At 37.2% G+C, this 72,089-nt stretch overlaps 1 pseudogene; it reads left to right on the top strand.

The window, feature by feature from the left end:
- The first annotated feature begins 36,086 nt into the window (after window positions 1–36,086).
- On the top strand, window positions 36,087–62,007 carry LOC140178604 (nardilysin-like; annotated as a pseudogene).
- The last annotated feature ends 10,082 nt before the right edge of the window (window positions 62,008–72,089 follow it).

The following is a 72,089-nucleotide window of genomic DNA, read 5'->3' as shown; positions in this document are numbered from 1 at the left end:
TGAATCCTTGGTTAGCTTAGACTAGTGAGAGTGCTCATGAATTAAGTGTGGGGAAAGTGGGTTTGGAAACGTTTGGTTTGAGAATTGGGTGTTATATATCTTTATGAAAATGTGAAAGAAATGTTTAGGACATGTTCATGCATTCAATAATTTAATTATATGCATTGAAAAAAAACAAAAGAGAAAAGAGAAAAAAAAAAGGCATATATAAAAAAAAGGAGAAAAAAAGAAAAGAAAAAGAGTAAATAATAAAAAGGGGGCCAAATGCCCCAAGGTAAATGGTGATAAGCAATGCATATGTACTGTACTCGAAATTAGAATGCATGGATATGTGGAAAACATGGTTAATGATAGTTAGGTTTTGTATTTTGATTACATGGATTGTCCTAAGTTAGGTAGAAAGTTTATGTTAATTAAGGATTCAGATTTTAGTCCACTTGACCAAATACAATTCTACCTTGACCCTAACCCCATTACAACCCTTAAAAGACCTCTTAATATGTGTATCTGTGCATTAATTTTTGTTGATTGTTAGATGAAGAGCAAGCCTTAGAAAGCAAGATTAGTAGAGAATTGAGAGATCGAACCTTAAACACTTGAGCGATTAGAGTGCATATACTTCCAGTGAGGGTTCGACGCTCGATTCTTTGTTCCCGGCTTTCATGAGCTATCTTCTTCTTACAAGTTTACTTGTACTTTATTTTATGATTAGAATTAGTGAAATCCAGTTCATGTCTGTTCTTGGAGAATTTGATTTACTTTTAACCAAGTAGGTAGAATCATTTTTTGCATGTAGTTGCATTCATATAGATAGGTTGCATTTCATACATCATACCATTCCTCTTTACTCCTTTATAGCTTCTCTTGAGCTTAGCATGAGGACATGCTAATGTTTAAGTGCGGGGAGGTTGATAAACCACTATTTTATGGTTTATCTTGTGCTCAATTGAGTGGTTTTTATCAACCTTTTACCCACTTATTCATACTATTTGCATGGTTTTACTTTTTCCTTCCTGATGTTGTGCTATGATTGAAAACATGTTTCTTTGCCCTTAAATTTACTAACTTTAATACTCTCTTATTACCATTCGATGCTGTGATATGTGCGTTAAGTGATTTCAGGGATTACAGGGCAGGAATGGCTTGGAGGATGGAAAGGAAGCATGCAAAAGTGGAAGGAATACAAGAAGTTGATGAAATTGTTAAGTTGTCCAGCCTGACTTCTTCGCACTCAAACAGCCATAACTTGAGCTACAGAGGTCCAAATGACGTCGTTCTAGTTTCGTTGGAAAGCTAATGTCTGGGGCTTCAAAATGATATATAATTTGCCATAGTTTCCCTGAAGATAAGTGATGCGAACGCGTGCTCCACGCGGACGCATTGCATCTGCAAAAATCAGCGTGGCAGATTTCGCAATCAGTGATTTCTGGGCTGTTTCTGGCCCAGTTTTTGGCCCAGAAAACACAGATTAGAGGCTATAAAGTGGGGGAATCTATTCATTCATCAATCAAGCTTTAATTCACTTTTCATAATTTAGATGTAGTTTTAGAGAGAGAAGTTATCTCCTCTCTCTTAGGATTTAGGATTAGGATTCCTCTTAAAGAATATAGGACTATTTCTTCTCAATTTCCAGGTTTAATGTTCTTTTTATTTATTTTCTCAAATTGGTTTATGAACTCTTATTGTTTAGATTGGTTTCTATTTAATATATGTTGAGGTATTTCAGATTTGACTTTGCTTTGCTTTATTTATATGGATACTTTTAATTTAATTTAGGTATTTTCTTCCTTTTGGCTTTGGTTAAATAATTGATAACACTTGAGTTGTCAAACTCAGCACTGGTTGAAATTGGCAGATTACTAATTGATCTAGATCGCTCTAAAGCTAGTCTTCCCACAGGGATTGACTAGGACTTGAGGATCAAGCTAATTAGTCCACTTGACTTAACTAAGTGGGATTAAAACCCAATTCTCATCACATCTGATAAGGATAACTAGGATAGAAATTCCAAATTCTTATACCTTGCCAAGAATATGAACATACCTCCCTGCAATTCCTTGAGAAGACGACCCGAGGTTTGAATACTTCGGTTATAAATTTTAAAGGGGTTTGTTACTTATGACAACCAAAATTTTTGTAAGAAAGGAATTCTTGTCGGTCTAGAAGCTATACTTACAACGTGATTATATTTTTGTGAAAATTCTAGATCGCACGAGAGTTTTGCTCTTTCAATCTTCAATCTCTGAATTGGGCTTTTGGCCTTGATGGACTAGGGTTGAAGTTGCTCCAATTGGTTTCCCTTGCTGTTGAGAAGAGATCTGTTTGAATTGTGAATTCTGATGCTTCACGTTGGAGTCAACGTTTGATGGCCAACGTTGACTCAAATGCCATTTAAGAAGAAAACCAGAAAACTAGATACTTTGCTGTCATTGGCATTTGACTCAACATTGGAGGGCCAATATTCTGCTTACCCACGCGTACACGTGCATCATGCTTAAGCGTGAATTCTGAGATTTTGCTTATTCACGCGTACACGTACACCACACTTACGGGTGCATTGCCCTTTTTCCCATCCACGCGTACGCATCACTGACGCGTACGCGTCAATTCAAAATTCTCAACTCCAAATTCTAGGCTTGGCATCGCGGACGTTGGAGGCAGCATTTGAGGCAACGTTGGACCTCCAACGTTCGCTTTGTGACGCATACGCATGGATGGTCAATTTTGCCATTCCATGCGTGCGCGTGACTCACGCTTGCGTGCGGATAAAGAAATTCTGCTTTTTCACGCGTACGCATCATAGATGCATACGTGTCACTCAAAATTCATTTAGCTCCAGAATTGAACTTTTCATCACCACGTTGGGGGTAGTGTTGGATGTCCAATGCTCCCTCCAACGTGAGCAACAGCCAATTGTGCAGAGACTTGCTCTGCCTCTCTTCCAACGTTGGTGGTCCAACTTGGCCACCAACGTTGCTTCTTCTTCATCTTTTCTAGGCTCCTTCTTCAACCTTCCTCCATGCTTTCTTTCACCTATCATCAACCAATACATGTATCAAAGCCTTGCTAAAGTTATAAGAATTCTAATTATTCTTAGCACAAAAGTATTTATAGCAGAATTCTCATGAAATTTGCATCAAATTAACCATAGTTGGATGATTCTAGGTATGCATGAATTTCTACCCAAATTACTTACTTATAACTCAAGAAAGTGCATAAAACCTATTAAAAATAAAGAAAAAGGCTAGTGAAACTAGCCTAAGATGCTCTGGCATCACAAGCCTAATGGGAGAGGATTTAATTGTGCATAAGAATTCATCAATGATTGTATCCATCTCTTGATCAACCTCTTCAAAGTTTTCCACCATGATATGCCATGGAGGTTGTACATCCTCCTCAACATCAATATCAATCTTCTTGGAAAAGAGCTCTCTAATATTACATTCCCATGGACTTCCAATATCTCCTAGATCTTCAACCACTTCTACCGGCTCTATTATCTCAACTTCCTCCGCTTGTTGCACTCCTTGTTTCAACACCTCTTCTTCACCTTGAAGCTCTAAACTCACCTCCTCACTATGCTCCTTGATTGCTTCTCCACATTCGTTAATGGGAGTACTTGGAACGCATGAGCTTAGGTGGGAGCTTATGTGGTTAATGGCTTCATTCATAGTAACTAACTTGGCTTCTAGCTCCTTAAACTCATTTTCCGTCCCCTCTTGTTACCTTTTGATATGAGAGTCAAGATCTCTTAGTTCTAGTGTGAGGGCTTCATCGGGGGGCGGTGGTGAAAGAGATGGTTCATTGTTTGAGGGAAAGGATTCATAATTGGAAGGTGGTTTATCTTGGGAAGGGTATGGAGATGGTGTGTATTGGAGTGGTTCTTGGGAGTAATTGTGTTGGAATTGTTGTGGTTCCAAGTATGGTTCATATGGCTCAAAAGGTGGTTGGTATGGTGGATAGGGATTAGGGTCATATGGAGGTGTTTGGTGGTAAGAGACTTGCGAGTAAGGTGGTCCAAAACTACGTTAAGGGAAGGGATCATATGTATGTGGTGGTTGTGGTTGACAATCACAATAAGGGTCATCATATACATTAGATTGGTATGCATTAGGATTAGGATTATACCCATAAGAATCCGGAGAGTAGTTACGTTGGGGTGACGCTTGAACGGCTCGGATGGAATAAAATGCTTTTTGGTCCTTGCGCATCTCCGTGAGGAGAGCAGTCATATCCCCAATCACTTTTGTCAAACTTGATTCGGAAGGAGGTTGTTGCCAAAAAGATTGTTCATAAGCTTGGGGCTCCTCCCACCTTTGATCTCCAAATCCTTGATGCATCTTGTCATTAAAGCTTTCATCTCCTACAACATAGCTTGAACCAAACTCATAGCCAAAAGGGTGAGAATTCATAGTGAAAGAGTAAATAAAAACAAAAGCTAACAAGAAATAAAGAAGATAAAGTCGAACAAATAGCAAAAACCAACAAACAAGCCAAAAATCAAGCTATTCATAATATATACAATAGCCAATAACATAGCACCATTGGAACTCCTCGGCAACGGCGCCATAAATTTGATAGCTGGATTTATTGTCGATCTAGATTTTCTCTTATAGAAAAGAATTACTTCGTTGTAAGCATAGCTCCAAACCAACAAACAAGTCTCGCATCAAATTTAAATTTGGTTTTGTCACAAGTACAAACCCCAATGAAAATTAATCAAAGTATTTAGACTCTGGCTCGTCTCACAAGGAATTGCAATGAAATGGTCAATTATTGGCTACGAAGAACAAGGGGTTTGATTGATAAAAGAGGCAATAAAATAAATGACAAGAAAAGTAAATCGAGCAAGAATTTAAAGAAGACAAGTAATAAAGAGAAGCAATTAATAAAGGAAGACATTCACGGCAAGGATTGAGATCATAGGCTTTCCATCCTAGTCACTAATAACAATAATTAACAAGAATTTATCTCATTACGTCATCCCCGACGATGGAAGAAGGTAACATATCATCTTCACACTCGAAGAAAGGCTAACAAGACTAGCTAGTCTGAATCTAAATGTCCTAATCAACTAACCAAGTGAAATAGCAAGAGATTAGAGTTAATGAAAACAATACTAGTTGACAACTCTAGATCACCAACATAAGTTGGGTATTCATGACTCAAGATTACCTAATTACTCTTTCCAAGCCAATAATGCTCAAAATCTACTCTAAAGTCCAGCCAAGCATTTTGTCAAACACTTGGAAGGCATAAAAGGAAAGCAGAGTAAAAGTGCAAGAAACATAAATCTACCAACTACCAATTGCAAGCAAAGTAAGATCACAACTCAAATCAACAATAAAAGAATATCAACATCAAATTTCATTAAGAGAGATCCAAATCCAACATGAGTGCATGAACATAAAAGAGGCATAAAGTAAAATTAACAAGAACCAAGAAGAATTGAAGTACTAGAACAAGGAATTGTAGAGGAAACAAGATGAAATCAAGTAATCAAATCTAGATCTAAGAGAAATTAACCTAATCCTAACCTAATTCTAGAGAGAAGTGGGAGCTTCTCTCTCTAGAAAACTAACTAAAGGCTCATCATGACTAACTAAGTGCTCCCCCTTTGCTCAATCTTCAATTCTGCATTAAATACCCTCAGAAACGAGTTGGATTTGGGCCTGGGCAGCTCAGAAATTGCCCCCAGTGTTTTGCCTTTAAGTGAGTCACGTGCGAGCATCGACGCGTACGTGTGGGTTACGCGTGCACGTCGCTTGGAAATTTCCTATCCATGCGTACGCGTCATGTACGCGTACGCGTTGCCATGCAACTTCACTTCTACACGTGTGCGTCTGCTGCGCGTGTGTGTCCATTGATGCACTCCAAATCCTTGTTTTCTCATGCATTCTCCACTTTGTATGCTTTTCTCTTCATTTCTTCCATCCAATACTTGTCTTATGAACCTGAAATCACTCAACAAACACATCAAGGCATCGAATGGAATTAACGTGAATTAAAATCACCAATTTAGGTTCCTAAAAAGCATGTTTTTACACTTAAGCGCAAATTAAGGGAGAATTACAAAACCATGCTATTTTATTGAATAAATGTAAGAAAAGGTGATAAAATCTCCTAAAATAAGCACAAGATAAACCACAAAATTGGGGTTATCAAAGACCACAAAGGAGGCGGAGGAGAGAAGAACCACAGGAGGAAGAAGAACAAGAAGAAGAGCAACAATTCCAACCACAAACCAACATGGATATAGGCCGGATACAAGAAGCAATTTAAAGGCTATCCAAACAGTACATGAGAGTTCAAGAGAAGGAAGAAGAATTCCATTCACAATACATGAGAGCTCAAGAGAGACGAGAGGAGCTTCAGTTAAGAATGATGAGCCAACAGAGAGATTTTCAGTCAATATCTCTAGTTATGCAAAGAGAACAAGCTTCACAATTTCAAGGACCTTTCAACCAACTGGCCTAACTTTAAGTGGATAATATGAGAGCTTTCAAGGAATTCACGACTCTTCAGGATGTAAGATATGAAGTTCAAGCTGATTACAACATAAATTCTCATATCAAGCTCAACTACATTGCAGAACATCTACATAATCTGAACCCAGCATTTCCAATTTATGATCAATACTTCAAGAAAAAAAGTGACATAGAAGTAGACAAAGCAATATGCCTTGAAGATAAAGTGGAAGAGACAATGAAGAAAGCTGGATTCTTGACAAAGCTAAAGGGAAAAGGCAAGGGAGAAACTAGTAAGCAAGCAAGCGAGAAGAAGAAGAAAGGCAACCAGGATAAAAAATGAAACGTGGACTTGCTCCTTGGTTATTCTATTCAATAAAGAAAGAACATGTCTGTTTTAGTTGATAGTAACTTTTAGTTTAAGTCATCATGAACCCTGTTGTGTTTAATCTTTGCAATAAGTGTGCTAGCCTAGGTATGTGTGTTTTCACTTTCACTAGTTTAAATGCTTGTCTTGTCCCTTGAGTCTTTTCAATTTGAATAAAAGAAATGTTTGAACAAGAAGTGGAATAGTTTCTTTTTGGCAAGAAGTGAAATAACAGTAAGTGGTGGTATATATGTTTGATTGTCTTGTCCCCTGTATCTTTCAAATTCATTTTCTATTTTGAGAGCTATGAATAACTAAACCCCTTTTATTGGGTTAGGGAGCTCTATAGTAATTCAATGGATCAGTAGTAGTTTTCATCTTCTTCTTTCTTTTCTCTTGATTTTTGTTAGAAAGCTTTCGGTCTTAATTTAATTGGATAGTTGTCTTGAGAGAGAAGCTATCCATAATTAGAATTCTTCGGATCTTTGAGAGAGGAATGAAGAATTCATGCTAGAATTGATTTCTCACATTGGATTAGATTGGGTGTTGGATGGATTTAGTGATATGGAATCCTACCAATACTTTGATCTATGAATTTGTGTGGTATAGTCAGTAACCGAACTTCAGCTCTTCCTATGAGCAATTAAATCAAGACATTGGGCAATTGTTCATGCTTAGAGAGATTGGTGAGCCAAGACATTGGGATCCAATCATCTAAGATTGCCAAGCAATGTCAATGAATGAATTGATTGAGGAAGAGATGAAAACAATTTGATCCGGAGAGTTCAATATCTCTCAAAATCCAATGAATCCCCTACTCTGATCTACCCATTCTCTTTACATTCAGCTTCTTTAATTTCATGCTTAACCCTATTCCCATATAATCTCTTGCAATTTAAGCTTCTGTCATTTAATTTCCCGCAATTTAATTTCTGTCATTTAATTTCTTGCAATTTAAGTTTTCCGTCAATTTTACTTTCTGCAATCTCAATTCAATTCTGATTTCGCTCAACTAGAACAATTCTCCAATTAACATTGATCAACCAACCAATCCCTGTGGGATTCGACCTCACTCTACAGTGAGTTTTTACTTAATGACAATCCGGTACACTTGATGGTAGAAAATTGTTGAGAGACAGTTTTCGAGTGAATCACGTGCCACACCTTCGATACCAAGTGGCATGCCCAATGTGTCCCATTCTGAATCAGTGAGCTGGCGTGCCACGCCTGTAACAACCCTGATTTTCGAGTACGGGAGATCTTTTCTAAAGGCACGGATTTCTCCAGAAGATCAGTAAAGAGAACACCTCTTCTATTTCAACAAGTATCTCGATACTCATTATCATTATGTCATCCTTAAGCTAGAACCTTTTCTGAGGCAAGCTCGATAACGCGGTCACGAAGAACCTAGTTTTTGAACTGTATCGGTTGGCAGTTTTGATTTTGATTTTCGTAAATAGTCTCTGTTTGATGAACCAAACTTGATTCATGAGAGGAGAGAGATAATAGTATAATATTATCAATATATTAGTATTATAAAATGCTTGAATGATATTATAAGGTTACCTGGTCTGTTTTAGTTAAAAACAGGAAAATCGGTTTAATCGGGTTTACGGTTTACTAGTGCAGCTTAGCACCAGCACTCTCTGATGACTTTAGCAATGCTAAGGCTTCATCATACATGTTTTATTCTCATAATAAATATGTTACTAGTGTCATTTATGCTAGTAGCTCAGAAAATAATTTTTAGAGATGTTTTTACAAGTGTTCCGATACATCTAGTTTTAGTAGTTATACACCTGAGATATTTTAATATTATTTCAACCCACCTCCAAGCCAACCAATCACAACTCACCCTACACCCCCAAGACCTCCAAGGCTGTCTCATTTCATCATTTTGGCCGAAAATAACAAGAGAGAAAAGAGAGAAACTTTCATGAACACTTAATCTTCAAAGCTTGATTTCTTCAGAACTAAAACTCAAATCAAAACTCTGATTTCACCAAAATGATCCTCTCTTCTTCCTCTACATAACCATGTGACTTATCAAGGCTGGAAATAAGGTTAGATGGCTTTCTCCCTCCCTCTTCAATTTGGTTTTCAAGGAAAACCATGCAAAACATGTGTTTTCTTGATGTTCTTCCTTAGGAATCATGCTTAACTTGACTTGAGGGCCAAGAAACGTTAATTTCCAGCAAGTCTAAGGTGAGATATCTTCCTAACATGCTGGGGGAGATTTGGTCAGTTGAGAGTTTGAGGATTTAAAGTTGTTCTTGATGTGTTTTAGGAGGAAAAAGTGCTAAAGGACCACCTGAAAGTCTAACTGAATTAGGAGCAGCAAAACCAGGTAGGGTGTAATGAAATTAATCTTGATTATTTGTGTTTGAGTTGTGTGAATGTTGTATGATTTGGCTGTGCTAAAAATTGGTTGCATATATGATTGATTCTTAGTGAAAATTTGGTGAAATTTTGATAAACTTTGATGAGATTCAAGCTTTAAAGTTCATGTTCTTGGGTAGGTGGAAAAACAAAACCCTAAGCTTAAATTGAGGTTAAATTTGTGTTGAAATCATGTAGAAAATATGGGGTTTTAGTGGCTGCTAATTTATTATGAATTATAGTAAAAATCGGTTGCTGAAAAGACTGAAAAACGAGTAAAAACAGAGAAAGAATCTGAAGAATTTATGAAGAATATGAAGAACACCTTTTAGATTTTGAAAAGGGCAAGGAAGTAAATATTTTGGTGTTTGAGGGGTTATTTTGTAATTTCTGAAAGTTAGGGTGGTTAAAGTAGAAATATTAAAAGTTACGGGTGGTAAAAAGTGAATTTTAAAGGTTAAAAGTTAAAGTGGGGTAATTTTCGAAAATTAATGATAAAATAATAAATAATAATAAAATATTAAATAATAATATTTAATTAAAAATAATATTTTCATAAAAATAATAAAATAATGCGAAAAAGGCAGTTTTCTGTAAAAGCTTTAGAAAGACAACTTTAAGTGCAGAATCTCATAATTACCTTCATAAAACACTTAGGGAGTGGTAATAACATATTAGTGAGGCAAAGATAAAGGAAATATAAGAAGTTAAAGAAGAGATAAAAATCAAAGAAAAGTCTGTAAAGTTTTAATGACAAAAAAATAGACAGAGATTAGTAAACGAACTAGGAGTAACATAGTTAGTTCTTGAGTTGCACCCAGGGTTAGGTATAATATGAAAAGTTAAACTATTTCAGTATAGACTTAATGAACCTATACTTGGGACAGGCTAACTATTCATATCGAAATTTATATAAGCTTTAAATACATATGTTATGAAGAAAAATCAGAGCAGAGTAGAGAAACACAGAGAATAGGGCAACCAGAGTAAAGTAAAGAGATAAAGAGAAAAAGAGTAATATAGATACAGAGAAAAGAGTAATCAGAAAAAAGTAAAGAGATACAGAGAACAGAGTAATCAGAGCAGAGTAAAAAGACAAAGTGAAAAGATTAATATGATAAAGAGAATAGAGAACAAGCAGAGGGCCTATTGAAAGGTCATTTGTTGCGTTAAGGCAACTCCAGAGATATTTGTATATTCATCTGCTGCTTTTCTGTTGGCCCTAGATGTCCTGTAGGCCCAAGTTCACCTACAGTGAGTTGTTATTCCTGTAGACCAAAGTTCACCTACAGTGAATATCAATTGTGTATCTCAGGGTGTTGCTCCTGTAGGTCGAAGTTCACCTACAGAGAGTTGTGATTCCTGTAAGCCAAAGTTCACTTACAGAGGTGTCATTTCTGTAGGCCAAAGTTCACCTACAGAAAGTTGTTGTGCTATAATTAGACTTTTTCTGTAAGCCGAAGTTCACATACAGAGGTGCCATTTCTATAGGCCGAAGTTCACCTATAGAAAGTTGTTATGTTCTGATTGAACTATTCCTGTAAGCCGAAGTTCACTTATGGGAGTGCTATTTCTGTAGGCCGAAGTTCGCCTACAGAGAATAAGCCATATCTAGGACTAGTTCCTGGGTAATGTCGGGTTGCAGGGTGTAAACCGACACGTGAGCTCATGGCCTGCATAGGACAGACATGCATCATACTTGGTTGTGCATTTCCTCTGTTATAATTGTTGAATGAATGTATGCTTTCTTTGTTTGTATTCTATTCACTGTGTCTGTGTTTTGTTTTCTTGTATTCTTTTGTTTGTGTTTTGCTTTCTGTTTTCTCTATTTTCTTTATTTATCTGTATCTTCTGTTCACTACATCTCGGTATTCTGCTATATATCTGCTAAGCGACATAAATTAATGAACTTAACTAATAACTCCGGTCCTACTAAGAACTCCCCAGTTCTTACCCCTTCTCTCTCCCTTCCCCCTTCAGATGGAAGCAGGAATACCCTTCCGTAATCTACTGATGACCGTTTCGCAAAGAGGATTCCGCTCTAGGTAGTCTTCTGAGTCTAGGGTGAATCTCTTTATCTATTTATATGTATATACTATGAGACCAGCCAATGTCTGCACCCCGTTCGTATGCGCACTTTAGCCTAAATCCGGTGTACGAGACTCCTGTTGTGTGGCTACCTGATAAGGCACCAGAGAGATGTCATATGGCAACGTCTGATTGTGCAGAGGAATAGTAGATGATGTTCCATCTTTTGGTGACGTTCCACCTGACTTGAGTTTTGAAGACCTAGAACGCACTTTCCCTTGCTTTAGTAGTTTAGAGGGACTAGGCGAGTATAGAGTTTAGGCTAGCCTAGGTGCCAGCTTAGGGACCTCTTGAACAGGTCATGACCTGGGATGTTGTATGTCTGTATATGTATATAGTTATGATCTAGCTATATCTAGGGGTGTTCTAACTAAAATTCTATACTCTAATAAAGGCTGGATCACTGAATGTTGTTAGCTGTTTGTGATGTATTTATGTGTGATTGTTTATAACTGTTTTATCTGTTTTTATTTGTGAATTAATTATAAATGATTATATTTATTAAGCCAAATGTTTTCAGAAAAAAAAAGTACCTCACTAACTAACTACGCTTTTAACAACGAATCAGGCTCATATAATAAATAATAGATAATAATTAGGATGACAAATTGGTAGCACTCGGTTTCTGGTATGTCCTAGGCGTACTGAAAATTGGATCGTTACAATTTGGTATCAGAGCAGTTCATTCCCAGTAGAGCCTGGGGAGTGGACTGACTATGCTTCATTGCATACTCTACTTGTGTGTCTCATGCTGTTAGGGTATCTTCAAGATACATTTGGCATGAATGTCTATGAGTGCTCATTTTGGGAATGTTCGTGCCTAACTTGAGATATTAAGACTGATCACCTTAATGTTGATTGTTTGGTGCGAATGAGACCTCAATGACTGTGAATAGGCATGGTTTAATCGAGATCTGAACGACAAATCGATGTAAGACCAGCTATCTTAATAGCTGTTATGATATACATGGCAATGACTATGTTAGATTTGGATACTGTAAGGAACGGACCTACCTCTTCGTCAGGATGGCTTGAAGAAAGTAGATAACTTGAAGATGGATTCTTCACGTGGCAGAAATTTTGAGGGCAAAATTTTCTTTTAGGAGGGTAGAATGTAACAACCCTGATTTTCGAGTACGCGAGATCTTTTCTAAAGGCACGGATTTCTCTGGAAGATCAGTAAAGAGAACACCTCTTCTATATCAACAAGTATCTCGATACTCATTGTCATTATGTCATCCTTAAGGTAGAACCTTTTCTGGGGCAAGCTCGATAACGCGGTCACGAAGAACCTAGTTTTTGAACTGTATCGGTTGGCAGTTTTGATTCTAATTTTTGTAAATAGTCTCTGTTTGACAAACCGGACTTGATTCATGAGAGGAGAGAGATAATAGTATAATATTATCATTATATTAGTATTATAAAATGCTTGAATGATATTATAAGGTTACCTGGTCTGTTTTAGTTAAAAACAGGAAAATCGGTTTAACCGGGTTTACGGTTTACTGGTGCAGCTTAGCACCAGCACTCTCTGATGACTTTAGCAATGCTAAGGCCTCATCATACATGTTTTATTCTCATAATAAATATGTTACTAGTGTCATTTATGCTAGTAGCTCAAAAAATAATTTTTAGAGATGTTTTTACAAGTGTTCCGATACATCTAGTTTTAGTAGTTATAAACCTGAGATATTTTAATATTATTTTAACCCACCTCCAAGCCAACCAATCACAACTCACCCTACACCCCCAAGACCTCCAAGGCTGTCTCATTTCATCATTTTGGCCGAAAATAACAAGAGAGAAAAGAGAGAAACTTTCATGAACACTTAATCTTCAAAGCTTGATTTCTTCAGAACTAAAACTCAAATCAAAACTCTGATTTCACCAAAATGATCCTCTCTTCTTCCTCTACATAACCATGTGACTTATCAAGGCTGGAAATAAGGTTATATGGCTTTCTCCCCCCCTCTTCAATTCGGTTTTCAAGGAAAACCATGCAAAACATGTGTTTTCTTGATGTTCTTCCTTAGGAATCATGCTTAACTTGACTTGAGGGCCAAGAAACGTTAATTTCCAGCAATTCTAAGGTGAGATATCTCTTCCTAACATGCTGAGGGAGATTTGGTCAGTTGAGAGTTTGTGGATTTAAAGTTGTTCTTGATGTGTTTTAGGAGGAAAAAATGCTAAAGGACCACCTGAAAGTCTAACTGAATTAGGAGCAGAAAAACCAGGTACGGTGTAACGAAATTAATCTTGATTATTTGTGTTTGAGTTGTGCGAATGTTGTATGATTTGGCTGTGCTAAAAAATGGTTGCATATATGATTGATTCTTAGTGAAAATTTGGTGAAATTTTGATGAAATTTGATGAAATTCAAGCTTTAAAGTTCATGTTCTTGGGCAGGTGGAAAAACGAAACCCTAAGCTTAAATTGAGATTCAATTTGTGTTGAAATCATGTAGAAAAGATGGGGTTTTAGTGGCTGCTAATTTATTATGAATTATAGTAAAAATTGGTTGCTGAAAAGACTGAAAAACGGGTAAAAACAGAGAAAGAATCTGAAAAATTTATGAAGAACATGAAGAACACCTTTTGGATCTTGAAAAGGACAAGGAAGTAAATAATTTGGTGTTTGAGGGGTTATTTTGTAATTTCTGAAAGTTAGGGTGGTTAAAGTAGAAATATTAAAAGTTACGGGTGGAAAAAAGTGAATTTTAAAGGTTAAAAGTTAAAGTGGGGTAATTTTTAAAAATTAATGATAAAATAATAAATAATAATAAAATATTAAATGATAATATTTAATTAAAAATAATATTTTAATAAAAATAATAAAATAATGCAGAAAAGGCAGTTTTCTGTAAAAGCTTTAGAAAGACAACTTTAAGTGCAGAATCTCATAATTACCTTCATAAAACACTTAGGGAGTGGTAATAACATATTAGTGAGACAAAGATAAAGGAAAGATAAGAAGTTAAAGAAGAGATAAAAATCAAAGAAAAGTCTGTAAAGTTTTAATGACAGAAAAACAGACAGAGATTAGTAAATGAACTAGGAGCAACATAGTTAGTTCTTGAGTTGCACCCAGGGTTAGGTATAATATGAAAAGTTAAACTATTTCAGTATAGACTTAATGAACCTATACTTGGGACAGCCTAACTATTCATATCGAAATTTACATAAGCTTTAAATACATATGTTATGAAGAGAAATCAGAGCAGAGTAGAGAAACACAGAGAACAGGGCAACCAGAGTAAAGTAAAGAGATAAAGAGAAAAAGAGTAATATAGATACAGAGGAAAGAGTAATCAGAAAAAAGTAAAGAGATACAGAGAATAGAGTAATTAGAGTAGAGTAAAAAGACAAAGTGAAAAGAGTAATATGATAAAGAGAATAGAGAACAAGCAGAGGGCCTGTTGAAAGGTCATTTGTTGCATTAAGAAAACTCCAGAGATATTTGTATATTCATCTGCTGCTTTTCTGTTGGCCCTAGAGGTCCTGTAGGCCCAAGTTCACCTACAGTGAGTTGTTATTCCTGTAGGCCGAAGTTCACCTACAGTGAATATCAATTGTGTATCTCAGGGTGTTGCTCCTGTAGGCCGAAGTTCACCTACAGAGAGTTGTGATTCCTGTAAGCCGATGTTCACTTACAGAGGTGTCATTTCTGTAGGCCAAAGTTCACCTACAGAAAGTTGTTGTGCTGTAATTAGACTTTTTCTGTAAGCCGAAGTTCACTTACAGAGGTGCCATTTCTATAGGCCAAAGTTCACCTATAGAAAGTTATTATGTTGTGATTGAACTATTCCTATAAGCCGAAGTTCACTTATGGGAGTGCTATTTCTGTAGGCCGAAGTTCACCTACAGAGAATAAGCCATATCTAGGACTAGTTCTTGGGTAATGTCGGGTTGCAGGGTGTAAACCGACACCTGAGCTCATGGCCTGCATAGGACAGACATGCATCATACTTGGTTGTGCATTTCCTCTGTTATGATTGTTGAATGAATGTATGCTTTCTTTGTTTGTATTCTATTCACTGTGTCTGTGTTTTGTTTTCTTGTATTCTTTTGTTTGTGTTTTACTTTCTGTTTTCTCTATTTTCTTTATTTATCTGTATCTTCTGTTCACTACTTCTTAGTATTCTGCTATATATCTGCTAAGCGACACAAATTAATGAACTTAACTAATAACCCCGGCCTTACTAAGAACTCCCCAGTTCTTACACCTTCTCTCTCCCTTCCCCCTTCAGATGGAAGCAGGAGTACCCTTCCGTAATCTACTGATGACTGTTTCGCAAAGAGAATTCCGCTCTAGGTAGTCTTCTGAGTCTAGGGTGAATCTCTATATTTGTTTATATGTATATACTATGAGACCAGCCAATGTCTGCACCCTGTTCGTATGCGCACTTTAGCCTAAATCCTGTGTACGAGACTCCTGTTGTGTGGCTACCTGATAAGGTACCAGAGAGACGTCATATGGCAACGTCTGATCGTGCAGAGGAATAGTAGATGATGTTCCATCTTTTGGTGACGTTCCACCTGACTTGAGTTTTGAAGACTTAGAATGCACTTTCCCTCGCTTTAGTAGTTTAGAGGGACTAGGCGAGTATAGAGTCTAGGCTAGCCTAGGTGCCAGCTTAGGGACCTCTTGAACAGGTCAGGACCTGGGATGTTGTATGTATGTATATGTATATAGTTATTATCTAGCTATATCTACGGGTGTTATAACTAAAAGTCTATACTCTAATAAAGGCTGGATCACTGAATGTTGTTAGCTGCTTGTGATGTATTTATGTGTGATTGTTTATAACTGTTTTATCTGTTTTTATTTGTGAATTGATTATAAATGATTATATTTATTAATCCAAATGTTTTCAGAAAAAAAAATTACCTCACTAACTAACTACGCTTTTAACAACGAATCAGGCTCATATAATAAAAAATAGATAATAATTAGGATGACAAATTGGTAGCACTCGGTTTCTGGTATGTCTTAGGCGTACTGAAAATTGGCTCGTTACAACGCCTACAAGTCTAAGTGGCACGCCCATAGCATATGATGGGGGTTGGCATGCCACGCCCAGCCTGGCGTGCCACGCCTCCTGTGTGGCCTTTAATCTTGCTCTCTGGAAAATATAACTGGCGTGCCACACCCTTGTTAAAGCTTCAAGGACTCTTCTCTGAAAAATGTAACTAGCATGCCACGCTCATACTGTTTGGTGGCGTTTGTTCCAGGTGGCACGCCCAGCTTCCCACGCCCAACTCTTTTTATTGTTTCCTTCCCATTTTTGTTGCTCTTTTCACCTAAAATTTAACACAAACCCATTTCAAAGCAATGTAACATAATATTTATCATTTGGTTCATGAAATTGCATTGATTCAATGAGATTATGCTCTTTTTATGGTCCTTTTAGATGAGAAAAAGAGGTAGATGATGCAAGTCATCAGGCACTCACAAACAAGCATGCTATGTAATATCAAACAGATAACCTAATAGCATCAAAGAAAAAGACACGCAAAGTGTGCAATGAAGCACAATCGATCCATCCCTCAGCTCACGAGGACGAACCACTCTGATACCACTAAATGTAACACCCTAATTATCCTAAGCCTTACCTCGCAGTATAAAGCAAAGGTTAATCAGAGATTACGACAGTTCCAAAGCTCATACATATAATATATAGAAGAAATAATATAATCTAGAAGCCCGATGAAGGATATAGCTCAAAAATAGAATTTGAAAAGCGCAAAAACATACAAATGGAGCAACTAACCTAATGCACAAGATATAGATATATTATAGCAAAAGATAGTAGTATAATATCATAAGGATCTAGCCACGGCTCACGGAGTTTAAGCCGACTAGCCATATATACAGATAAAATAGAACCAGATAGTAAAATCAGCTTATACAAGTTTTTCTCTCTCAATACAAACCTCTAGGCAAAACAAAAAACAAAGGTGAGAGATGTATAACAAAATAATTGAAAAAGACTCCAAGAGTATAAGATCCTTCGCTTCTGTCACCATCGAAGCAACTCACTGAGGTGGGTTGCGACCTGTATCTGAAAAACACAACAGAAATATGGTATGAGAACCAGAGGTTCTTAGTATGGTAGCAGTGCCCAGGGATGTAGGATATAGGACCTTGGAATGCTAAAGGCAATCCTAGACTTCATATCCATCACAAGATTCATCTTATGCATACTAAACAATAAAGCATAATTATATAAATCTTAACATAGAAAAACAGGGTACTCTATCTTAAGGGATTTCTATTCTAACCAAACACTGCTGTCCCACAGCCTTCACCAACCTATCCTCCATGCGATCCCATCGCCACCGCCTTTCGAACCTCCTCAATCGTAGTAAAAATGACAATTAATTACAATGCAAGTAAAACACAAGTAGAAGAATATAAGGCAAGTAATTCAAGTAAGCAAATAGGCATGTTATTTAATTAAGCATACAATTATAAGTCGGCAAAGCAAACAAACAGATAGAAGATGGACATGATGAATGCCTGCCCTATTGGCTGTGATATCACATTGTCGGTTCACCTGCCAACCCAACACATCTCAATGGAGATGTTGCCCTTCGGAATCATCATCGGGAACCCCCGAGATATAGTGCTCGGATCATTGTCCAGGGTTTTGTGCCTGTACACTCTATTGATCCGAAGGGATGCGAGTGGAATACTCTTACCTCAGACCTCACATCTCAATGTAAGCGGGATTAACCACCGTCCTTACGCCGCCGCCACTACCTCGACAGATAGGATTAACCACCGTTCGTGCCAGGCGCATAGCGTCTCATCATCTCAGTATAAAATAGTAGTCTAGTGGTTTTTCAAAAACATTTTCAGTATAACTTGGATCCATCATCTCATCCAGAGTCTTCGACTCATCTCAACCACTGTCAATTCACATTTCAGTTCCAAACTCAATAGCTCATCAATTCTCATTTCACATACCAGGCTACCTTCACACGCCATCAAACCATCCTCAGTACGCCCGAAACCTAAGCCTCCATTTTCTAATTTTTCCAAAATAACATCAACTAAAACTCGAAAGCTCTTTCCCATGTTCTCATACCCAAAATTATGTCCAAAAGCCTTAAAATGGTGAGCTAGAAGTTTACAATCTTGTTGGGAAGGTGAAATAGTTGAAAACAAACTTAAATTCGAGAAACAGGACATGTGCGTACGCGCAGGGGTGTGCGTGCACACGCCCAGGAGATTTTTAAAAGTGTGCGTAAGCATAAGGGTGTGCGTACGCACAGGTACCAAATTTTACAAGGTCTGTTCGCTCGCACAAGGTGTGCTAGCGCTCTCAACAGACTCCCCTTCCCAACTTGTGCGTGCGCACAGAGCTGTGCTAGCGCTACAAACAGAAAGCCTTTCTTACACACAGGTCTGTGTATGCGCACAGGTTTAAAATTTTGCAGGGTTGTGCGTGCGCACATACCAGAAATCATAAAATTCTGCAACTTTGCAGAATTTCAAATTTCGAAACCAATCTTTGAATGATCATAACTTCCTCTACAAAAATCCAAATTTTGCAAACTTTATATCGATTTGAAGAATTTTCAATAAGCTTTCATTTCAAACAAATTTCAACTAATTTTGAAAACTGAGACATAAGTTATGATCTGACAAATTTCACCAAAAACCAGTTTTTACCAAAGGTTCACAAATTATCAATCTCCCAATTTTCACAACTCCAACCAACCAAAGCAACACCAAACTCCCATCTACAACACAATATACCCTGTTGGGGTCACTTTTCACAAATTATACCAATTTTCCATCACACTTCATCATTCTCATTCTCAATATCAAATATATATAACACTCCAAGTACATATCCACCAATCATCATTTTATCACTATCAATTTTCATCATCAACTCAATCATGATTCATATTAATAAACAACAATATTCATTCATCCAATCCATCATATCTCAACTTCATTATTTAACCACATTAACAACATCAATTCATTATACATCATCAACCAAACAATCATCAACAACATATAAATTTCCAAACCTATCCTATGGGTCACTAGCCTAAGTCTCCATGAATATTATGTACTACATAGAGGAAACTGAAACCATACCTTGGCCGATTCTTAATATGTCCTTAACTCAAATTTGAGCACAAGCTAGGTGTCCAACAACAATCAAACCACTAATGTAACTCCAACAAGCACCACAAGCTCCAAACTCACAATAATCAAGCTATATATACATAAATCATCACAAATCAACCTAGGGCTCATCATAAATAAAATTTCACAAGAGTTCAATGCCTCTTACCTTGTCCAACAGTTTTGGTAGCTAAAATTCAAGGCTAAGTAAGAGTTAGAATGAACCTAAACACCCAAAATCACAAAATCTCACTTAACCAAAAATCCTAGGATTCAAATTTTTGGAGAGAAGAACTAACGAGGTTTCGTGGTTACCTCCCTACTTTCTTGGATGGGTTTTGTAGAGCTCTCTACGAGGAACGTGTAGCCACAAACAGTGCGGCGATCAGAGCTCTATAGCTTAAGATATGAGCTTGAGAAGAAGATGGTGAATAGTGTCAATGGAGTCTCTTCTCCCTTCTCTTCTCAGCTGTGTGGTGTTATGTTTGATGGTGAATGAGCTAAATAAAGCTCATTAAAGAGGGTTTTATATGATGGGCTTGGGCCCAACTTGGGCCCGGTCCAACCCGTTAGCGTTTTTAGCCCATTTGACCCAACTTCGGGCCAAACCTTTAAAATTAATGCCCGGTTTTCTATTTCTAATATTTTTCTAAGGTTTTTGACTGTTTTCACTTTTTCTCGCGTAGTACTGGGCAAACTTCAACCGGTTCAACTGTCGGTTCACAGTTTTTCGCAGAAAACACATTTTTTAACTCAGAAAAATCTACTGAGTCTAAAAATCACATTTAAATCCTCAAATTCTCGCTCTAAACTTTCGGATTCTATTTTGGGACAATTAATTATCTAATTAGGCGGTAAATTAAGTTCGGTTCTTACAAGAAATATAATATATACAAAAGACATCAATGAATATGGTTTCTATAGTATTACATTAGCATGTACCACAAATTTCCAAAATTTTTCAAGCAAGAATAAAACACATATTCATCAACCAAAGTTTCCACATTTTTCCCACACTTAAACATCACACACTCTCACTAACTTAAGCTATTCAAATATTTAAATAAGGGGCATTCATTATTTTTTGCTTAAAGCTAGTGATGTGGTAGTATAAAGAATAAAAGGGGATTAAAAGGCTCAAAATGACAAACAAAGGTAACTAAAATGGTAGGATATTTGGGTTAAGTGAGCTATAATAAAGTGATAGCCTCATACATTAAACATGGATATATAGAATTAAACAAACCAAAGATTGTATCATAGAGAAGAAAACACACAAGAATGAGATAAGTGATTAAATGATGTAACCACACAATATAAGGCTCAAAAACTCACAAGTTGTATGTTCTTTAACTCAAAAACTATATTCCACAATGTATGAATCATGCAAGTTTCAATGAAAATTTTGAACTCAATTCAATTTGAATTTCAATGACCTATATAAAAAGCAAGTTTCTTGGAAATTTTATTAAATTGACTAGAATTTATTCTATATATGTATATATAATGTGATTGGATGAAAAACTAAAACGCATATGTAACAGCCAAATCACATCATCCCAAATCACATCATAGCTAAAAATTAAAACGCATATGTAACAGCCAAAATTAAAAGAAAATATAAAAATATGCATCACTGCAATATAATACTAGGTTCTGTACAAACAAAATTAAAATGTGCAATAACTAAGAAAGTGCAATAAACTAGGCAAAATTAAGCATAAAAGCATGTTTTTACTTTCAAACTAAGTAAAAAGGTTTTCAAAAAGATAAAATATATACACAACAACTAAAAAGCATAAAAAGAAACTAAACTAAAAGTGTTCGGAAATGAAATTTTTCACCCGAAATGTGCTACTGAAGTCAGACAATCTCCCCACACTTAAGATGTAGCACCGTCCTTGGTGCTCAAGATCATGCGGAGTGGAAAGAGTCGTCACTGTGTCACCTTCAGTGTCAGCTGGTGGGTCTCGTGCTTCCTCCAACTCATGATGCTGGGCCTCCTCCTCCTCATAATGCTCGGATGGAGTGCTCGACTCAGGGGTAATGTCAGTTTCGCCGAAGAGGATGATCCTCATCAAGTGAACAGAAGCAGAAAACTGAATCATAAAACAACATATATATGAAGTGAATAACTAATATAAATTTGAATGGAAGCATGCATGAGATTCAAGTTAAAAGTAAACAGAAGCAACTTCTAATCAATTAATGATAGCTAACTTGCTTGTTTATCAAAGGTAAAGAGAAGAAATGAGCATTGTTGCTATGCACGAAGAAAAAGAAAATTGTTAAAAAGTTAAAAGGAAAATTAGTTGAAAAGGAAAAAGAAAGTTAAAAGTTAAGTGAAGAGAAAGAAAAAATTAGTTGAAAAAGAAAAGGAAAGTAAAAAGTTATGTGAGTAAAAGGAGAAAAAAATAGTTGAAAAATTAATGTTAGATGAAAAGGAAAAAGGAAAGTCAAAGTTATGTGAGAAAAAAGAAAATAGTTAGTTGAAAAAGAAAAGAAAAGTTAAAAGTTAGGTGAGGAAAAAGAAAATAGTTAGTTGAAAAAGAAAACAAAGGTCAAAAGTTATGTGAAGAAAAAGAAAAGGTTAGTTGAAAAAGAAAACAAAGATTAAAGGTTACGTGCATAGTAAGATCGTCCCTTAATTCTGAAAATTCCAAGAACTTTAAAAACAAACAAGTTCATGTTCAACTTCGCAAAATAAAATATGCCTTATGATTAAGTGAGTAATGCAATTAGACGTGTAGAGCACGTAATCAAAGAATAGTGGGCACATTCACTTAGCACAAGGTAGGACATTTTGGTGTTAACAAAAGTGAAACCTTAACTCAAATACCAAATTATAATGAGGCATAAAAGTCACAAGTTGAAAGAAGAATTGAAAATCGCATGATCTATGTGACTTAATGAAGGTTAAGCAAAAAGATAAAATGAATCAATTTGGCCACATAGATTAAAAACTTTCAATCTTGTGAATTTATGCAAAAGAGGCTCAAATTTTCAAAAGAATTTCAACTTTATGGTCAATTTGAAAATTCACTTGAACTATTCAATGCATAGAAGTAAATTAGCATTACAAACAAGCAAAGAATGTTATAAGCATGACCAAACTTGTAAAGGAGTTCTTGAGGAATTTTTCCAAAACCTTTTTAGCAAACAAGATTCTATTGACACAGAAATTCGTCAAATAGAATCTTGTTGATAAAACAATGTCATTTAATGAAACAAGGTTAGGGAAAATCCGGCAGCATTTCAGCAGTAAATTGGCCTATTTTCCAAATTCAAACAATCAGTTCAAATTTCCTATGAATGCAAAATAGAATTTCACAAAAAAAAACTTGATGGATGAGATTTATTATTGATCTAGAATTTCACAAAATAGAATATCTTCGTTGCAAGTATAGTCCAAATCAATAACAAACTCCCACAAACAAAGTTTAATTTTCAAATACAAATAACTGGGAGTAGTTAAACCTCTAGTCGTTCTCCCTAGGAACTAGTGACAACAAGTGCATAAAATTGGTTGTGAAAAGCAAGGAATTTTCAATAATGAAGTAAGCAATTAAGAAATAAAAGAACAATCAAAATTTCAATTAATAAACTAATAAAGGAATAAAAGAACTATGTATGTAATATGAACAAGTAAAGCTTAAAAAGATGGAAATGTGGTTCAAAACATAAATTGAACCTTGACTTTGGATGAGTTATGGAATTTCTTCCTTGTCATAACCACAACTATGATAATTATGATTGATTAATCTCACCTAGTCAACCCTTAACATCGAAAAGTAAGTCAAGTGAGAATAATTGTTATTAATCTACAAATCCTAGTTAAGTTACTGATTACCTTAGTAAAAAGCTAGCGTTAGTGGAAACAATAATAACTAATACCTAAGAATTATCACTAAATGTCAGACATTATGACTCTAGTATTCCATATACTCATTCCCCCAAGTCAAGGAATGAAAATCTACCTCATAATCAAAATTGGCATTTCATCAACCACATGGTGGGCATAATCATAAAACATGGCGAAATTGGAAAACTACTTGAAACTATGAACAATCAAAGAACAAAATCAACAATGGCAACTCAACAAACATATAAAAAACCACTAAACATCAAATTCATCAATTAAAACTCAAAATTGCAAAATCATATATGTATTGACAAAGTGACTTAAAATATAAGAAAGTGTAGAACAATTAGTGCAATAAAAAAGAAAATTAAGGAATACTTACAATGGAAATAGCTAGAATCCAAGATGAAAATTGGAAATTGAAAGCTTGAAATATAAACCCTAATTAAACCTAAGGAAAATTGAGAGAAAAAACTAACCTAAAACTACCCTAAAAACTATCTAAGTGTATTATATGAAGTATTGTCTGAATGGGTGTGTTGTTAGCCTCCTTATATGCTCCAAAGAAATCAGAAATGGGCCAAAAATTCTCCCAAATCGCGAGCCACGTGACTTTTTTATGAAGTCACGTGCAGGGACTTGTGCGTATGCACAGGTAGTTGTGCGTACGCATACATGGCTGTGTGCTTCTCCTTTGTTTTCTTCATGTTTTCTCCCAATTGCATGCTTCTCTTCCACTCTTATCAAGCCATTCCAACCTATTACACCTGAAATCACTCATCAAAAGTTTCAAGGCATCGAATGGAATGAAAGGGGAATAAAATTGATTAAAATAAGCACAAAATAGCATGTTTTTATAATTAGACATAATTTAGAAAGAAGACACAAAAGCATGCCATTTAGGTGAATAAATGTGGGATTATATGATGAAATCCACTCAATTCATTCCAAAATTTATCGTCAAATGTGGACTCATCAATTCCCCCACACTTAAACAATAGCATGTCCTCATGCTAATCACAATCAAAGGAGAAGGGTAAAAAGGGCAAGCAACTTATTCAATGCAACTACCTATGTGCATGCAACTATGCAAAATGTTATCTATCTATATCTATACTATGGTTCCTATTGAGTTTGGCAAAAACAAACAATAGAATTCCAATTAATCCAAAGTAGGCCTTAGGGCCAAGGCAAAGAATCAATGCAATGTGAACAATGTCCAAAGATTCGATTTGAAATTTTCAAAAGCTAAATGGAAACTTGCAAGAAGATACAAGATGAGAAAAGGAATCATAGAATTAAGCAACCGAATCTCTCACCGGAAGTGTTTACGCTCTAATCGCTCAGTGTGTAGGGCTTAATCACTCAATGCTCCTTTAATCATGTTTTTCTGGGATTTGCTAGTCATCTAACAATCAACAAATACTTGATGCATGAATACAAATATCATGAGGTCTTTGGAAGGTTGTAATGGGGCTAGGGTAAGGGTAGGATTAATATGGTTAAGTGGACTAGTAGATTGGATCTTTGATTAGCTCAAGTATCCCGCCTAATCCTATATCAACCTATTTACATAAAAGAGAACAACCTAACTTCCCATTCATTTCTTTTCTCACATTCACTCATGCATCTTCTTTCAAATTCACACACATATGCATTCTTTATTTAGCATTATTATTATTATCATTCATTCCCTTTTTTTTCTTTTTCTTTTCCTTTTACTTCTTTTTTTTTTCAAAAGTATATATACCAAAATTTCTCTTTTCTTTTATCATCAAAAGGGAATGCATATGTTTTAAATAATGCATGCATGAGTGTTTGCCCATTTTTCCAAGTTTTCTCAATGAATACCCAATGTAAACTTGCTACTAATGTTTCTCCACAAATTTTCCCCACACTTGATTAACACACACTCCTCAACCCAAGCTAATCAAAGATACAATTCATGGATATTAATGGTTTTTCACTTAGGGCAAAAGATGTGCTTAAAATTAGAAGAAAAGGAGAATTAAGAGGCTCAAAAGTGGGTTACAAAGGTAAATGTAAGGGTTAGCCATATGGGTTAGTGAGTTCAATTTCAAAAATAGCCTCAATCATAATAGATGTATTTAGAACATCAAATTTAGGACATAAAGATTCAAGCAAATCTAAGATCACAATCATAAAAAAGTATAACACACAAGAACAAAATTTGTGGTTGAAAATGTGAAACCACACAATTAAAGCTCAAATCTCACTTGGTGTTTTGTTCTAAATCTTTTCTATGTTCCATAAAAGATATGCTTCAAGCAAGTTAAAAAACAAGTTTTCAAATCCAACCAATGGAGTGCCCAAAAAGAGATTTGTTGCAAATTCCTTGTTATTTTTACCAAACTTATTTCCTATACTAGGCAACATGCAAATATTTACTACCATAAAACTATAGCAAGCTAAGATATATATGTATATATGTAAGCAAACTAAAGCAAAATGCAATGTAATGGAATTCTAACAAATATTCACAAGAAACAAAATTACCAAAACTAGAAAGTATTTGCAAAGTGTTTAGAAAGAGAAATTTACTCCCCAAAGTTGTGGATCCTCCCCCACACTTAAACGTTGCACGGTCCTCTGTGCACGCACATAATCCATGGCAGAACTGGTCAGTCAATCTGGTTGACGGTGAAGCTCACGCAATTCAATCTCTGATGATCCTACTCAAAATGCTACAAACAAGGTCGAATCTTCCAAATTGGAGAATGATGCTCAGTATTCGAGCCTTAATGCCATAGGGACCTCAATTACCCATGACTAACAAGATTTCATGTCACATGTCCCAATTAGCCCAAATAACTTGTTGGAACCTGTGATGTACTCTCAAGCTGTAGTTCAATATTATCTGGGTCAGGACTCGTAAGGAACTCATGTAGAATAAGGGGTCATACTTTCGTTCCACCTCAAATTCATAAAGATGAAGAATGACAATACATCATAGAATGGAATCAAACATGTATTAAAGTAGAAAAGTAATAACATTAATCCATGGGAATGAGCAGCACTCTTATCCTTAACCTAGGAGGTTTAGTTGCTCATACTTTACAGAGAAAACAGAAGTAGTGTGTCTGTGCTTCTCCCCTCCTAGGAGGCATAATCCTCAAGAGAAAGGAAGTCCCTTATTTATAGTAAATACTAGACCTAAAAGATGTTAATTTAAATTTAAAAGTTACAAAAATATGACTACGTAAGCTAAGGGGTGCTAAAATCCACTTTGGGGCCCACTAGGAGTGACTTGGGCTGAAGACTGGCATTTAACTTGGATTCTGGTACTGAACTTTGCTAGTCCTACTCCCTGGCTAGTGTTGAATGCCAGTTTGGGCGTTCAACTTGGGAGGTTGGTCCTGTTTGGGTGTTGAATGCCCGAAAGGGAGTAAGTTGGGCATTCAATGCCCATTTTAGGCAGTCCTTTCCAAAGAAAAGTATAGACTATTGTACTGGAAAACTCTGGAAGTTAGCTTTCCAACGCCATTAGGAGCGCGTCAGTTGGACATGTATAGCTCCAGATATGCTCGTTGGAATGCACAGAGGTCAGGATTTGACAGTATCTGCTATCCTTTCTTTGCCTCTGAATCAAACTTTGCCAGAACTTGTCAAATTCACCCAAAAATCACCTAAAATCATAACAAAAACACAAAAACTCAAAGTAGCATCCAAAATGTGATTTTTGCACTAAAATATACTAAAACATAATAAAACTTGATAAAATGTGCTAAAAAACACTATGGAAATGGTACTAAAAAGGGTATAAAATATCCGCTCATCATAACACCAAACTTAAAGTATTGCTTGTACTCAAGCAACCAAACACAAGATATGACAAATGGAAGAGAAAAATACAATTGGCCTCAGAGTTGTCAATGAAGCTCAGTTTCAAATACTGAATGAGACTATTAGCTCTTTACCTCTGAACAGTTTTGGCATCTCACTTTCCTTTGAAGCTCAGAAATATTGACACCCCTTCGGATGATATTATTGATTCTCTTCTTTTAGCTTTTCTTGATTCTTGAACATAGCTTTTTTCTTTTGGTGCTTTGCACCTTTCTGAGCCTAGCTGTGACTCTAAGCATTTTGTTTTCAAGTATTTCCACCGGATACACAAATGTCACATGCACTTAACTGAGGGAACCCTTTGGATTCGAATTTAGCTTTGCTTAAATTCCCAGATAGTGGTGCCAAGAGTTCTTAAGCGTACTCTTTAGCCTTGGGATCACGACTTTAACTGCTCAGTCTCAAGCATTTTACTTGACACCTTCATACCACAAGCATATAGTTAGGGATAGCAACTCATTTGACCTTTTTAGGCCAATTATTGACCCTCCCTAACCATTCATGCTCAAAGCCTTGGATCCTTGCTATTGTCTTTTTTCTCTTTTGATCTTTCTTTTTCTTTTCGTTTTATTTTTTTCTTTTTCTTTTTGGTGCTTTTTCTTGCTTCAAGAATTAATATTTTTTATTTTTCAGATAACCAATAATACTTCTATAAATTCACTGTTCTTCAAAAGTCAATATGCTCAACTTCAATATCAATTATGCACAGTTAATTCATACATTCAGAAGATAAATACAAGGCTACCACATCTCAAAATAATTGGAATGACTCATGATATACTTGAGACTTATGTATCTCACTATTTGTTTTTCAAATAAATTTTTCTTTTTCAGCTTGGTAGGGGATATATAGGATATCTTAAACCCAAAAAAAAATTGAAAATTTGAATTTTTTTTCTTTTTTTAAACTAAAAAGCAAAGGAAATCCTAGTGGCGATCATGCAAAAGATAGAATAGAAAACATAAAACAAAATGAAATACTAAAAAATAGAAAGAAAGGGGGGATGAAACTCAACCACCTTAGTACTGATGGTTGCTTAGACTGTGCTCTTCTGTGAAGATGATTCACCTCCCTTTGGTGCCATTGATGATAATATACTGCTATAGCTCGCTCTACAACACCAAACTTAAAAGGTTTGCTTGTTCTCAAGGAAAGAAAACTTGGCCCTCTATAGGCGTTAAACGCCAGGACTGCTCCCCTTATAGGCATTGAACGCCCATGCTCTCTTCCCCCTTCTGCCATTGAACGCCAGTAAGGGGCACCCTCCAGGGTGTTCTGTTTCTCCCCAATGTGTTCCTGTTTTTGTTCTAAGTGCTACACATGATCATAAATGTTAGAAAAAGAGGAAAACTATGAAAAATAATAGAAAATAAGATAATATGAAATCAAACTAAAATAACAGAAAGAAAATAGAAAAGAAGAAAATGCTATAGGATACTTATAGTTAGGTTGCCTCCCAACAAGCGCTTCTTTACTGTCATTAGCTTGACACTTGATTATTGACTTTCTTCCTCTTCTTCCAGTTTATTAAAAGAAATGACTCCATGGGAAAAGAGGAGAAGATTAGTGCCCTTAGATTTGAATTCCTCCTAACAAGCTTTCTGTTATTGTTATTAGCTTGCTTCTCCTTGCTTGTTAGGGTAGGGGTTGTATTATTTCTTGCAGACCTTTTCTTCTTCATGGATATCATCTTTAGTTCCTTGGTCATAATCTCCTTTGCAGGGATTTCCTTGATTGTCTTCACCACCATGAATTCAGGACTTGGTTATTGTGTGATAGGTGGAGTGTACCTATCATCAAGAACTTCTTGAATTGTTAGTTCAAAAAACTCACCTTCTATGTTTTTTTATGCTTTTTTTTCAGTGGGCAAGCTCTTCACAAATGCAGCAGAGAGAGGTTTTTGCTCTGAAACCTCAGCAAAAGGAATATTGATTTGTAACTTCTTAGAGTCTTCCAAGGATTGTGAGTAGTGCTCGTCCTTAGTCTCCTTTTGAGGCTTCTGAGGGTGTGGTGCTTCAGGCTTTCTTCCCATAAGAGGGGCATGTAACAGTGTGCTTCCAGCCTCTTTTTGAGCCTCTTCTTCATTTAGTTCCTCAACAGTGTGTACGACTTTAGGCTCAGCCTCCTTGGTCCTGATGAGGGCCTTACACTCTTCTTCTGGATTCAACTCCATGTCACTAGAAAGAGTGTTAGGAGGTCTCTGAAGTTTCTGATGGTATGGCAGTTTGGCTCTGTACTTTGAGGCCTTGTGTAATGCAGGATGAGTGTCCACAGTAACTGGAAAGGGGTTGTCAAGGCGCCTAAGGGGAACGTCTTTTGAATTGATGTCCATTGCCCCCCTCTCTGAGCGTTCAACATCTACTCTACTCCCCATTGGACATTCAAGTTCCATCCTGCTTGAGTGATTCCTCCACCCTTGAGCTTCCTTCCTAACTAGAGTCCTCTCAAATGAGTATAAGTACTAGTTATTGGCAACCATCTCAATGAGCTTGTCTGCCTCTTCATGTGTTTCTATCAAATACAGAGAATCACCTGTAGAGTGATCTACTGACCTCCTGGCCATCTCAGAGATGGTTTCATAAAAGAGGACTATCTTGCCCCAACTTGAAAACATATGGGGGTGGCAGTCCCTGAACATCAACTTGTACCTCTCCCAAGCATCATAGAGGGACTTGCTCTCCTTCTGCCTGAAAGTTTGAACGTCTATTATTAGCTTAGTCAATCTCTGCGAGGGAGAGAACCTATTCAGAAATTTGTTAACTATCTTATCCCAGGTGTTCACACTTCCTCTGGGTTCAAAAAGCCATTATAGCTTTTCTTGATCAGTCAGAGCAAATGGGAAGAGTATTTGCCTGAAGACTTCAGGCTCCATTGCATTGGTCTGTACAGTGTCACAAAACTGTAGGAAGTTAGAGATAAATTTATTGGGATTTTCCTGTGGGCATCCATGAAACTGGAAATGTTGCTGTATCAGCATGATTAGGTTTCTGTTGACCTTAAAGTCATCTGGATCAATATAAGGTACACTAATACTCCTTCCATAGAAACCAGGAGTGCGAGTTGTATAAGACCCCAAATTTCTTTTGGGTTGTGCATTCCCAATTGGGTCTATAGTGAATTCTTTCTATTCCTGCACACACAGATAAGAAACAAAGAAAAATAGGAGTCTCTATGACATAGTATAGGGAGCTCCCAATGAGATATCCTAAAAGAAACAAGAATTAGAAATTTTGTTTTTGAATTAAAAATTTGTAAATAATTAAATAAAATAAAATAAAAAATAGAAAACTAATTTGAGAATAAATAAAATAAAAAATAATTTAAAAATTTTGAAAAATTTAAAAGAATTAGAAAGAAAGAGGTTTAAAATTTTTTTAAATTCAATAAGAAAGAGAAAACACTAAAGGAACACCAAATTTTAAAATTTGAATTTTAAATGAAAATAAGATAAGATAACAAATTTTGAAAATCAAAAAAGAAAACAATAAATAAATAAGATCAAGATCAAGATAAGATATGAAAATTAAGATATTTTAAAAAATTTTGAAAATTAAAAATAGAAAGTCAATCAGAAATTCTGAAATTCAAATTTTGAAAGAAAGAAACACCAAACTTAAAATTAAAACAAGATAAAATAAACAAGTAACTAACTAGATTTGAAATTAAAGATAAAAGATTTGAAAAAATTTTTGAACTTAAAAGAAAAAGTCAAACAAAGATTTTGAATTTTAAATTTGAAAGAAAGAGAAACTAACAAAATACTAAACTTTTAAATTTTGAATTTTAAAATAAAGATAAGATAACAAATTTTGAAAATTAAAGAAAAAGATAAGAAGTTAAATTAAATGAAAAGATTACCAATGGGACACCAAACTTAAAATTTTTGAAATTGAAGACACTAATTTCGAAAAATTGAAAAGGAAAAATACTAAAAGACACCAAACTTAAAAATTTTGAAATCAAACAAAGAAAAATACCAAGAAAAGTACGAACACCAAGAAAGAAAAGCAAGAACAATTTTCGAAAATTCAAGAAAAGAAATGAAAACCAAAGGGACATTGACAATGGCCGATTTGCATAGGTTAGGAATTTGATTATCAAAATGGAATTAGCGTTGTAAGTATAGTCCTAACTCAACAAATTGACCATCAATCAAATGTTATCACAAATTAAACCAAATATAAACTGAGAGTATTTAACTCTCAGGTCGTCTTTCCTAGGAGTTGCAATGAAATGTCATATTATTGGCTTTGAGAGAAATGGGGATTGTGAATGCAAGAGAGAGCAAGGAATGTAAATAGCAAGAAAGTAACTTGACATGCAAGAAACTAAATGGAAGCAAGTAAAAGCAATGAAAATGGAAATTAAATGCTAAAAAGGACTCTTGGCAATAAGTGGGTAATCTAGGTTTCTTATCCTAGTTGTGGACCACAAACATGGCAATTGTGTGGAATTCATCCCAATTAGTCAAGCCTACTTGAGGATTAGTCAAAAGGGCATAATTGAATCCAATCCCTAAGTCCTAAGTCAACACTAGTGGGTCACTTAGAGTCAAGAAAAACCAAACCAATTAACAATCCTCACACAATGCGGAATAGACATCCACAACTCAATTCCACCCAAACATCCAATTTCTCAACCAAGAGTATGAAAACTAAACATGCAAGAAATTAAACATCAAAGAAATTAAATGATCATGTAAGAAATTAAAGTCAAAGCAATAAAACTCCAAATTGCAAGAAACCTCTTGGTAAGTAATTGAGAGCTAAGGTTACTAATGCACCACTATTTCGTGGTACATCTTGTGCTTAATTGAGTGGATTTTATCCACTATTCTCACATTTATTCATGTAATTGCATGTTTTACATTTTCCTTCCTGATTTTGTGCTATGATTGAAAACATGTTTCTTCGGTCTTAATTTAGCTAATTTTAATCATCTCTTATTACCATTCGATGCCATGATATGTGTGTTAAGTGTTTTCAGAGATTACAGGGCAGGAATGGCTTAGAGGATGGAAAGGAAGCATGCAAAAGTGGAAGGAATACAAGAAGCTAAAGGAACTGCAAAGTTGTCAGCCCTGACCTCTTCGCACTCAATTGATCATAACTTGGCTATAGAGGTCCAAATGAGGCGGTTCCAGTTGCGTTGGAAAGCTAACATCCAGGGCTTCACAACGATATATAATTTGCCATATCTGCCTTGCTGTTAGGCGATGCGCCCGCGTGAAGCACGCGTACGCGTGGATTGTGCCGCAGACAAGTGACGCGTATGCGTGGGCGACGCGTACGCGTGACAGAGCCGCGTGCTGGACGTATCAAAAATTGCTGGGGGGCGATTTCTGGGCTGTTTTTGACCTAGTTTTTGGCCCAGAAAACACATATTAGAGGCTACAGAGTGGGTGAATTTATTGATTCATTCACACACATTCCATTATTGATAATTTCTAGGTTTTAGGATTAGGATTTCTTCTTCTTCTCAATTTTGGGTTCAATGTTCCTTTAAATTATTAGTGCAAGAGTACTTTTTCATTTAATTTTATTCTTTATTTAATTGCTTCCAATTTTATTTTAATTATCATGTCTCTTTTCTATTCCTTTTTCATAACAACGAAGATGGTATTCATGTTAATAGAGTAGACTCCCAACTTGACTTGGGAGTTGATTAATAGGAGACCCTTGAGTTGGAAGACTCAAGAGTTAATTTGTGATTGGCTCTCTTGCCACTAACGCTAATCCTTCCTAAGGGAGAGGATTAGGACTTGTGAATAGAAGTTGGCTCCCAACTTAACTTTATTTTATTTAGTAAAGGATAACTAAGTAGAGACAACAGCCTATTACTATTAATCTTGGAAAATTCAACAAGGATAGAACTTCCGATTAATCTTCTCCTAGCCAAGCTTTTTAATTTAATTACATAAAACCTCTCATTTATTTTCATTGCTTTAATTTACAATTATTTACTTTTTTGTTCTTCAATCCTTAAAATTTCTCGAAAAACTCATAACCAATAATAAATACACCTCCCTGCAATTCCTTGAGAGACGACCCGGGGTTTAAATACTTCGGTTTATTTTTATTGGGTTTGCTTATGTGACAACCAAAACTTTTGTACGAAAGGATCCTTTGTTGGTTTAGAAACTATACTAGCAACGAGAATTTAATTGTGAAATTCATTACTCGCAAAAATCTGTTCGTCAGTTACCTATCCTAGCCATTGACCACAAACACATGATGATTATGAAAAGTTAATCCTACTTTGTCAACCCTACATCGAGGATAAGCCAAATAGGCATAGTTGATTTCAATCCCTAAGTCCTATGTCAACACTAATGGGTCACATAGAGTCAAGGGAGACTAAATCAACTAACTACTCTAATGTATCAAACAAGAATGGACATTAATGACTCAAGGATCACCAAAGTCATCAATTTCAAGCCAAGAGTGAGGAAAAACTATGTAAAAACTAAGCCAAATATTTTATCAAATACTTAGTATGCATGAAAATAAAATAATATTAAATTGCAATAAAATAAATTCTAAAGCTACCAAAGCAAGAAAATGACAATAACAACTAAAGGAAGCAATAAATGAACATAAAACATAAATTGCATTAATTGAAATTAAAAGGTAACAAAAATATCCATAAACATAAAAATGACAAAATAAAGCAAATAACAAGGGAGATTAAGAAGAACAAGATGAAAGAACATGAAAACATAAATGAAACTACACAAGAACAAGAACTAAAAGCCGAAATTAAAGAGAAATTAACTAAACCTAACTTAATTCTAGAGAGAGGGGGGAGCTTCTCTCTCTAGAAACTAAGAGAAAAGCATGTAAAAGCTAAACCTAATTGTCCCCCCCCTTGATTCCACTTGAATTGGGGTTGAAATAGCTTCAAAAATGAGTTGGATTGGGTTTTGGGGGCTCAAAAATTGCTGCCAGCGAGTTGCAATTAATGAGGTCATGTGCCAGGACCTGTGCATACGCAAAAGTTGTGTGAGTACGCACACCTCAACTTATTTCCACTATAAAAAATTATATATCATTTTGAAGCTCCGGACGTTAGCTTTCCAATGCCGCTAGAACCGCCTCATTTGGACCTCTATAGCTCAAGTTATGACCAATTTAGTACAGAGAGGTCAGGATTGGCAACTTTCCAAATCCTTCATTTCTTGAATTCTCCTATTTTGCATGCTTTCCTTCCACTTCTTCAACCCAAACTTGCCTTGGAAACCTGAAATCACTTAACAAACACATCAAGGAATCAAATGGGATTAAAGTGAATAAAATTTAGCAATTAAAAGGCCTAAAAAGCATGTTTTCACTTTCAAGCACAATTAAGAAGAAATCACAAAACTAAGCTATTTCAATGGATAAGTGCAAGAAAAGTTGATGAAATCTACCCAAATAGAGCAAATAAATACCATGAAATGTGGATTCATCAGACGTCAAACTTAAGATTTGGCACAAGACTCAAACAAAAGAAAAAGATTACTAAAAAGAAATTTTTGAGAAATATTTTTAAAGAGTTTTCAAAAGTTAACAAGAAAAGCAATTAAAGGAAAAACTAATAAAAAGTACCTGATCTAAGGAGCAAGACAACCGGTATTTTGTCAATCATTGAACTAGAAAGTGCATCGGGTCGTCCAAGTAATACCTCCGGGGAGTGAGGGTCGAATCCCATGAGGATTGTTGGATTGAGCGAGTTGTGGTTATCCTGCAGATCTTAGTTAGGCAAATAGAAAGTTGATTATTGTTGTTGTAGGCGCATAAACAAAACAATAACGAAAGCAATAAAGAATTGACGTAGGAACAATAGTGAAAAATCAGTTAAGGCCTCAGAGATGCTTATTCTTCCAGAGTAATACTTCTTACTAACTACTTTAATAATGAGTGATTCATTTAATAGCAAGGCTGTAAGTAATTAAGCCAGGGATAGTGGTTATTAATCTCCTCTGATCCAAACTAAACGCCAGAATAGGTCAGTCAATCTGCACGAGGATGAGCAATTGAATCTCCGATAATCCTACTCAAAATGCCACAGACATGGTGTAAGGTCCCACATCGGTTGGGGAGGGAAACGAAGCATGCTTTATAAGGGTGTGGACACCTCTCCCTAGCATGACGTGTTTTGATGAGTGAGTGTGGGGGGCTTCGGCTATCATCCCTATCATCAAAGGCAAAATCGTGAGGCCTTGTGTGCCAAAGTAGACAATATCGTGCAAGTGGGTGGTCTGGGCTGTTACACAAGGTCGGATCTTTCGGATTGAAGAATGATGCTCAGTATTCGAGCCTTAGTGCCACAGGGACCTCAATTACCCATGACTAATAAGATTTCATGTCACATATCCCAATTAGCCCAAATAACTTCTTAGAACCTGTGATGTACTCTCAAGCTGTAGTTCAATACTATCCGGATCAGGACTCGTAAAGAACTCATGTAGAATAAGGGGTCATACTTTCGTTCTACCCTAGATTCTTAAAGATGAAGAACGACAATACATCAGGGAATGGAATCAAACATGTATTAAAGTAGAAAAGTAATAACATTAATCCATGGGAATGAGCAGAGCTCCTATCTTCAACCTAGGAGGTTTAGTTGTTCGTACTTTACAGAAAAATAGAAGTAGTGTGTATGTGCTTCTCCTCTCCTGGGAGGCATAATCCTCAAGAGGAAGGAAGTCCCTTATTTATAGTAAATACTAGACCTAAAAGATGTTAATTTAAATTTAAAAGTTACAAAAATATGACTAGGTAAGCTAAGGGGTGCTAAAATCCACTTTGCGGCCCACTTGAAGTGATTTGGGCTGAAGACTGGCGTTTAACTTGGATTCTAGTGCTGAACTTCGCTGGTCCTGCTCCCTGCCTGGTGTTGAACGCCAGTTGACACTATAAGGACGAATCAATGGGGATGGCAATGCGTAACGCTCACTGGAGACCGAAAGTAAGGTTCTCCCATGAGGACGGTGATGCGTAACTAATGAACGGATTTCTGCTAGTAAAGAATTTCACAAATAAATTCTCGTTGTAAGTATAGTTTCTAAACCAACAAAGAATCCTTTCGTACAAAAGTTTTGGTTGTCACTAAAGCAAACCCAATAAAATTGATAACCGAAGTATTTAAACCTCGGGCCATTGATGAGCGGATAATTTATACGCTTTTTAGCATTGTTTTTAGGTAGTTTTTAATATGTTTTAGTCACTTTTTAGTATATTTTTATTAGTTTCTAAGAAAAATTCATATTTCTGGACTTTACTATGAGTTTGTCTGTTTTTCTGTAATTTCAGGTATTTTCTGGCTAAAATTGAGGGAGCTGAGCAAAAATCTGATTCAGGCAGAAAAAGGACTGCTGATGTTGTTGGATTCTGACCTCTCTGCACTCGGAATGAATTTTTTGGAGCTACAGGAGTCCAATTGGTGCGCTCTCAATTGCGTTGGAAAGTAGACATCCAGGGCTTTCCAGCAATATGTAGTAGTTCATACTTTGCTCAAGGATAGACGACGTAAACTGGCGTTCAACGCCAGTTCCATGTTGCATTCTGGCGTTAAACGCCAGAAACAGGTTACAAGTTGGAGTTAAACGCCAGAAACAGGTTACAACCTGGCGTTTAACTCCAGAAATAGCCTAGGCACATGTAAAGCTCAAGTCTCAGCCCCAGCATACACCAAGTGGGCCCCGGAAGTGGATTTCTGCACTATCTATCATAGTTTACTCAATTTCTGTAAACCTAGGTTACTTGTTTAGTATTTAAACAACTTTTAGAGATTTATTTTGTACCTCATGATATTTTTAGATCTGAACTTTGTACACTTTGATGGCATGAGTCTCTAAACTCCATTGTTGGGGGGTGAGGAGCTCTGCTGTGTCTCGATGAATTAATGCAATTATTTCTGTTTTCTATTCAAACACGCTTGTTTCTATCTAAGATGTTCATTCGCACTTCAATATGATGAATGTGATGATCCGTGACACTCATCACCAATCTCAATCTATGAACGCGTGCCTGACAACCACTCCCATTCTACCTTCGATTGAATGAGTATCTCTTGGATTCCTTAATCAGAATCTTCGTGGTATAAGCTAGAATCTATTGGCAGCATTCTTGAGAATCCGGAAAGTCTAAACCTTGTCTGTGGTATTCCGAGTAGGATTCAGGGATTGAATGACTGTGACGAGCTTCAAACTCACAAGGGTTGGGCGTAGTGACAGACGCAAAAGGATCAATGGATCCTATTCCAGCATGAGTGAGAATCGACAGATGATTAGCCGTGCGGTGACAGCGCACCTGGACCATTTTCACTGAGAGGACGGATGGTAGCCATTGACAACGGTGACCCACCAACACACAGCTTTCCATAGGAGGAACCTTGCGTGCGTGAAGAAGAAGACAGGGGGAAAGCAGAGATTCAGAAGACAAAGCATCTCCAAAACTCCAACATATTCTCAATTACTGCATAACAAGTATTTATTTCATGCTCTTTTATTTTTCGCAATTCAAACTGATAATCATAATTAATCTCCTGACTAAGATTTACAAGATAACCATAGATTGCTTCAAGCCAACAATCTCCGTGGGATCGACCCTTACTCACGTAAGGTATTACTTGGACGACCTAGTGCACTTGCTGGTTAGTTATGCAAAGTTGTGAAAAGTGTGAATCACAATTTTGTGCACCAAGTTTTGGTGCCGTTGCCGGAGATTGTTCGAGTTTGGACAACTGACGGTTTATTTTATTGCTTAGATTAGGAAAAATTTATCTTTTTAGTTTAGAGTCACTAAAATTGCGTCTTCTATTATTGTTTTTGGTTGAAATTTTCTTTTTAATCCTTATTTTCTCTTGTTAAAATTTTCGAAAATTTTTATAAACTAATAATTGAGTTTTTCTGTTTGAGTTTAGTTTCTTATTTTAAGTTTGGTGTCAATTGCATGTTTTTATTTTCTTTTAAATTTTCGAATTTGTGTTTATTGTTATTTCTTAATCTTCAAGTTGTTCTTGCTATTTTTCCTGTTTGATCTTTAGTTTTTCCTGTTCTGTGTATTTTCTTGTTTTTCTTGTGCTTTTTTCAAAATATCAGTTTTCAAAAATTTTTATTTATTAAATACCTTGTTAAAACACGTTAAATTTATAGCTCAGTTGGCTAGAGCGTTGTGCTTATGTTCTTGGTAATTGGCTATCTCCCTTTTAAAATCTCTTTTTCAAAAATAATTTTTCTTTGATTAAATCATGTGCCAAACTTTAAGTTTGATGTTTTCTTGTTAAGTTTTCTTTGGTTTTCGAAAATTTTATTTTGGTTTTCTAAAAATTTTAAGTTTGGTGTTCTTTCTTCATGTTCTTGTTGTTCTTGTGAGTCTTCAAAGTGTTCTTGAGTCTTCCTTGTGTTTTGATCTTAAAATTTTTAAGTTTGGTGTTCCTTGGTGTTTTTCCTCCAAAATTTTCAAAAACAAGGAGCATTAGATCTAAAAACTTTAAGTTGTGTGCCTTTTGTGTGTTTTTCTTTTTCATCATAAAATTCAAAAATTAAAAAAATATCTTCTCTAACTATTTTTGAGCAAATATGTCGAAATTTTTTCAAAAAAATTCAGATTTTTATTTTAAAGTTTCTATTTTATCTTATCTTAGTTTTAAAAATTTCAAAATTCAAATTTTTTCAAAAAAATCATATCTTTTTCAAAATTTTATCTTTTCTTATTTCAATTTTCAAATTTTAAAATTCAAAATCTAATTTTCAAATTTAAAAATCAAATCTTTTCAAAATTTAAATCTTTTTCAAATCCTTATCTTATATTGTTGACTTTTTCGAAAATTTAAAATTCAATTTTCAAATTTCAACTTTCAAATTTCAATTTTCAAATTTCAATTTTCAAAATTTCAAATTTCAAATTTCAAATTTCAAATTTCAAATTTCAAAATTTAATTTTCAAATTTAAAATTTAAATTTCAAAACTTTTTAATTTAAATTCCTTATCTTCTCTTACCTAGCTTATCTTATCTTTTCTAATCTCAAATCTTAAGATAAAATCTTTTTCATATCTTTTCTTTTTTTTTATTTATCTTATTTTATTTTCTTACAAGTATCTTTAATTTTAAGACATATCTTTTTCGAAACTTCCTAACCAATTTCTCTCTCTTCATTTTTTTTAGAAAATCATCACCCACATCTTTTTCAAATCTTTTTAATTAATTTAGTTTTCAATTTTTTTTATTTCTTTTTCTTCTAATTTTCGAAAATATAGTCAATTTTTCATTTATTTTATTTTATTTTAATTTCGGTTTTCAAAAAAAATTTATTTGTAATCCGCATCATCTCCCTTTCCCCATCATGGACCTAAGTGGAAATGAACAGTCTAGAAGGACTCTGGGGTCATATGCTAACTCCACTACAGCTGTATATGGGAGTAGCATCTGTATACTTCCCATCAAAGCAAGCAGTTTTGAGCTAAATCCTCAGCTCATTGTCATAGTGCAGCAAAACTGCCAGTATTCCAGTCTTCCACAGGAAGAACCTACTGAGTTTCTGGCACAATTCTTGCAAATTGCAGACACAGTACATGACAAGGAGGTAGATCAGAATGTATACAGACTGTTACTGTTTCTGTTTGCTGTAAAATATCAAGCTAAAAGGTGGTTAAATAACCAACCCACAGCAAGAATAAGAACATGGAAACAGTTATCAGACAAATTCCTGAATCAATATTTCCCTCCAAAAAGGATGACACTGCTAAGGCTGGACATCCAAGGCTTTAAACAAGAGTATGATGAATCTCTTTATAATGCCTGGGAGAGGTACAGAAGGATGCTAAGGAAATGCCCCTCTGAAATGTTTTCAGAGTGGGTGCAATTAGACATCTTCTACTATGGGCTTACAGGAAGAGCTCAGGTATCTCTAGACCACTCAGCAGGTGGATCTATACACATGAGAAAAACTATTGAAGAGGCTCAAGAGCTTATTGATATAGTTGCTAGAAATCAGCATCTGTACATAAGTAGTGGGTCCTCCACAAAAGAAGACGCCAAAGCAGTATCTACTGAGCTTGGTCCTCCAGAATAAGTTGCTGAACTCAGTCAACAAGTGTGTTTTCTAACAAAACAGCTAGCAAAATTCAAGGAGATGCTACAAGACACTAAAAATGCTAATAAAAATATGGAGGCACAATTAAATCAGACAAAACAGCAGTTATCAAAGCAGATAACAGAAGAGTGCCAGGCAATTCAATTAAGAAGTGGGAAAATATTAAATACCTCACTTCAGAGCAGCAGAAAGCCAAGAAAAGAACAACTGACAGAGGATGAGCAAAATATTATCCAAAATCCCTCTGAGGACAGTAAGGGCCCAGAGAGGAACAACTCTGGCGTTCAAATGCCAGGAACAGGCAAAGAGCTAGCGTCAAACGCCCAATAGAAGCTCATTTCTGGCGTTCAAACGCCAGTGAGGGATCAGACACACGTAAGTGCTGATAACAACCCCTCTAAAAAGGCTTCTCCAACCACTTCTGTAGGAAGTAAACCAGCAGCAACCAAGGTTGAGGAATACAAAGCCAAGATGCCTTATCCTCAAAAACTCCGCCAAGAGGTGCAGGATAAGCAATTTGCCCACTTTGCAGACTATCTCAGGACTCTTGAAATAAAGATTCCGTTTGCAGAGGCACTTGAGCAAATACCCTCTTATGCCAAGTTCATGAAAGATATCTTGAGTCATAAGAAGGATTGGAGAGAAACTGAAAGAGTTCTCCTCACTGAAGAATGCAGTGCAGTCATTCTGAAAAGCTTCCCAAAAAAGCTTAAAGATCCCAGGAGCTTTATGATACCATGCATATTAGAGGGTAATTGCACCAAGACAGCTTTATGTGATCTTGGGGCAAGCATCAACCTAATCCCTGCATCCACTATCAGAAAGCTTGGCTTGACTGAAGAGGTCAAACCAACCCGAATCTGTCTTCAACTTGCTGATGGCTCCATTAAATACCCATCAGGCATAATTAAGGACATGATTGTCAAGGTTGGGCCATTTGCCTTCCCTACTGACCTTGTAGTGCTGGAAATGGAGGAGCACAAGAGTGCAACTCTCATTCTAGGAAGACCATTCCTAGCAACTGGACGAATCCTCATTGACGTCCAAAAAGGGGAGATAACCCTGAGAGTCAATGAGGATGAGTTTAAGTTGAATGTTGTCAAAGCTATGCAACATCCAGACACATCAGACGACTGCCTGAGCGTTGATATTATTGACTCCCTGGTGGAAGAGGTCAATATGACTGAGAGTCTTGAATCAGAGCTAGAGGACATTTTTAAAGATGTTCAGCCTGATCTGGAGGATTCAGAGGAATTGAAAGAGCATCTGAAACTTCCTCAGGAAGAGGAAAAACCTCCTAAACCCGAGCTCAAACCATTACACCACCCCTGAAATATGCATTTCTGGGAGAATGTGACACTTTTCCGGTGATCATAAGCTCTGCTTTAAATCCCCTGGAAGAGGAAACGCTACTTCAAGTGCTAAGGACACACAAGACAGCTCTTGGGTGGTCCATAAGTGACCTTAAGGGCATCAGCCTAGCAAGATGCATGCACAAGATCCTATTGGAGGATGATGCTAAGCCAATGGTTCAACCACAGGGGCGGCTAAATCCAGCCATGAAGGAAGTGGTGCAGAAAGAGGTCACCAAGTTACTGGAGGCTGGGATTATTTATCCTATTTCTGATAGCCCCTGGGTGAGCCCTGTCCAAGTTGTCCCCAAAAAGGGAGGCATGACAGTGGTTCATAATGAAAAAAATGAACTGGTTCCTACAAGAATAGTTACAGGGTGGCGCATGTGTATTGACTATAGAAGGCTCAATACAGCCACCAGAAAGGATCATTTTCCTTTACCATTCATAGACCAGATGCTAGAAAGACTAGCAGGTTATGATTATTATTGCTTTTTAGATGGCTATTCAAGCTACAACCAAATTGCAGTAGATCCCCAAGATCAAGAGAAAACAGCATTCACATGTCCTTCTGGAGTATTTGCCTACAGAAGGATGCCATTTGGGCTGTGTAATGCACCTGCAACCTTTCAGAGATGCATGCTCTCTATTTTCTCTGATATGGTGGAAAAATTTTTGGAAGTCTTCATGGATGACTTCTCAGTATATAGAGACTCATTCAGCTCCTGTCTTGATCACCTGACACTGGTTCTGAAAAGATGCCAAGAGACTAACCTGGTTTTAAACTGGAAAAAATGTCACTTTATGGTGACTGAAAGGATTGTCCTTGGGCACAAGATTTCGAACAAGGGAATAGAGGTGGATCAAGCTAAGGTAGAGGTAATTGAAAAATTACCACCATCTGCCAATGTTAAGGCAATCAGAAGCTTTCTGGGGTATGCAGGATTCTATAGGAGGTTTATAAAGGATTTTTCAAAAATCGCAAAACCTCTGAGCAATCTGCTAGCTACTGACACACCATTTGTGTTTGACACAGAGTGTCTGCAGGCATTTGAAACCCTGAAAGCTAAGCTGATCACAGCACCAGTTATTTCTGCACCAGACTGGACATTACCTTTAGAACTAATGTGTGATGCCAGTGACCATGCCATTGGTGCAGTATTGGGGCAGAGGCATAACAAGCTTCTGCATGTCATTTATTATTCTAGCCGTGTTTTAAATAATGCCCAAAAAAATTACACAACCATAGAAAAAGAGCTGCATACAGTGGTTTATGCCATTGACAAGTTTAGATCATACTTAGTAGGATCAAAAGTGATTGTGTACACTGACCATGCTGCTATTAAATATCTACTCACAAAGCAAGATTCAAAGCCCAGGCTCATAAGATGAGTGTTGCTTCTGCAAGACTTTGATATAGAAATAAGAGACAGAAAAGGGACAGAGAATCAAGTAGCTGATCACCTATCCCGGATAGAACCAGTAGCAGGAGCATCCCTCCCTCCTACTGAGATCTCTGAAACCTTTTCGGATGAGCAATTGTTTGCTATTCAGGAAGCTCTATGGTTTGCAGACATTGCAAACTATAAGACACAAGGTTCTCCTTCTGTAACCATGGAGAGGAAGCATGAAAAACTTCTCTCAATACAGAGTCAAACAAAACCCACACATTTAAACTCTAAGTTTAGTGTTGGGAGGCCACAACCAAACTCTAAGTTTGGTGTTGAGAGGCCCCAACCCTGCTCTAATTATCTGTGAGGCTCCATGAGAGCTCACTGTCAAGCTATTGACAATAAAGAAGCGCTTATTGGGAGGCAACCCAATTTTTACTTATCTATGTTAATTTTTTATTTTCCAATTTTATTTATGTTTTCTTTAGGATGATGATCATGTGGAGTCAAAGAAATCAAAGCAAAGTCAAAAATAGCATTAAAACAGCTCACCCTAGAGGAAGAGCTTACTGGCATTTAAACGCCAGTAAGAAGCATTAGACTGGCGTTTAACGCCAGAAAGAAGCATCAAGCTGGCATTAAACGCCAGAAACAAGCACCAAGTTGGCATTCAACGCCAAGAAAGGGGAAAAGCTGGCGTTTAACGCCAGAAACAAGCAGCAGTCTGGCGTTAAACGCCAGAATTGCACACTAAGGGCATTTTGCATGCCTCAATGGAGCAGGGATGCTAGGTCCTTGACCCCTCAGGATCTGTGGACCCCACAGGATCCCCACCTACCTCACCATTCCAATTCAAACCATTCCCCTTCCATACCCACCCATTCACACACCTCCTTCTCCTCCACTTCTCCTTCTACTCCCTTCTATCTTCTTTTGCTCGAGGACGAGCAAACCTTTTAAGTTTGGTGTGGAAAAAGCGTTGCTTTTTGTTTTTCCATAAACCTCGGGCCACTAATGAGCGGATAATTTATACGCTTTTTGGCATTGTTTTTAGGTAGTTTTTAATATGTTCTAGTCACTTTTTAGTATATTTTAATTAGTTTCAAGAAAAATTCATATTTCTGGACTTTACTATGAGTTTGTGTATTTTTCTGTAATTTCAGGTATTTTCTAGCTGAAATTGAGGGAGCTGAGCAAAAATCTGATTTAGGCTGAAAAAGGACTACTGATGTTGTTGGATTCTGACCTCCCTGCACTCGGAATGGATTGTTTGGAGCTACAGGAGTCTAATTGGCGCGCTTTCAATTTCATTGAAAAATAGACATCCAGGGCTTTCCAGCAATATATAATAGTTCATACTTTCCTCAAGGATAGACGATGTAAACTGGCATTCAACGCCATTTCCATGTTGCATTCTGGCGTTAAACGCCAGAAACAGGTTACAAGTTGGAGTTAAACGCCAGAAATAGGTTACAACCTGGTGTTTAACTCCAGAAACAGCCTAGGCACGTGTAAAGCTCAAGTCTCAGCCCCAGCACACACCAAGTGGGCCCCGAAAGTGGATTTCTGCACTATCTATCATAGTTTACTCAATTTCTGTAAACCTAGGTTACTTGTTTAGTATTTAAACAACTTTTAGAGATTTATTTTGTACCTCATGATATTTTTAGATCTGAACTTTGTACTCTTTGACGGAATGAGTCTCTAAACTCCATTGTTGGGGGTGAGGAGCTCTGCTGTGTCTCGATGAATTAATGCAATTATTTCTGTTTTCTATTCAAACACGCTTGTTTCTATCTAAGATGTTCATTCGCACTTCAATATGATGAATGTGATGATCCGTGACACTCATCACCATTCTCAATCTATGAACGCGTGCCTGACAACCACTCCCATTCTACCTTCGATTGAATGAGTATCTCTTGGATTCCTTAATCAGAATCTTCGTGGTATAAGCTAGAATCCATTGGCAGCATTCTTGAGAATCCAGAAAGTCTAAACCTTGTCTGTGGTATTCCGAGTAGGATTCAGGGATTGAATGACTGTGATGAGCTTCAAACTCACGAGGGTTAGGCGTAGTGACAGACGTAAAAGGATCAATGGATGCTATTCTAGCATGAGTGAGAACCGACAGATGATTAGCCGTGTGGTGACAGCGCACCTGGACCATTTTCACTGAGAGGACAGATGGTAGCCATTGACAACGGTGACCCAGCAACACACAGCTTGCCATAGGAGGAACCTTGCGTGCGTGAAGAAGAAGACAGGGGAAAAGCAGAGATTCAGAAGACAAAGCATCTCCAAAACTCCAACATATTCTCCATTACTGCATAACAAGTATTTATTTCATGCTCTTTTATTTTTCGTAATTCAAACTTATAATCATAATTAATCTCCTGACTAAGATTTACAAGGTAACCATAGATTGCTTCAAGCCAACAATCTCCGTGGGATCGACCCTTACTCACGTAAGGTATTACTTGGAGGACCCAGTGCACTTGCTGGTTAGTTGTGCGGAGTTGTGAAAAGTGTGAATCACAATTTCGTGCACCAGTCATCTCTCAAGGAATTGCAAGGAAGTATAATTTATTATTGGTTATGGAAGATTATCTTTTTGGGATTTTTGAATAAGGAACAAGAAAAATAAATTGCAAGAAACTAAATTAATAACTAGAAAAACTCTTGGCAAAGTATGAGAACTGGAAATCCTATCCTAGTTATCCTTATCAATTGTGACTAGAATGTTTATTGCTCCCACTTAGTTAACCCTTACTAAATAAAGGAAAGCCAAGTGGACTAATCAATGGGATTCCTTAAGTCCTAGTTAACTCCTAAGGAAAGATTAGCTTTAGAGGGATCCAAACTAATTAGCAAATTCCAATTCTCAATTGACAAGGGATTTTGATAACTCAAGTGTCACCAATTACTCAACCAAAGCTAAGAATGTAAAAAGCTAAATTAAAATCATAAATATGAAATACCTCAATTTGCATTAAATAAGAAAATCAATTCTAACATGGAGTTTATAAATCAAATTGGGTAAATAAACAAACTAAAGTCATAGAATAAATAAAAGTAGAAGAGAAACTAAATTAAAGGAACATTGAACCTGGAATTGAGAAGAAGAAGAAATCCTAATCCTAAAACCTAAGAGAGAGGAGAGAGTCTCTCTCTCTAGAAACTACATCTAAAACCTAAAATTTTGTGAATAATGAATGTTGTGTTTGATTCCCCCACTCTGTAGCCTCTATTTGTATTTTCTGGGCCGAAAACTGGGTCAAAAACAGCCCAGAAATTGCCCCCAGCGATTTCTAATACGTCCAGCACGCGGCAAAGTCACGCGTATGCGTCGTGGATTGAATTTTCTCCAGGTCACGCATGCGCGTGATCTACGCGTGCGCATCACCTAACAGCGTGGCAACCATGGCAAATTATATATCGTTTTGAAGCTCCAGATGTTAACTTTCCAACGCAACTAGAACCGCCTCATTTGGATCTCTGTAGCTCAAGTTATGGTCGATTTAGTACGAAGAGGTCAGGCTGGACAGCTTTAGCAATTCCTTCAATTTCTTGTATTCCTTCCACTTTTGCATGCTTTCTTTCCATCTTCTAAGCCATTCCTGCCCTATAAACCCTGAAATCACTTTACACACATATCAAGGCATCGAATGGTAATAAGAGAGGATTAAAATTAGCAATTTAAAGGCCTAGGAAACATGTTTTCAATCATAGCACAAGATTAGGAAGGAAAATGTAAAAGCATGCAATTATTATGAATAAGTGTGCAAAGACTTGATAAAAACCACTCAATTGAGCACAAGATAAACCATAAAATAGTGGTTTATCAGTAACGCTCATGGAGGGGACGTTGGCTGAGATAAGGACGGTGGTACGAAACGCTTATCTCAGGACCAGTGTTGAGAATCGGGCAAAAAATCGACACATGAGCTCATGACCTGTATAGTACTAAGCATGCATCATACTTGTTTACGCATATTTGTTTGTGAGTGTGTTTCCTATGATTGTGGGTGTTAAACTAAAGGTTGGGCTACATCTCTGCCAGTGTTGGGGATGAAGGAACTTATCGGTCAACTATAGACTACATCTTTGTTGTGTCCATAAACCTCACTGATTCTGGTGTTGAAAAGTTGATCATATTCTCTTCACTTGTATGGCCTATCAGATAGAAGAGAGTAAGAGCAAGTAGTGTATTTAGTGGGCCCTCAAGCATAAGATTTATTTCAATTTCAACTTTATTATTATTATTGTATTGGACTAAAATTTTTCAATCAATAGACAAGTGTGAAAACAATATTGACCAGTTGATGGGTAAATTAACTTGTTTGATCATTTAGATCAACTTATGCTTTCCAATTTCTACAAATTACTTTTCTTCAATATGGCTTAACTTTGATTTCACTTCCCAAATCTTTGAATCATTGGCTTTGTCTATCAATACCTAAAGTTATTACATCAAATTCCTCCACAAGAGTAGATATTTAGAGAACTTCAAAGCATCGGAAAAATGGATTTTAGATTTGCAGAAGAGCAACGGCAAGATGATTATGCTGTTGAACTCTTAGGTTTCTAATTTATTTGCTTGGAGTTGTTTTCTTAAGTCATTTGTTAATCAATAGGATATGGAGAAAATGCAACATATGATAGAGATTAAAAAAAAATTGTTGTCAGTTTGTGTTTATAGCAAAACTGAACATTTATTTGTTATGCTTTCAACCCAATTACAATATATTTTAAAATTTTAGATACTTCCTATACAGATTTGTTATATCTTTCTGGCTTATTTGAATTATTTTCTTATGCAGAAAACTTACTCTTTTATCCACCAGAGCATGTCATATATGGTGACCGTCTACCAGACATGGGATAAGCAATTGATAAAGCAACTTCTTGGTTTCTTCATTCCAGAAATCGTGAGAATAGAGGTTGTTTTGAAGTTGTTCCTTAAGTCGGAATGTGAGTTATCTTTTCACCTTTGGCTAGTTGGCACTTTTATTATTTCTTTCACTGTTAATCTGTTATGTTGAACCATTGGGAATTGATAACTAAACTCAATTATTAACAAAATATATCTGGAAGTTATATTTCCATCATAATGATTGAACAACTTGATGGTGCTACTTTTCAGATGCCCAATGTGAACCTTGGTTTGGTTCACGTTATGTTGAAGAAGACATTGCTCAAGATTTAATGGAGTTATGGAGAAATCCTCCAGAAAATTGAGGCCTCGCTACATCTTCCATAAAAAAATAAGTTCATTCCAAGTGATTTTTCTATATGTTTTTGTTCTGAGGGTTACCTGAAACTTGTAGGTTAATCTCGGACAAGATCTTCTGTACTGGTCGGAGCTGACGTGTCTGGCTGGCGGGTGGCGGCCGGAGTTGTTGTGTTCGACTTGTTGGACTGAGGGTGCTGCTGATCCTTCGTCACCGGAGGGTGGTGGTACCTGCAAGGGACTTCGATGCTTAAGTTAGCAAGGGTATTAAGCAGGTTTTTAGTAGAATTAGAGTATGAGTTATACCTGGGTGCTCCAGTATATTTATAGAGGTGTGGAGTAACCTTTCTGGAGATAAGATAAGTTAGTTATCTTATCTTATCTTATCTTATCTTTGAGTGAGGTCATCTTATCTTCAAGGAAACCGCCCTTATCTCTATAGGCCTGGGCTGCCTTTGGATTTGGGTTGTGTTCCTCTATTTGGGCCCTTTATTGGGCTTTCTTGGCGATTTGGCCGAGCACTTTGAGAAGAGATCGGATAGTCTGACCTGAAGAGGTCGGTCGCCTTGTCGCTAAACATCCCGGGTTAGACAGCTCGACCCAGGGTATGAACAGTGCCCCTGCTCGAGCTCGGTCTTTCTGGTCGAGTTTTAGTTTTAGGACTTCGATCCTTTTCTTGGTGAAGCCGAACTCGAGCATCTATTGACTTCTTCTTTGTAGAGTCTTCTTTTTTGAATGCGGAACGTTTTTTCCTTTTCGTTTCTTCCAAAAGTGCGCTCTTTTGCATTAACACTCTTAGCCTTGGGAATGTGCGAGGGTTTAATATCCTCATTAATTGGTTTTTAATTGCCCCGTTTCTCTAGCCTCTTTATTTTGAATTTCACACTCAGGAAAACGGTTTATCTTCTCTGTTTCTTTACCGTAACTTCCCTTTTCTTTCTCACTTTCTATTTTCACCTAAAGTTTGCAATTTTTGCATTTTTCCCTGCGACGTTGCTTGGTAATTATTAGTGCTTTTCTTGTTGAGAAAAGGGCGATTTCGGATTTCATCTTCCATCTTCAACTTCTTTGAAGCTTTCTGCTTTTTCCAGGTTGGTTCTACTTTCTTTTTTTTACTTTTTTCGTCGCTTTATCTTCGGTTCTTTGGTGAAGCTTTGATTTTTCATTTGCATGCTGGAAAGTTTGAACCTTTTTGCGCCATGATGCTCAATTGTTGCTGTGATGCGCGTTTCTGGCATTTCTCCCGGTGCTTGAGGGTTTTTGGGTTTTGCACGTTTTGTTGCCTTTTTGATGTTGTAGCTTTCTGTGGTAATAGCTTCGTTTGATTTTTTTTTTTTTGATAAAAGGTTGCGTCTTTGACGTCCTCTGCTTGGCACATTTTGCTGTTTACTTTCTGATTGAACTGCTATTTTGTTGCTCCTTTCATGGCTTTATTTTGACTTTTCTTTCTTCTCAGGTTGTTGCTTTTTGGAAAAGGGCTTTTCTTTGCTGAGAGTTTTGTTGGGATGTTAGTCTTGTAGGTTTTCCTAAGTCCTTGTTCCATGACTTCCTCCAAAGGATGCCCCTGGATCTTCGGTGTGGGTCCTGGGGTTTTCTTTTGTTGTTTGTGCTGCCCTGAATCATGCTGGCCGAGTTGTTTTGATTTCGCCTGAGATATTTTTTAGTATTCCATCTTCTTTTCTTGTTTGTAGGATTAGTTGGCCATGTCTTCTCGCAAAAATATTGTAGAGACGTCTTCTAAGGTTCCTGAGGGGATGTCCGATTGGTTGGACTCCCTTGTTTTAATGTGTGTTTCTGTGGTGAATGCTGAGTTTTGTGTAGAGCTTAGGAAACATCACTGCCTGTGTAAGAGTAGAGATCAGGAAAAGAATTATGAATTGGTAGCAGCTAATTTCGAGGAGAGGGTTTGCTTCCCTGCTCTGAGCCGGGGGGAGCGCCCTTTCTTTTATGCTTACGACTATTTTTTCAGCCAGTTGGACATCACTTTTTCTTTCACTTCTTTTGAGACCGATTTGCTGTGGTCGTGTAATGTAGCTCCATCCTAGCTCCATCCGAACTCCTGGGGTTTTATCAAGATTTTTTAGCTTCTTTGCCAAGAGTTGGACGTTACTCCTTCTCAAACTCTTTTCCTTTATCTGTTTGTTTTAACTAAGCCCGGGATTTCTTCAAAAAAGAAAGCCTCATGGGTTTCTTTTAGATCTGCACAAGGGCATAAGGTTTTTGCCATGTATGATGAGTCCTTTAGGGACTTCAAGAATTACTTTTTCAAGGTCCGAGCAGTTGAGGGAGCTCGGCCCTTTTTTCTGGAAGCGAATGATGAGCCAACCTTCCCCTTGTGTTGGCAGCAGAATGTAGTGGTGTCTCGATATACGTGGGAGATGCTCGACAAAGTTGAGCAGGCCTTGTAACTATTTTGGAGGACATTTGGGGGGAACCTCCTCATCTGGACACTAAGAAATCTTTGGGGGACCCATCCCTTGTCTGAACTGCGTTGGGTATTACTTGATATATTTTGTTTCTCATTTTTTCTTTGCTTTCTTCCTCTTTTCTGGTTTGTAAACTGTTGATTTTCACTTTTCAGAGATGGCCAAGAATAACGGCTCGATGAAGGCTTTCAAGAAGGCGAGAAAGGCTACTACAGCTCAGAACATCTCGACCAGGGCGGATTGGGAAGGGTCCTCTCAGGTTCCATCGAAGCCATCTGTGCCGAGCTCTCTTGGACCGAGGAGAATGATCCCTGCTCCTCGAGTCCATTTATTTGATCCTCCACAGTCTTCTGCTGCTGTTTCTTCTCCTCCGGCCGTTCCTCCTTCCAAAAGACCTCGAACTGTTGAACCTTTCATTCTGGATGCGCCTGATTTCGACGCTATTGGGTTTGTCGACCAACAGATCGGTCCTTATGGTGCCCTCTCTATGGATAATGTTTCTTTCCTTCGTCATTTAGATTTCATAACTCGGAGTAGTATCAAGATGGCGCATATGGGGCCGCCCTGTACCGAACTGCCCAAGATCTTTCCCTTCATGCTACCAAAGCCTTTATGAAGGAGGCTAAGTGGGAGTTCCACCGGATGAAGGGTTTGAAGGAGGGGCTCGAAGTGAAAGTGACCAAGCTGGAGAAGGAGTTGGAGGGCGAAAAGGCTAGTTCTATTGCCTTGGCGGCTTCTGTGAGGTTGGCTAAAGACACGGTATTGAGGCACAAGGAGAGCTATGTCACGACCTACAAGGAAGTGATGCGTCTCAGGGATGATTTAGAGTCTGCCCGAGCTGATTATGCCGAGCTCCAGGGTCACCTTGTAGGCAGCGTAAATGCTGCTTATGAGAACCTGAAGGAGCAGGTTCGAGTTCTTGCCCCTGAGCTTGACCTTACTCTCTTCAGCCTGGACAACATTGTAAAGGATGACAAGATTGTCCCTGACGACCCTGATGACGATGATGTTGAACCTCCTTCTGTGCCTGCCGCCAAAGCTTCTGTTGTGGTGACTTCTTCGGTTCCTTCATCTGAGGTTGGTCGTCCCGAATCAGAACCTGATTGCCAAATCTTGAATCGGGATGACGGGACAATGGATGCAGTGCCTCTTCAGACTCGCCCTCCTTCCCCCCGTGTTGATGCTGCCGAGAGGCCTTCGGATCTTTAATGATTTTTCTAAATGTTTGTGTAGATAGCCCAGCTTGTGGGCTTTTGAACTCTTTATGGTGGTTGCTGACTTTTGATACTTTCTTAGTTACTTTGTTTAGCAACTTAATTTTGAAAAACAAAATGGTTTCCAGGCTCTTGGGGCTGATTTTGGTAGCCTCTTGAGCTTGTTATTATTATAACTTTATGTTTTTCATAACATGTATGTTTTTCGTCTGTCTTGGTACCTTTTTAGGTTTTTTGGAGGTGTGGGAGCCTTGTTGCTCGACCTCTTTAGATTGCCTTTGTATTTCATGCTTGTGTCTTGATTCCTTTGAGGTTGTGGATGTTTGGATCCAACTTGTATGTCGGCTTCCTCACTTTGGCCTGAAGTTATTTCTAGTAATCCGTTTTGTTTGGACCTTTATTAGGTATCTATTAGGAATTACTTTTTATAACGTTAAGGTTTTTGGGAGGCCGACTTCGTCATATTAGTCTTTTCTAAGTTACTTCTGGTAATCCTCTCTTTTGGACCTTTGTTAGGTCTCCTTTAGGGATTACTTTTGTAACTTGTTTGTGGGAGGCCGACTTCATCATGTTGGTCTTTTCTAAGTTATTTCTAGTAGTCCTCTTTCTTGGACCTTCGTCAGGTCTCTTTCAGGGATTACTTTTTATAACTTGTTTGTGGGAGGCCGACTTCATCATGTCGGTCTCTTCTAAGTTATTTCTAGTAATCTTCTTTCTTGGACCTTCGTCAGGTCTTTTTCAGGGATTATTTTTTTATAACTTGTTTGTGGGAGGCCGACTTCATCATGTCGGTCTCTTCTAAGTTATTTCTAGCAATCCTCTTTCTTGGACCTTCGTCAGATCTCTTTCAGATATTACTTTTTTATAACTTGTTTATTTTGGGAACGACTTCTTTGCGTCGGTCCCTTCTAAGTTATTTTTAGTAATCCTCTTTTTTAGGGCTGGCCAGGCCTCTTTCCAAGGATTAACTTTTTATAACTTGGGTTATTGTGGTCGACTGGTCCGACTTCCTTACGTTGGCCTGTCTTTTACGTTATTTTTAGCAACCCATTTTATTAAGACCTCGTCAGGTCCTTTATATAGATCACTTTCGATAACTTCTTGCATTATTCTCTTTTGTCGCTTTTTCATCTTTGTCAATTTTATCGAAGTTAGGTTTGATCCTTGTTTGGTTGACCTTTTGATGAATTTGGTTTTCACCTTCTTTGGTCTTTATTGTGGTCGGATAGTGAATTTGATCTTCACTTTCTACCGATCCTATAGCTTTATAATCAGGCGATGAATTTTTTAGTGTTTCAGACTAATGCGTCTTGAGGATTTGTAGAAAATCTAAATAACTTTATTCAAAGGAAAATGTAGATATATACATATGGGAGTTTATCCCTTTAAGTCGAGCAATATGTAGATCTTGGCTTGGCACCTCATTAAAAAACCTTTTCAGGAAAAAGAGTGCACCTTATCCTAAGATCTTTTATTACCTTTAACTGTAGTACCTTCTTAGGTTGCAGGCGTGCCATGACCTAGGAAGCTCTCTCCCTTCGAGTTCGAACAGTCTGTAGTAGCCCTTTCCAAGTACTTCTATGACTCGGTAGGGTCCTTTCCAATTTGCTGCCAGCTTTCCTTCTCCAGGTTGAGTTGTTCCGATATCATTTTGGATTAGGATGAGGTCGTTTTTGGCAAAACCTTGTGGCACTACCTTTTGATTGTATCTTGAAGCCATTCGACGTTTCAATGCCTCTTCCCTGATCCGAGCTCTTTCTCGAATTTCCGGAAGTAGGTCAAGTTTTTCCCTTTGAAGTTAGGAGTTGGCTTTTTCACTATAGTGAATCACTCTGGGCGACCCTTCTTCGACCTCCACTGGGATCATTGCCTCCGTTCCATAGGCTAGTCGGAAAGGTGATTCCTTTGTGGTAGAATGTGGGGTTGTTCGATATGCCCATAGGACTTGTAGGAGCTCATCGGCCCAAGCTCCCTTTGCCTTCTATAACCTCCGTTTTAGCCCAGCCAATATGACTTTGTTGGCAGCTTCGGCTTGTCCATTGGCTTGGGGATGTTCTACAGAAGTGAATTGGTGTTTTATGTTCAGATCAACCACCAACTTTCTGAACCCTGCATCTGTGAATTGGGTGCCATTGTCTGTGGTGATGGAGTATGGAACCCCAAATCTTGTGACAATATTTCTATATAGGAATTTTTAACTTCTTTGAGCCGTGGTGTTAGCTAAGGGTTCTGCCTCGATCTATTTTGTGAAATAGTCTACCCCTACTATGAGGAATTTGACTTATCCCGATCCCTGAGGGAAAGGTCCGAGAAGGTCGAGTCCCCACTTTGCGAATGGCCAAGGTGAGGTTACGCTGATGAGTTCCTCTGGTGGGGCGATGTGAAAGTTGGCATGTTTTTGACATGGTGGACATGTCTTTACGAACTCTATGGCTTCCTTTTGTAGAGTTGGCCAATAAAATCTTGCCTGGAGTACCTTTTTGGTAAGTGCCTGTGCTTCGAGATGATTGCCGCAGATGCCGCTGTGTACTTCTTCTAAAACTTCGTTTGTGTTGGAAGTCGGTACACATTTTAATAATGGTATTAAAATCCCTCTTTTGTATAGAGTATTGTTTATGATGGTGTAGTATTGTGCCTCCCTTTTTAACCTCTTTGCCTCCTTTTCATCTATGGGGAGTGTTTCTGTTTTGAGGTAGTTAATTATGGGAGTCATCCATCCTTGATCCTGACCTGTTATGGCTAGGATTTTTTCTTTTTCCGAGATTAACGGGTTCTGCAGCATTTCTTGGATGAGGCTTCTATTGTTGCCCCCTAGTTTGGTGCTGGCTAGTTTTGAGAGTGCATCAGATTGGGCATTTTGTTCTCGGGGTATGTGACGGACCTCATATTCTCTGAGTTGTCTGAGCTGTTCCCTGGTTTTGTCCAAGTAATTTTTCATGGTGGTATCTTTTGCTTGGTAGCTCCATGCTATTTGCAAAGTGACTACTTGTGAGACGTTGAAGATGATAAGCTTTTGAGCTCCAACCTCCCTAGCCAGCTTTAAACCAGCTAGTAGTGCCTCATATTTAGCTTGGTTATTTGAAGCAGGGAACCCGAATTTGAGGGAGAGTTTGATTTGGGTTCCTTGGTCGCTTTCAATTATCACACCCGCACCGCTTTTAGTTTTATTTGAGGAATCGTCTATGTAGAGATTCTATTCTGTGGGGATTTTTGGGGTGTCTGTAAATTCTGTAATAAAGTCGGCCAGATATTGCGATTTGATGGCTGTCCAAGCATCGTATTGAAGGTCAAATTCGGACAACTTGACTGCCCATTGCAAGATTCTGCCTGCTAGGTCTGTTTTCTGCAAAATCCCTTTTATGGACTGGTTGGTCCGAACCCTAATGGTGTGTGCTTGGAAGTATGGACGAAGTTGTCGAGATGTTAATATGAGAGCATAGGCGAATTTCTCTATTTTTTGGTAGTTCAGCTCTGATCCTTGTAATGCTTTGCTGATGAAGTATACAGGTTGTTGCCCACTGTCGTCTTCTCGGACTAGTGCTAAGGCTACTGCCCGATTTCCTGCTGCAAGGTATAATATGAGTGGTTCTCCTTCCCGTGGCCAAGTTAGAATAGGTGGCTGTCCCAGGAATCTTTTGAAATCTTGGAAAGCCTGCTCGCACTCTGTTGTCTATTCAAACCTCTTTCCCTTCCTTAAAGTGGAGTAGAAAGGGAGAGATCTTATTGCCGATCTAGGTAGGAATCTGGACAAGGCTACCAACCTTCCATTGAGTTGTTGTACTTCTTTGACACAAGTCTGGCTTTTCATATCGAGTATGGCCCGGCATTTATCCGGATTTGCCTCGATTCCTCTTTGTGTGAGCATAAAACCCAAGAATTTGCCAGCTTTTACTGCGAAGGTGCATTTTGCAGGATTAAGTCGCATGCCATGCCTTCTTATAGTGTTGAATACTTGGGTAAGGTCGGACAGTAATATCTTTTCACTTTGCGTCTTTATTAACATGTCGTCTACGTAGACTTTCATGATTTTTCCGATGTGATCCGCAAAGACTTTATTCATTAATATTTGATAAGTAGCTCCCGCATTTTTAAGTCCAAAAGGCATGATGATGTAGTAGTAGTTTGCTTTTGGGGTTAAGAATGAAGTTTTTTCTTGGTCGGGTGGATACATTGGGATTTGATTGTATCCTGAGTATGCATCCATAAATAAGAGGTATTTATATCCGGAGGAGGCATCCACTAGAGCGTCGATACTTGGGAGTGGATAAGGATCTTTTGGGCAGGCTTTGTTGAGATCGGTGTAGTCGGTGCACATCCGCCACTTCCCATTTGATTTTTTCACCAAGACGACGTTGGCTAGCCATAGGGGGTACTTGACTTCTCTTATGAATCCTGCCTCCAGTAGAGCTTGTACCTGCTCTTCAACAGCTTGGGATCGTTCTGGCCCGAGCTTTCTATGTCTCTGTTGTACTGGCCGAGATCCTGGGTAGACTGCTAGCTTGTGGCACATTAACTTGGGGTCTATGCCTGGCATGTCTGCAGCCTTCCATGCGAAGAGGTCGACGTTATCTCGTAAGAACTGTACAATTGAATCTTTTATATCTCTTTCTAGGATTGTACGATATTGGTTGTTTTGTCTGGGATGTATCCGATCTGGACTTTCTCTAGTTCACCTTCGGGTTGTGGGCGGAGTTCTTCCCATCTCTGAACTCCACCGAGTTCGATGGTGTGGAATTCTTCTCCTCTGCCTCTGAGGTTTAGACTTTCATTGTAACAGCGGCGTGCCGTCTTCTGGTCTGCTTTTATTGTAGCTATCCTTTCTACAGTTGGAAACTTCATGCATAGATATGGAGTCAAGACTACTGCGCCAAGCTGATTCAATGTTGTCCGACCTATTAAGGCATTGTAGGCTGAACTCACGTCGACCACAATGTAGTCTATCTTAAGTGTTCTTGACTGGTTTTCTTTTCCAAAGGTCGTGTGTAGTGAGATGTATCCAATTGGTTGGACTGGGGTATCTCCTAGTCTGAACAGGCTGTTTGGATATGCGCTGAGTTCTTTTTCTTCCAGGCCGAGTTTGTTGAAGGCCGTTTTGAACAAGATGTCGGTGGAGCTTCCTTGGTCTATCAGTGTGCGGTGGAGATTTGCGTTTGCCAATATGATAGTGATGACCATAGGATCGCCATGTCCCGAGATAATGCCAGATGCGTCCTCTTTGGTAAAAGTAATTGTAAGGATGTCAGGTGTTTCCTCTCTTCCCTCAACATGATATACTTCTTTAAGATATCTTTTTAGAGATGATTTGGAGATCCCTCCTCCTGCAAATCCTCCGTGTATCATGTGGACGTGTCCTTCGGGCGTACGAGGTGGTCTTTTAGTCTGTCCAACATCTTCATCCCTTCTTCTTTTTCTGGGATCGCCTGCTCGGCTCGCCAAACACCGATCCAACTTTCCTTCTCTTACCAGTTTTTCTTTGATATTTTTTAGGTCAAAACATTCGTTGGTGGAATGTCCATAGATCCGATGATACTCACAATATTCAGCTCGGTTTCCTCCTCCTTTTTTGCTTTTGAGTGATCAAGCTGGAGGTATCTTTTCAGTATGACATACTTCTCTGTAGACATCCACAAGGGATACCCGAAGAGGTGTATAATTGTGGTATTTTTTTATCTTTTCCCCATGTTGGTCCTTTTTCTTGGATTCTTTGTCCTTATCTCGGGAGGAGTAGGAGAACCCGGATTTTGAGGTCTCTCCTAGTCGAGAGCTTTCCTCCATGTTGATATACTTCTCTGCTCGTTCTTGCACCTCATTTAGAGATGTGGGATGCTCTTTCAATATGGAGTGGCTAAAAGGCCCTTCTTGCAAGCCATTGATGAGGCCCATGATGGCCGCTTCTGGGGGCAGACTTTGTATGTCTAGACATGCCTTGTTGAATCTTTCCATGTAGCTGCGAAGACTTTTCCGATCTCCTTGTTTGATTCTTAATAGACTTGGGGCATGCTTGGTTTTGTCTTTCTGGATAGAAAATCTGGCTAGAAACTTTTTGGCTAGGTCGTCAAAGCTTGAGATGGACCTGGGGGTAGATTCTCGAACCACTTAATCGCCGTTTTTGTTAAGGTAGTCGGGAAGGCTTTGCAGCGGACCGCATCTGAGGCGTCAGTGAGGTACATTCGACTCCTAAAGTTGTTGAGGTGATGGCTGAGATCTGCCGTGCCATCGTATAAAGTCATATCCGGGAGTTTAAAGTCCTTAGGGATTTTGGTCTTCATGATCTCCCTAGTAAATGGATCTTAATCCTTGTGAGAGCTGTCCGCATGAGTGGATCGAGTAGCTTTGGCTTTGAGATCGGCTTCGAGTTTTAGAAGTTTGTCCTCCAATTTCTGGCGTCGCCTTATATCCCTTTGTAAGTCTTGCCCGGCTTTTCGCTGATGTTGGGCTTCTTTCTCAAGTTGCTTTAAACGATCTTGAAGCGTCTCAAGAGCTCCCGGGTTTGATGAATCTTTGTCTCCGTTAGGCTACGGGATATCCTTTGGTGTAGTGTCCGCGTTTTTGTGTGGCATTCTATCTTCTAGATCCGAGTCATGGTCGTTGTCGTGGTCGTCCGCCATGGTGGTGGGATGACTTCCAGATTCCCTGACAACGGCACCAATGTTTCGAGGCTTACCTGAAACTTGTAGGTCGATCTCGGACGAGATCTTCTGTACTGGTCGGTGCTGACGTGTCCGGCTGGTGGGTGACGGCCGGAGCTGTTGCGTCCGACTTGTTGGACTGAGGGTGCTGCTGATCCTTCATCACTAGAGGGTGGTGGTACCTGCAAAGGACTCTGATGCTTAAGTTAGCAATGGTATTAAGCAGGTTTTTAGTAGAATTAGAGTATGAGTTATACCTGGGTGCTCCAGTGTATTTATAGAGGTGTGGAGTGACCTTTCTGGAGATAAGATAAGTTAGTTATCTTATCTTATCTTATCTTATCTTTGAGTGAGGTCATCTTATCTTCAAGGGAACCGCCCTTATCTCTACAGGCCTGGGCTGCATTTGGATTTGGGTCGTGTTCCTCTATTTGGGCCCTTTATTGGGCTTTCCTGACAATTTGGCCGAGCTCTTTGAGAAGAGATCGGATAGTCTGACCTGAAGAGGTCGGTCGCATTGTCGCTAAACATCCCGGGTCGGACAGCTCGACCCAGGGTATGAACAGTTTTGTTGACACATGTGGGATGATTTTGCAAATTCAACTTCTCCTATATGTATGGTTGATAAAGCATTGATCAAATTCTGGTACAAGTTGGATAGTACTTTTAAAGTTCCTCGTGCCAATACATATTTTCGGATTAACTTGAAGGGTGTATATGCTAATGCCCAGAGTTGTGTATTGTCTGAATTGTTCATTCTCCTCCTTAAAAATGAGTTGAATGAAATCATATATCAGGTTAATCGTCTATCTTGCTTGACACTAAAAGTATAGCCATTTGTCTATATTATATATCCTCCATTAAAAGATGTTGCTCAGTTAGAAATTTTTTGTTGTTTCTATTATTTGTTTACTTCTCACTTGTTTGGAGGATTTCTTGTCCTTCATAAGTTTTGTTTCTGCACAGATTCACTAGGTAATTCTATTTACTACATAGCTTCATACCTTAAGCTTGTAAACTGATTAATTGAGAAAGGTATCTTTAAGATAGAGGGGCTTCCACTCTTAACTGACTATTCAAACTCCCAAATAACTACTTTTTTTTTCATTCCATCTTTCCAAAATATCATCTGCTAGTTTATATGTACAAATTTTTGTATCATAAGATTTGGCTTAAGTTAAAATAAAATTATCTTAGGCAATCTAAGAAACTGTTGGTGAATGTAGTTGCTTAAATCTTATTTTTAAAGGACTTCATACAACATGTGTCTATGTGTGCAGGCTAGTACGTATTGCAAAGTTAGAAACTTCTATCTCCTATGTTGGCGACAAACTGGAACTGAAAGTCTATGGTTTCAATGATAAGCTTCCCATTCTCTTAACTAAAGTTTTATCGGTAGCTAGATTCTTTATTCCTGCTGGCGATCGATTTGAGGTACATCACATATTTCCTTTTATCTCCTATAAAAATGTCTATGTTATCCTTTTTGCCCAGTTTCATAGTCCTGTTTGCTTTGTTAACTGTAATGAACCCGTCATTATTGTTCAGGTTATAAAAGAAGACATGAAGAGAACTTTGAAGAATACCAACATGAAGCCTTTAAGTCATTTGTCATATTTGAGATTGCAAGTTTTGTGCCGAGCTTTTATGACACTGACGAGAAGTTGCATCATATAAATGATTTGTTTCTTGATGATTTGATTGCATTCATCCCCGAACTTCGCTCCAAGGTAGGCATGAAATATTTAATCTTATATGTTATTGTTTGGACTATTTTGCAGTCTTTTATTGTCAAGTTTTATTTTATTTTATTTTTTATTTTTATTTTTTATAAAAAAAATAATGTTTTCAAAAAATACATGCATGGGAAGTGTTATATCCTTAAATCCTAAACCCTAAACTTAATATAACTACTTTGTTTGATCCACTTGTTCTGTTTGTGTGTACGAGAATCTCCTGTCTTAGCTTGATAATGCTTACATTTACATCTTGTCTTAGCTTGATAATGCTTACACTTACAAGAAAGTGGCTACTTCTTGGTAGATTGTTCTTTGTTTTTTTAGTTTTTAATTACTTGGTTTTTAAACATAAGTTCAATGATATATTATAGTTCTCTAGTTTATATCAATAAATTGTTTGAAATTTATTCCTTTACATCAACCTTGGACAACTATACATTGAGGGTCTATGCCAAGGAAATATTTCAGAAGAAGAAGCAATTAACATATCAAATATATTTAAGACAAACTTTATATTAAATCCACTTCCCATTGAGTTGAGGCACGTTGAGCACGTTATTTGCCTTCCGTCCAGTGCCAATCTAGTTAGAGATGTTAGTATAAAGAACAAGTTAGAAAAGAATTTTGTGGCTGAGGTAATTTCAGTTGGATTATTTTTGTTTGTCATTTTTCATGGATAATTGTGTTTTGAAATTTCTAACAAACTTCTCCTGTTTCTTAATTTGGTATTCATGTAGCTATATTTTGAGCAAGATCTTGGGTTAGGATCAATCAAATTGAAAGCTTTAATTGATCTTTTTGAGGAAGTTGACGAGGTGCTTTTCAATAAGCTGAGGTGACTATTGAATGCTATTTTAGTTTCTTGCATTTGATCGTCTAACATTTGTTAATGAAAATATGTTTTCACTTTCCATGGTTTTTTATGGGTTATATTAATTTTTATTTCTTTATTTATTTTTATTTGTTTATTTATTTGTGTGTATTTGGATACAGGACAAAAGAGCAGCTTGGATACGTTGTCGAATGTAGCCTACGGTTAACGTACCGTATTTTTGGGTTTTGTTTCTACGTTCAATCATCTGAGTACGACCCAATTTACGTGCAAGATACAATCGACAACTTCATAGATGGTGTTGAAGAAATGTTGGTTAGTATTTCTGATTCCTTTTATCTCATTGTTCTGAGATTAATGGCTCCCTCATAAATTGCATTAAATTTGACATGATTTGGGTGCTCAAGAAATTATAGGCACACCCCACTCTTTCTAAATTAAAATACTTGTGTTCTAAGGAATTATATATTGACTGTAGGATGGGCTTGAGGAGATTCCTTTGAGAATTACAAAAGTGGGTTAATGGCAGAACTGCTCAAGAAAGATCATTCGCTTAACTATGAAAGCAATCGGTTGTGGAGTCAGATTGTTGATAAAGGGTGATTTTACATTTAGTTATGTAATAAGTTTGTGGATGATGAGTAAGGAAGACCAACCTTGAAGAAAATGATAACAAAGGATATGGATTTTCAAGTATATCTTTGATATATCAAAGAAGGAAGCAAAAGAATTGAAGAACACAAGCAAGCAAGATGTTGTTGAGTGGTACTGGACATATTTCAGACAGCCTTCTCCGAAATGCCAGCGACTTCTCATTCCGTTATGGGGCTACAACACAAAGTTTGAAGATGATGTTGCACTGCCTGAAACTGTGCAAGCTATAAAAGATCCGGGTTCATTTAAAATGTCATGTGAGTTTTATCCTAATCCTTGTTAAAACCTGAAGATATGCATTTTTGAACTCATGAAATACCATTCATATTTGAGTTTGTTTTTTAAGTGTAAATTACATTTATGTGTGAATTATTATTGATTAATAATGTAAAAACCGGGGTTTTTCACGCAAAACCATTGATGAATGGATTTTTGACGGTTTAGAATTTCAGAATAAATTCTCGTTGCAAGTATAGTTCCTAAACCAATCAATAATCCTCTCATACAAAAACTTGGTTGTCACATGTAACAACCATTATAAAAATAACCAAAGTATTCAAACCTCGGGTCATCTATCAAAGGAATTGTAGGGAAGTGTTCTTGTTATTGGTTATGAGATGTATATTTTTGGGTTTTGAATAAGGAACAATAAAAGTAAATTGCAAGAAAGTAAACTAATAGCTAAGAAAGCTCTTGGCAAGGCATCAATTGTCCATTGCTCCCACTTAGTTAACATCTAACTATGAAGGAAAGTCAAGTGGATAAATCAATTTGATTCCTCAAGTCCTAGTCAACTCCTAAGGAAATACTAGAGTTAGTGGAATTCAAATCAACTAAAAACTTTTAATTATCAATCAACAAAAGAGTTTGATAACTCAAGAGTCTCTAATTACTCTACCAAAGCCAAGAGGAGAGAAATCTATCCTATAATCCAACCAAGCATTTTATCAAACACTTGGAAGGAACAAAAGGAAAGTAAAATCAAATTGCAAGAAAATATAGATCTACAACTACTAATTGCAAAAAGAAAGAAACAACAACAATTCAAATCAATAATAAAGGAACATCAAACATAAAATTGCATTAAAGGAAAATGAGAGAAACAAGAGTGCATCAACATAAAAGTAAAGAATTACAAGAATTAAATGCTAAACTAGAGAGAGCAGATGTAGAGGAACAAGGATTTGTAAAGGAAAAGTAAATCAAAGCAAGAATTAAACCTAGATCTAAGAAATCCTAATATAATCTAATCCTAATTCTAGAGATAAGAGAGAGCTTCTCTCTCTAGAAACTAACTAGAGCATTCCCTCCAAAATTCAATTATGACTTTCCCCACTTTTGACTCCTCTTGATTTCTGCATATAATAGGCTTTGGAAACAGTTAGATTTGGGCTTGGGAAGCCCAGAATTTGCCCCCAGCATTTTCACTTTAATGTAGTCACATGCGAGCATCGACACGTACGCGTGGGTCACGCGTACGCATCGCTTGGCAATTTGCATTCCATGTGTACGCGTCATGTACACGTACACGCCACCTAGCGACTTCCATCTTCCACGCGTGCGCATCTGCTACGCATGCGCGTGGGTGAATTTCTCAAATCCTTGATTTTCCATGATTTCTCCACTTTGCATGCTTTTCTCTCCATTCCTTTGATCCATTCCTAGCCTTTTCAACCTGAAATTACTAACACACACATCAAGGCATCTAGTGAAATCAAAGGTGAATTAAAATTAACCAATTAAGAGCCTAAAAAGCATGTTTTCACTCTTAAGCGTAAATTAGGGAGAGTATATAACACCATGCTATTTGGGTGAATAAATGTGGGAAAATGGTGATAAAATCCCCTAAATTAAGCATAGAATGCACCACCAAATAGTGGTGCATCAAATCTTCCCACACTTAAACCAAGCATGTCCTCATGCTTAAACCAAGAGAAAGACAAAGAGTATCAACATTTATTCAAATGTAAACTAACTAAATGCAATCTACCTATATGCAACTATCCAAATGAATGCAATTGCTTGGTCAAAATAAATCAACTCCAAGAAAATCAATATAAGCATAAGGGCTAAAGTTATTAACAACCAAGCCAAACCACAATTGAATTGAGTTATTAGAGATTATACAAACTTGCAAGAAAGGTGATGATTCTAGGTGAAAACATGTAATTGAGCAATCGAACCCTTACCGGATGTGTATACGCTCTATTTGCTCAAGTTTATAGGGTCGATCCACTCAATTCCCCTCTAATCATGCTTTCTAAGATTTGTTTTTCATCTAATAATCAACAGTTATTTCATGCATGCATACAAATATCATGAGGTCTTTTCCATAGGTTGTAATGGGGCTAGGGTCAAGGTAGAATGCATATGGTCAACTGGACTTGAGATTTGAATCTTTGGTTAGCTTAAACTTCCCACCTAACCTATAACAACCTATACAATTTCAAAGCTAAACCTAACTACCTATTCTTCACTTTTTCACACACTCATGCATTTTTTCTTGATCACAACTCATATGCATTGATTATCATTAAGCTTCACTTTGGGCATTTTGTCCCCTTTTATTTCTTTTCTTTTTCTTTTCTTTCTTTTTTTCTATTTTTTTTCTTTTCATATATATCTTTTCCTGTTTTATTTTCTCATCATTTTTTTCTTTTTTTTTTTATATTTTGTATATATTTTTTTTTCGTAATAAAGTATATACCAAAGTGTGAGTGCATATGGTTTTACATTTAATTAACACATGAGCATGTACCCAATTCCCAAGGTCTTCAATAAAGATACAAAACTATCCTTTTTCTCAACCAATGTCCTAAGTTTTCCCACACTTGAATGATACACACTCACTAGCCTAAGCTAATCAAAGATCCAAATAAAGGACATTTATTATTTTTCGCTTTAAGGCTTGTAATGTGCTAAAATTAAGAGCAAAGTGGGTTAATCGTAGGCTCAAAGTTGGCTAACAATGGAAGATAAAAGGTAGGCTATTTGGGTAAGTGAGCTAAATGAAATGATGGCCTCAATCATATAAATGCATGAATACACCAAATAATGGATATAAAGAATCAAACAAATCAAAGATCACAATCATAGAAAGAGAATAATGCACACAAAAAGAAAAATAAGTGGTTATAAGATGTAACCACACCATTAGGCTCAAATCTCACAAGCTCGTGTTCTTAGCTAAAAAATCATGTTCCACAAGATATATAATTCAAGCAAGTTTGATGAAAGATTTTTACTCAAATCGATTTGGTGTGTTAATGCCCTATAGATAGAAATCTTGAAAATTTTCATTATTTTGACTAAGCTTAATATACATATATGCAAAATAAGAGAATGCAACTAAAAGTCCTAAAAGACCTAAAAATGAAATGCAAAAGTGTTGGGATTAGAAACTTGTCACCCAAAAATGCCGACTGGTTGGACGACCTCCCCACACTTAAAAGTTTGCACCGTCCTTGGTGTATCCAAAGATGAGCAAGGGGGTACGGCGACTCTCCGGATTGCTACCTTCAGCTGGTAGGTCAACCGGTTACTGCATGTTCTTTCTTCCACTTCTATTTTTGCTTGTAGTGACTCATCCTGAAAAGAGAAGGTAGGATGGTACGAAAAGTAAAAGCAAAAGCAAGGGAGCATACATTGTTGGAATGAGGTAAATCACTAGAATGAAGTGAGTGACCCAATGTGTGACATGGATTAACCGGGTGTGTGGGTTCTAAGATGCATGTGGTCTAAAACACACACTAGCATAAATGGTTATGTCACAATTACGCAAAAGAATTATGCACTCCACTCATCCTAGTGTGCTTGAAATGCTCTAAACTTGTAAGTTGAGACAAGCAATAAAGAAGCACAAAAGCATTCAAGCCACAAAACATATGGATGTAAATGATCAAGAAACACCATGCATTAAGATAAATGCACAACATCCATCATTAAGAAATTGCCTAATCAAAGAAAAGGATTCAAATCACATGGTGGCCAAATCATGCAATGCAAAAGACTTAAAAACTTGAAGGCAATGTATAGCTTGGGGTTCACAAAAGTTAAGCATGAAAAATTCAAAACCAAGTAGTGAATTGTAACCTCAACAAGAGAATCCAACAAAGACACTTAACAATAATCATATTAAACTAACATCTCATCCATAATCGGCAGCAATATATAGTACCCAAGATTAACAATCCAACACTTATAATGAAAAAGAGAAAATAAAATGAAGATTGAACTAACTGAACAATTAACTAATCAACTATAAGAATTGGTTATAAATGGTGTTTGGAAGTGTTGGATAAGGGGTAGGAGAAGGGAAGAAGAAAGAAGAAAGAAAGAGATGGAAAGGAGAGAAGAAAAGAAGTGTGTGAAAGAAGGGCATGCACGCGTACGCGTGCGCGTGGGGATGGTGAAATGGAAGCGATGCATACGCGTGTATCACGCGTACGCGTGGATGGCTTATTCAGAGAGCGACGCGTACACGTGAGGCACGCGTACGCGTGTCTTGGTTTGTGCCTCAGGCGCAATGTTCGCACAGTGCAGGCGCAACTCTCGGGTTTTTGGCTGGGAGGTGAAAATTTGCAATCCACGCGTGTGCGTGGATGGTCGAAAATGCTTGGGGCACGCGTACGCGTGGGTTGGTGCTCTGTTTTTCAAAATTTTTCCAAGTTCTTGCACCAAACTAACCATTCCAAACCTCCAAACAGCTACCAAAACACCATAAAACCTTATTTAACATAGTAAATTGCCAAATAAACTCAACAAATCAATCTGAACATGAAATTAAACTACTTTACTAATATTTACAAAAGAGGAAAATAAAAGGATTTTACCATGGTGGGTGTCTCCCACCTAGCACTTTTGTTTATTGTCCTTAAGTTGGGCTTGTGGAGAGCTCCTCATCAAGGTGGTTTGTGCTTAAATTCATCTTGGAATATCCACCAGTGCTTGAATCTCCAATAAGCTCCAATCTTCAAAAGTAATGCCTCCAAGCCTTGATGGAGTTCTTCACAAACCATGAGCTCCCAAATTTGATTTTCCTTGTGCGATCTGGGATCCCATAGTTTGTTTTGACACCCATCTTCTAATTGATCATCATGATTCCAATTGGGTGGTTTAGCCTTGGAATTCTCAAAGAAGCCTCCAAACAACTTCCTAGACCCATGCACTTTGGTTCTACACCAACCATTGCTACTCAACTTTGAGCATGCAACCATCATGAACTTAAAGTGATGTTTCCAACCACTACACATCCCTCTCCTACTCTTAACTCCACAAAAAGCTCTAAGTTGACCATCATTTTTATTCAAACCATATTCAAGTGCGAAAGTAAATCTTAGAGATAAGAATTTTACCCACTTGAATATTGTGTAGGATGATGACTTAGGAAGGGGTGGTCCCAATGATCTTGCAATTGCCACTTCCTTGTGCTCTTCTTTGACTACCTCCACCTCTTGGTAAGCTTCTTCAATGTCAATTCCTCATTCACCAACTTCTTATATACACCCCTCAATGCCCAAGTCATGTGTTGGAGAACTAGTCTCTTCGACATCAACTTCACAACACAATGAGGAAGGTTCAACAATCTCACATAGCACATTAATTGGTGTGGAATCAACTTCAACAATAGGACTTGTTGCTTGCTCAACATCTTCCGATTTCTTATCTCCTATAATATGTGTAGGAGGTTGCATATTACCCTCCTTAATATCAATTTCAAGCTCAACAGTTTCAACAACATCCACAAAATCATCAACGACATTGCTTGGTGTGGAAGTGTTCTCAAGCTTGAAATCCACCTCTTGTTCTATTTCACCCATGTCTTTAACCACTTTTTCCTCTTCTCTAACAATCATAGCTTCCTCCAATTGTTCCAACATAAAGCAATATTCCTCATTTTCCACCGGAGTTTCCAATCTCTCTCTTATGCTATGCTCTTCAATTGATTCTCCACATGTGGCCATGGGAGTGCTTTGAGTGTTCAAGCATTGGGAGGCTAATCGGTTCACCATCTCATCCATGGCAGCAATGAATTCTAGTACCTCCTTTTGCATTTCTCTTTGTCCATAAAGTATCAAAGTGAGAGAATCATCTATTGGGGCCTGGTGTGGATAGAAGGGTTCATTGTTTTGGAGAAAGGGTTCATGATAGGAAGATGGTTCTTGTTGGTAGGGGTGTGGCGGTTCAAAACTCTCCACTTTTTCTGCTTGTTGCACAACACGCTCCATGGTTGCTTGAAGTTAATCCATTGCTTCCTTGAGATGATCCCTTGACTTTTGTTCCATTTGGATAACATGATTAGGATCATATGGCTCTTGGATCGATGGACATGAATATTCTCCCATAGAGGGTTGTGGTGAAAAATGGAATTCATCTTGTTGGTGAAAATTTTCATACATTAGAGGTGGTTCATCTTGGTAATAGTATGGAGGGGATGGTTCTTTTAGGTGTTGGGGTTGGAATGGTGGTGGTTCTATGTATGGTTCATATGGCTCATACGGTTGTTGGTATGGCGGGTAAGGATTGGGGTCATATGATGGTGTTTGGTAAGGAAGGGCTTGTGAGTATGGTTGAGGGTTAAGTTGGGGATAAGGCTCATAAGCATATGGTGTGACTTGTTGGTAACTACAAGGAGGTCCATCATAGCTATTGGATTGATATGCATTAGGAGTGGAATTATAACTATAAGAAACCGGAGGAGGTTGTTGCCAAGAAGGTTGTCCATAAGCTTGAGGCTCCTTCCACCTTTGATTGTTCCATCCTTGATGCATATTCTCATTGTAATCTCCATTTCCTACAACATACTTGTAACCAAACTCATAGCCAAAGTGAGAATTCATGATTGCAAAAGACAAAAACAAAAAGCACAAAAACAAGGAGATAAAATCTAGCTACTAAATCAAACAAGCAAACTATTCACAATATTCACATATGTACAATAACCAATAACAAGCGCACATTTGCAATTCCCCAGCAACGGCGCCATTTTGATGAATGGATTTTTGACGATTTAGAATTTCAGAATAAATTCTCATTGCAAGTATAGTTCCTAAACCAACTAATAATCCTCTCATACAAAAACTTGGTTGTCACAAGTAACAACCCCTATAAAATAACCGAAGTATTCAAACCTCGGGTCGTCTCTCAAAGAAATTGTAGGGAAGTGTTCTTGTTATTGGTTATGAGATGTATATTTTGGGATTTTGAATAAGGAACAATAAAAGTAAATTGCAAGAAAGTAAACTAATAGCTAAGAAAGCTCTTTGCAAGGTATGAGAACTAGAAGTCCTATCCTCATTATCTTCCTCAATTGTGACATCAATTGTCCATTGCTCCCACTTAGTTAACCTCAAACTATGAAGAAAAGTCAAGTGGATAAATCAATTTGATTCATCAAGTCCTAATCAACTCCTAAGGAAAGACTAGAGTTAGTGGAATTCAAATCAACTAGCAAATTTCAATTATCAATCAACAAAAGAGTTTGATAACTCAAAAGTCTCCAATTATTCTACCAAAACCAAGAGGAGAGAAATCTACTCTATAATCCAACCAAGCATTTTATCAAACACTTGGAAGGCACAAAAGGATACTAAAATCAAATTGCAAGAAAATATAGATCTACAACTACTAATTGCAAAAATAAAGAAACAACAACAATTCAAATCAACAATAAAGGAACATCAAACATAAAATTGCATTAATGGAAAATGAGGAAACAAGAGTGCATCAACATAAAAGTAAAGAATTACAAGAATTAAATGCTAAATGATAAACCGCTATTTTATGGTTTATCTTGTGCTCAATTGAGTGGATTTTATTAACTCTTTACCCACTTATTCATAATATTTGCATGGTTTTATATTTCCTTCCTGATTTTGTGCTATGATTGAAAACATGCTTCTTTGATCTTATATTTGCTTATTATTAATCCGCTCTTATTACCATTAGATGCCTTGATATGTGTGTTAAGTGATTTCAGAGATTACAGGGCAGGAATGGCTCAGAGGATGGAAAGGAAGCATGCAAAAGTGGAAGGAATACTAGAAGCTGGAGAAATTGCTAAGGTGTCCAGCCTGACCTCTTCACACTCAAACGGCTATAACTTTAGCTACAGAAGTCCAAATGATGCGGTTTTAGTTGCGTTGGAAAGCTAACGTCCGGGGCTTCGATTTGATATATAATATACCATAGTTGCCCTGATACTAGGTGACGCGACCGCATGACCCATGCGGCCGCGTCGCAGTGACAGAAATTCAGCATGTTTGAATTCGCAACCAGCGAATTCTGGGCTGTTTCTGACCTAGTTTGTGGCCCAGAAAACACAGATTAGAGACTATAAAGTGGAGGAATGTATCCATTCATAAACAGGCTTTCACATTCACAATTTTAGGAGTACATGTAGTTTTTAGAGAGAGAGGTTCTCTCCTCTGTCTTAGGATTAGGATTTAGGACTTCTCTTAGTTTTAGGAGTGACTCTCAATCCCAGGTTCAATGTTCTTTTTATTTATTTCTCCAATTTAATTTGTATGTCAGATTTAAGTTCTTTTGTGAATGCAATTCGAGGTATTTTCAGACTTAATTTTGCTTTGCTTTATTTATATGAATGCTTTTAATTTAGATATCTTCCCTTTTGGTCTTGGTTAAGAAATCAGTAACTCGGGAATTATCCAACTCAATAGCATAATTGATAATTGTTATCCTTGCTAATTGAATTGATCTTCAATAATCCCAATCTTTTCTTAGGAATTAACTAGGATTCAAAGATCTGACTAATTAGTCCCTTGACTTTCCTTTGCTTTAGTGAATGTTAACTAAGTGGAATTAAGATTCAAATTTCATTATTATTGATAAGGATAACTAAGTCTGGACTTCTAATTTCTCAAACCTTGCCAAAAGTTTATTTTTCAGTTATTTATTTATTTTTATTGCTTTGAAAATATACCTGTGCCCTTTGCCCAAACTCCAAATTTCCCCAATTTACAAACTCATAACCAATAATAAGAACATACCTCCCTGCAATTCCTTGAGAAGACGACCCGAGGTTTGAAGACGACCCGAGGTTTGAATACTCAGTTAACAATTTTTAAAGGGTTTGTTACTTGTGACAACCAAAACGTTTGTACGAAGGGATTTCTTTCGGTTTAGAGACTATATCTACAACGCGACTGTTTTTATGAAATTCTTTACTGGCAAAAATCCTAACGTCAAAATGGCGTCGTTGCCGGAGAATTGCAAACGTGTGCCTTATTATTGGTTATTGTAAATATTTTTTTTTATTTTTGCTTGTTTATTTGTTTTTATTTTTGTTTTTATTTTTGCTTTTCCATAAATTAAGAGGTTATTTGTTTTGATTTAGTTATTAAAAAAATTTTCAAAAATTTGTTCTTAGTGTTCATCTTGATCTTCAAATTGTTCTGCACGTTCATCTTGACCTTCAAGCTGTTCTTAGTTGTTTTCTTCGTTTTGATCTAAAAATTTGAAATTTGGTGTCATTTTATTGTTTTTCTCTTTCCTCATTAAATTCAAAAATATTTTTAATTAATTTTTTCGAAAAAAATTTCAGATTTTTATTTTTAAAATTTTTATCTTATCTTATCTTATCTTATTTCAAAAATCAAATTTCAAAATTTAATTTTCAAATTCAAAATTTAAATAACATTTTAATTTAAATTTGTTTTTATTTTTGTTTTTAATTTTTATTTGCTACTATAAACTCTCACCCCTTTGGCTGAGTCTGGTTACAATTATGTTGCAGGAAGAAGAAATTACAATGAGAACAGGCATCAAGGTTAGAACAATCAAAGATGGGAGGAGCCACAAGGATTTGATAAACCCTCATGGCAACAACCACCTCCAATGGACTATCAACAACCACCATCATATGCCTATGAACCTCCTCAACACAACTTTGAACCACCACACTCACAAGCCAATTACCCCCAAACACCACCATATGACCCTAATCCTTATCCACCATACCAACCATCTTATGAACCGAATGAGCCATACATAGATCCACCCCAACCTCCATTGGATAACAATACACTCATCTCTAACATCATTGGTCTCACCTCTACACTCCAAAATCATATATCCCACATGAACCAACCCTCTACCTCCAATATTCAACCCTCAAGCTCTAGTGCACTTCCTTTTCAACCACATAATGATCTTTTCATCCCATCACCACCCTCCATGGAAGAGCACCCACATCCATCAATCCAAGAGCAAGATGATCCCAATTATGCTATTGATATGGAACAGGAAAGAAGGAATCATCTTCGCGAATCCATACTTCATAAAGAGCTAGAGGATGCCCTATGGGTAAAGGTAGGAGAGACCCTTGAAGATGAAAGAGCAGTTGAA

Source organism: Arachis hypogaea, chromosome 14 (assembly GCF_003086295.3).
Source record: "Arachis hypogaea cultivar Tifrunner chromosome 14, arahy.Tifrunner.gnm2.J5K5, whole genome shotgun sequence".
In the NCBI taxonomy this organism is placed as follows: domain Eukaryota; kingdom Viridiplantae; phylum Streptophyta; class Magnoliopsida; order Fabales; family Fabaceae; genus Arachis; species Arachis hypogaea.
The sequence above is the reverse complement of the archived record's forward strand: the minus strand, read 5'-3'. Positions and strand labels throughout refer to the sequence as shown.